General features: G+C 41.3%; 2 protein-coding genes across 2 annotated transcripts; one reads left to right on the top strand and one right to left on the bottom strand.

Annotated features, from left to right (window-relative positions):
* The first annotated feature begins 25,063 nt into the window (after positions 1-25,063).
* On the top strand, positions 25,064-29,593 carry SMIM35 (small integral membrane protein 35). The gene is made up of 4 exons (XM_044669029.1): positions 25,064-25,133; positions 26,649-26,765; positions 27,723-27,756; positions 29,488-29,593. The coding sequence occupies exons 1-4, from the start codon at positions 25,064-25,066 to the stop codon at positions 29,591-29,593; spliced, it is 327 nt and encodes a 108-aa protein (XP_044524964.1).
* A 24,398-nt stretch (positions 29,594-53,991) lies between these two features.
* Positions 53,992-68,846, bottom strand: IL10RA (interleukin 10 receptor subunit alpha). Its single transcript, XM_044666355.1, has 8 exons — positions 68,780-68,846; positions 64,840-64,909; positions 64,573-64,695; positions 62,663-62,841; positions 61,284-61,453; positions 60,484-60,637; positions 57,491-57,609; positions 53,992-56,240 (listed from the first exon to the last, which is right to left on the bottom strand). Exons 1-8 carry the CDS (start codon positions 68,844-68,846, stop codon positions 55,302-55,304), a joined length of 1,821 nt encoding a protein of 606 aa, XP_044522290.1. The 3' UTR covers positions 53,992-55,301.
* Between the last annotated feature and the right edge of the window lie 2,931 nt (positions 68,847-71,777).

Below are 71,777 nucleotides of genomic sequence, written 5' to 3'. Positions count from 1 at the left end.
TTGATAATTTAATAATTATAACACTTTTAAAATTTAAAACAAATGACCTAAAATTACAAAGGAATTGTATAGTTATCAAAGTAATAAAAGCAATAAAAAGTTGGTAGAACTCATATGAAGAGCCCTTTGTTGGAGAGTTCACCTGGTACTCAGAAGTTAAGTGATTTGGCCAGAGTCACACAGCTTCCATGTCAAAAGCAGGACTTCTATCGCTGAAGCTGGCCCTCTACTCATTAGGGCAGCTGCCTCTAAAAAACACTCACAGGGTTGATGTTACATATTTGCACTGTCTTCCTGCCACTGAACAAACGGAAGAAATTTCCCCACTCAAAATATTCTAGTTCCCCATAAACAAAATAAAGCCCAATTCTCATTTCCTTTCCCTCTCTTGTTTCTTCTTTCACTTTTGTGGTCTGTAGCTCTAGACTTCAACTCGAAAAATATTTACGGAACTCATACTATATGCGAGGGGGCATTGGGTGCAGTGGAAAATACCAAGACAAACGAAATGGATGTTGTGATGCAGTAAGCAGAAAAAAAGCTGAACTGGGGTCTTGAGACTTGAGTCAAATGACTACTCCCAAGTTACTTTGATCTCTCTGTTACTGTTTCCTCATCTTTAACATGAACTCCGCTACTTCTGTCTATCCTGTTGAGAAGGAAGCATTGTATCAACCTTAAAGTACTAGAGAAATGTGAAATATGATGACAGAATTCAGGGGGGTTTGCCATCATATTTGAGAATGAAGAAAAAGGGCCCACTATGTGCCAGGCACTGTTCTAGGCACTGGGGAAATACATACAAAAGTGAGACAGTCTTTGCCCTCAAGGAGCTTAACCTATCATGAAAGAGCTGTTTAGAAAAGGGAATGGTGGCTAAGGAAGGGTTTTCTATCTGGGGAGTCACAGGAATGGGGAATGGAACCCAGGGCTGTGGACTGTCTCTTGCTTTGGATTTATGTGATTGATCATGCTTCCAAGAGCAGGAGGTAGAAAGTGAGGCATATTTCAATTGGCATTGTAGAAAGATGGGATCTATGATCTGGGATCATTAAAATGTAGCCAGTTAATTAAGTTTGTACTCTTTGTTTAAAAATTAATTAATTTGTTATTTAAAACCCTTACTTTCTATCTTAGAATCAATACTGTGTATTGGTTCTAAGGCAGAAGAGCATTAAGGGCTAGGCAATGGGGGGTTAAGTGATTTGCCCAGGGTCACACAGCTAGGAAGTATCTGAGGCCAAATTTGAACCCGAGTCCTCCTGACTCTAGCCCTGGTACTTTATCCACTGTGCTATCTAGCTGCCTCTGACAGTTGGTTGTTTTCATTATTCAGTCATTTCAGTCACATCAGTTTCTTTGTGATCTCATTTGGGGTTTTCTTGGCAAAGTTATTATAGTGGTTTTGCCATTTCCTTTTCCAGCTCATTTTATTTTATTTTATTTTATTTTATTTTATTTTATTTTTTAAATCCTTACCTTCCATCTCAGAATCAATACTATATATATTGGTTCTGAGGCAGAAGAGCTATAAGGGCTAGGCAATTGGGGAAAAGTGACTTACCCAGGGTCATACAGCTAGGAAGTAACCAAGGTCAGACTTGAATCCAGGCTCTCCCATCTCTAGGCTTGGCTTTCAATCCACTGAACCACCTAGCTGTCCCCTTGTACTCACTCTTTTGGCAATCAAGCTCATTTCCAGGATGGAAGTCCAGAGCTGAGAGTTAGCAGTGGCATGGCCTCGGGTTCATGACACTGGAGGGTGCCATTTCAGGTGGAGAGGGGGCAGCACCTGGGTAGTCCTAGAGATGTATGTCTGGGTGCATAGAGACACGATCTGTGCTGATTAAATTAGTGCTCATTGCCTTTGAGCTCTCTTTTCCTTTCTCTTTCAATACTTTCTTTCTGCCCTTTCCAAGTGTCTCAGGTTCTCTGCTATCTGCCCTGCCTCCCACTCCCATCCTTGTAGCAGCCCTCTTAAAGAAGGGAGTTATTTTTCTTATTGATCTCTGATATATGATCTCAAACTGGGATCAAAAGAGGTTTCTTTCCACCACTCTACTTTTTGGTTATTGTGCAGCAACTTCCTTCTTTAGATATTCGGCTGCCACATTTAGCATGAGGAACATTGGGGATCAGGGGCTTGGATGGCAGGGCTTCCGTTATTTAGCTGATGCTGCTTTTTTGAGTTGTCACGGGGCTGGGTCAGGAGGACAGAATAAGTTGGTAGCAAGAGCATGTAACAAACAATAATATCAACAACAAAAATAATCATGCATTTTTAAAGTGGCTTGCCTTTTTTCCAAAGTGTTTTCACGTCCATTATTTCATTCAATCCCCATAGCAACACTTTGAGGTAGTCAGTGTAACTATAATCCACATTTTATAGATGAAGAAACTGAGACTTATGGAAATTAAGAGACTTGCCCACAGTTATATAGCTAGTAAGTCCTGGATCCAGGGTGGGAACTGGTGACATGGACTCTTTAAATATGCTGCTATAAGCCATCTAATTGGTTAAAGACCCCAAAATCTGTCCAACCAGCCTAATTCTTACTTGGAAAAGTGCAGACAGGGGGCAGCTGGGTGGCTAAGTGGATTGAGAGCCAGGCGTAGAGACAGGAGGGTTCAATTTTGACCTCAGACACTTCCTAGCTGTTTGACCCTGGGCAAGTCACTTAACCCCCTAGCCCTTACTGCTCTTCTGCCTTGGAACCAATACATAGTATTGAGTCTACAGTGGAAGATGAGAGTTTAAAAAAAAGTACAGACACACCCCAGACATCCAGCATGAACCCAGCATCAGAAATAAGAACCCACTGGAATTATGATCACTTTTCTGAAAGGGTAAGTTTCTGGCTCTGGATCAGCTGGCCATAAAGGAAAGATAGGAAGAAGACCCCCAAGCTACTCATTCTGTTTTCTGGCTCCTTACTAGCCTGCAGAAAGGGCAGAGATGTTCTTTTTTCCCTCTTTCTTAGGTTTAGAAGTTCAAGGGGAAGTATCTATAGGGTAGAATCTTCCAAACTACAGGACAAATGTTCCATTATTCTCTCTTCCCAGTATGGGTCAAGAGTCTCTGGTTTACTTTGCTTTACTTTGATCTCTGCATCCCAAGTCTTGATTTTACAGTTGAGTCATTTAGCCAGGGGCTCACAGGTGCCAGGTTCTGGAGAATAATAGTGACTGCTAGCCATGGAGTACTTTTAAGCAAAGCAATTTGCATATATCACCTCCCTAGAGCTTCCTGATAATGCTGTGAGGCAAGTACCATTAGTTGATACCTACAAGTATCCCCATTTTATAGATGAGAATACTGAGGAACAGAGAAAATAAAGGTATTATCCAGGGACATAGACAATAAAGATCAAAAGCAGGTTTTGAATCCAGGTTTTTCTGACTCAAAGCCCAGCACACTAGCCAATATGACATACTTGCCTCCCTAAGTGAGGGACAGGTAGAAAGCATAGAATTTTAGAGCTAGAAGAGACCTTGGAGATCAGCTCTGGTATCTTTTTTTTTTTAATTTTAAACCCTTAACTTCTGTGTATTGACTTATAGGTGGAAGAGTGGTAAGGGTAGGCAATGGGGGTCAAGTGACTTGCCCAGGGTCACACAGCTGGGAAGTGTCTGAGGCTGGATTTGAACCTAGGACCTCCTGTCTCTAGGCCTGGCTCTCAATCCACTGAGCTACCCAGCTGCCCCCCCTCTGGTATCTTTCTGATAGACTAGGTCACTGAGGCCAGATGTGAAGTGACTCGTCCAGGGTTGCCAAGATTAGGAGTAGTAGATCCAGGATTAGAATTTAGGGTCCCTGACTCCTAATCTAGATATTTTTTTCCATGAAGGCCAATAGCAAACCATACCCATTTAGAGATGACTAACTTGGCATTTTAGGGGCAGGTAGGTGGGGCAGATGGGCCTGGAATAAGGAAGACTCATTTCTCTCAGTTCAAATCCAGCCTCGGACATGTGACCTTGGGCAAGTCACCTAACCCTGTTTGCCTTAATGTTTTCATTCTTAAAATGAGCTAGAGAAGGAAATAGCAAACCACTCCAGTACCTGTGTCAAGAAAATCCCAGTGGGGTCACAGGACCGGACATGTCTGAACAACAATAAAAACTTAGTGTATTGAGAAGGAAGCTTGCCAGTGTTTGGCTGCTTATTGAACAAGCACCATGTGGCTATCCAAGAGGTGATGTAGAGCAATACAAAGTCTAAATGGGGTCATTTTTGTATGGTCGATGAGCTCAGTACCTTGGCTCCCAATTGGAGGAGAGGATGCTTTTAAATCATCTGTATCCTCGCCTGACCAGGTACGGTGGCTAATGATTTATCGATTCTCTTCCCTTCTCCTTCCTCCCTCCCTCGTGTCTCTGGTAGGGCTAATTGCTCAGGGCTTTTGAGTGCTGTTTTCAGGGCTGGGCCCTGGACTTCTGGCAGTCACTCAGGAGCCACGACAATGCTAGGAATGCTGACACAGGGCTGAGGGGTGGCAGGATCATACTCAGTTTGGTGTCTCTGCTTTGCCAAATGGATCCTGTTTCCCAACTAAAAGGCAATCAGCAAGCATGTATGATCATTCAGTTCAGTTTAATTCTGGGACGCATTCCTGGAAGTCCCTGTGGCCCATTACCTGTCTTCTGCCCTACTCCTATCTCCTGCTTTTGGGGAAGTGAAGAAAAGTGAAATGATTTCCTGGGATCACCAATGTTATAAAAAAAGAAATGTAAATAAGCTGAGTAGAGTAGGTGTGAGGAAGGATAAAGGGGAATAGGGGATTATAAGGTGATTGGAGGAGGACTGAAGGAATGGGAAGGTATAGGAGATAAAGGAAATGGGGTATGTAGGAGAGGCAGCTCAAACAGGTTTATTCCCAGAGGCTTGAGACAGAGGATACAGGGAGGAAACTAGGGCCAGTAATAAACGTTTAGGCTTGACTGGAGGGTTTCTCTTGTTAGTTTCAAAGTCTCTTGAGGGAGGGGTCGAGAGGGCTCCTCCCTGCCAGTCAAACTGAGGGCTGGAGGAAGTCTCGGGGAGGTACTTCCTGTCAAGATGGATGCCTCAGTTGTCTCAAGAAATAAAGGAAAATGGTTCTTTCCTCTTGGCCCTTGTCTTAATTTTCGACACAATGACTCACCACCGGGTTTGAATAGGTAATAAGGGGATTTATTAATACCAGGGTCATTCAGAAGGGGAGGGGGTTCAGGGTTTTCTAACTGCTGCTAGGGAGAGGGTGAGGGTGGGGGACGGGTTGCGGAGAGGTTTAGACAGAGAGAGAGAGACCGGCTCTCCCAGGCAGGAAGATTTGACTGCCTTTTAAATAAAGTCTTTATCAAACCTAGGGATAACTTATTTGAGGATACTCCAATTATCTAAAGAAACTAAAACCCCACTATGTTCAATCACCAAGCCCTCCCTTCCAAACAAAACCCAAAGGAAATCAGGGAAGGGGAGGGATGGAGATGGGAGATCAGGGAGAGGTCCAGAGAAATGAGATAGATCCAAATTTCCCCAAAACAAAATAAGCACAGGCCAAGGCCGAAGCAATTAGGCCAAAGCCGAAAGGCCAAAGCAAAAGCCTCCAGCCACAGCCAAAGCCAGAAGGCAAAAGCCTTGTCCATTGGAACTTCCCTTCTATTTATCGCTTTAAGTTCTAACTGACTTTCTGAACATTCTAAGATGTTTAACTGACGTTTTGTGACCGTTAGAAATTGCAGAAGCAAAAAGTTTGTTAGCCATCTTGCATTACACCAAATAGACTGATTCTCTCCTTTCTGTTTGCTCCAGTTCTTCTGGGTTTCCTGAGTGGTCACCTTAAAGTTGAGGCTGTAGTTTCCCATTGATCTACCCCAGACTCATAGGATGGGAATGACAATTCACTCAGGCAATCAGCAAACATTTTTTCCCCATTTTAAAATTAATTAATTACGAATATTTTCCCATAGTTACATGATTCATGTTCTTTCCCTCCTTTCCCCTTGCCGCTCTCCTGGAGCCGATGAGCAGTTCCACTGGGTTTTACGTGTATCATTGTTCAAAATCTATTTCCATATTATTAATATTTGCAATAGAATGATCATTTAAAGTCAACATCAATCATATCAACAAACATTTTTAAAGTGTCTTCTATGTGTTGAGCACTGTGTTAAGAGTGGGGGATAAAAAAAAAATGAAACTCCCTGCCCTTAAAGGGCTATTGGAAGACATAGCATTTATACACGTGGTTACAGAAGTGTCATCCTAGGGGTCACTATGCTAGGTTTATTTCTGATGAGGCAGATTTGAAAGGGCCCAAAGTTTTTCACAGTAATTCTGCCCTCCAAAGTATAATTCTGAAACTTATAAGTGACTTAAGATGATGTCCCCAGATAGGGAGTGAAAACTCTCTAACAATAGTGGGATGGAGGGCAGGAGGTTCACTGCAATCTCAGCCCCACACTAGGAAAGGTCACCCTCTCCAGTGCAGCTCCCAGAGATATCTTACTACCTCGGATCTCAAATAAAGAGATACTCAGAAATGAAAGTCCAGGGACAACCATGGGACAAAGGGACAAAGAAATATTTAAAGAGCCACTAAATGCAATGTTTAACAGAATAAAAGGACAATTGGAAACCAATGCCAGTCACACTTGCTGAAAAAAGAGAAGGCTTAGAATAGTCTTTTTTTCTTAACCCCTAAAGTGAGTGAATACAACTACACTGCACCATGCTGTACCACCACGGCAACACAATCATTGATCTTTTTGCTTATTCGTTTAGAAGCCATCTCCCATGAGGGCTTGGGTTTGAAGAAGGAAAATGGAGATGTTGCTACCATCATGCTTCTGCCCCACACATCTCTCTTTCCCTTTCAATATACTCAGAAATTCCCTATATGAGGAATAATCCTACCTTCCTTTCTGGATCTTGTGATAGCTTTTTCTCTGAAAAATATTATTCTGAATGCCTTTAGAGGGGAGGGCCATTACCCAGTATATGTTGATCATGATGATGATGATGATGATGATGATAACTAACATTTAAGTAGCCCTTTGAGGATTTAAAAGAATGCATGCCCTTTGTTCCAGCAATACCACTACTAAGTTTGTACCCCAAAGAGACAAAAAAATAGTTTGTACAAAAATATTTATAGCTGCGCTCTTTGTGGTGGCAAAAAATTGGAAAACGAGAGGGTGTCCCTCAGCTGGGGAATGGATGAACAAATTATAGTATCTGGTAGTGATGGAATATTATTATGCTGTAAGAAATGATGAACTGGAGGATTTCTATATGAACTGGAATGACCTCCATGAACTGATGTGGAGTGAAATGAGCAGAACCAGGAGAACACTGTACACAGTAACTGAAACATTGTGGGATGATCAAAGGTAATAGACTTTGCTACTAATAGCAATGCAGTGATCCAGGACAATCCCAAGGGACTTATGGGAAAGAAAGCTATCAACATCAATAGAAAGAACTGTAGGAGTAGAAATCCAGAAGAAAACATGATTTATCTTATTTATGTGGGTATAGGATTTGGGGTTTTGGTTTTAAAAAGATTATTCTGTTAATAAAAAGAATAATATGGAAATAGGTATTAAGTGATAATACATGTATAACCCAGTGGAATTGCTTGCCAGCTCTGGGAATGGGGAGGGAGAAAACATGTAACTTTGGAAAGATACTTTAAAATAAATTAATTTAATTTAAAAAAGAAATAAATAGCCCTTTAAGGTTTGAAAAGTACATAACCTACATGACCTCATTTAATCTTCACAATAATCCTGAGAGGTAGGTGTTATTATTATCCTCATTTTACAGATGAGGAAACTGAGGCAGAAAGCAGTTAAGTGACTTACCCAAGGTCAGACAGGAAGTAAGTATCATAGGCAGGATATGAACTCAGGTCTTCCCAACTCCATATCCAGAACTCTACTTACTTTGCTACCTAGCAGCCTTATTTACCCAATAAATACTATGCAAGGGAATTTTGAGAGGAGCTATTAAGCAGCTGGGGTCATCAGAAAAAGCTCCATGTAGTTCAGCATTTCATAACCCTTTTTTCTCCTGGTCATGTACACTTTTGGCAGACTGATGAAGCCTACGAGTCCCTTCTTAGAATGATATCTTTTTTTTTTTTAGATCAGAATTTACAGAAATGCTATATTACAGTTAGAGGTGAGTAAAAATAACAGTGTAACCCCCTCCTAATCCCCCCCCTTTTAATGGGAAGGGTAACGGAAATAAACACTTATTAGAGCATTTAATATTTTCTAGTCACTGTGCTTAGCACTTTTATAAATATCATCTCATTTGATCCTCACAACCCTACAGGGCATGTGCTGTTATTATCCCTATTTTACTGTTTAGGAAATTGATGCAATTATTAAGTGACTTGTTCAGGGTCACAGAGCTAGTGTCTAAGGTCATATTTGAACTCAGATCTTCCTGACTCCAGTTCCAATGCTCTGTCCACATTGCTTTTTCCCCCATAGCATGTCTGTCTATCTATCTATCTATCTATCTATCTATCTATCTATCTATCTATCTGTCTGTCTGTCTGTATGCCTGCCTGCCTGCCTGCCTGCTTGTCTATGTATGCATGTATGTATGTATGTATGTATGTATCTACCTACCTAATCTATTGATCTATCGATTTATCCTTCTATCCATTCATCTGTCCATCCATCCATCTATCCATCCATTCGTCTGTTCATCTATCTTCACTTTGTTCTAAGTTCACAGATCTTCTGAAATCAAGTTCATAGACTTCAGGTTAAGAACAGCTAATGAAGAAGGTGATGCTTGGACTGGGAAAAGGAGAGGTTCTAAGAGGTCAAGGTGAGGAGGAAACATATTTCAGGCTAGGAATTATACTCCTCAGTTCTCGGAAGAAATTGACTGATTGGAGCCTTCAGGTTTCCTGACTCCAGAAGGGTATATGGGACGCTGGTGGTTGGAATAGAGAGGGAAGATATCACTCTCAAAGCATGCTGGGCACATCCCCAAGTAGTCAGGCCATTAAGCAGAGCACCTGGGGCTTCCGGCCAATGTTGTTCTCTCTTTCCCTGGAAAAGTACTCCTATTTCAGACTTCCCTTAAGCCTTAAGACTCATGCCCTACTGTCCTTCCTTCTGGTGATGGGCCAGACTTCTGAGGTTGAATCTGTCCCAAGAAACATTCTTGTTATGCTGTAAATGCATAGTAATAGCCTGCATTTATATAGAGCATCACAGTTACACAGCAGTTTCTATACATTATTCCTTTTAATTATCATTCTTATCTGATAACTTAAATAAAAAACAAAACCTGTTACCTTCTATCTTAGAATCAATAGTGTATTGGTTCTGAGGCAGTAGAGCAGGAAGGGCTAGTCAAAGAGGGTTAAATGACTTGCCCAGGGTCACACAGCTAGGAAGTGTCTGAGGTCAGATTTGAACCCAGGACCTCCTGTCTCTAAGCCTGGCTCTCAATCCACTGAGTCATAGAGCTGTCCTTATCTAATACATTTGTGAGGCAGTCAAGATTATAGCCATCTAACAGATGAAAAAGCTGAGATTTGGAGAAATGACTGCTCAAAGTCACATGATGTGACTAGAATTTGATCCTAGGTTTTTTTTTTTATTGCTCTTTATTTACAGTACTCTTTCCTCAGGGCATAAACCATGTTCTCCTCAAAGTGAAATTGGTATAGGGGGCAGCTAGGTGGCTCAGTGGATAGAGAGTCAGGTCTAGAGATGGGAAATCTTGGGTTCAAATTTGAACTCAGACACAATGATTCACCAGAGGGTTTGAATAGCTAACAAGGGGATTTATTAATATGCAGGGTCAGTCAGAAGGAGAGAAGGGTTTGGGGTTTCTGACAGCTGCTAGGGAGAAACTCGAGATGGGGGAGGGTCACAGGAGTGGGTTGGACTGAGAGGGAGCCTGCTCTCCCAGCCAGGAAAGATTTTGCTGCCTTTAAAGTAGAGTGTATACTAAATCAATAAAATAAAGGATAGTTTGATTCAAGGATGTCCTACTTGCCTATAGGGAAACTAAACCCACACAGTCTAACCACTATAACCCAAAAGCTGCCCTTCCTTCCAGAGCCCACAGGGAAAAAACACAGGAAAGGTAACAGGGGTGTAATATAGAGAAGGTCAGGGAGAGGTCCAGAGAAATTAGCTAGGTTCAAATTGTCCAGAGACAAAAACACAGGCCAAAAGCAAAGCTGAAACCCAAAGGCAGAGCTTCAGTTGGACCTTCCGCTCTCCTCAAGCCTCAGGTGCCAACTTACTTCTGTCAGGATTCTAAGGCTTTTAACTGCCAAAAGTTTCCAGTTAACTTTTGCGAGGGCAAAAGCCTTTTTTGCATCTTTGCATTACAGCTCCCAGTTCTAGGAATTCAGAAAAGCAAAGGAGTTAGAAATACTATTTGAACCAGGTCTTCTGAGCCCAGAGCCAATATCCCTTCTACTATCCATGTTGATTACTTTTTATAGGTGGGGAAACTGCAGAATGTGATAAAGTGAACTGATTACTGAGATGGCTCTTTCCCATAAGGAAGAAGAGTCAGAAGACCTGTGTTTTAGAGTCATCTTGGTTCCTTGTCCTTTGAGTAACCATGGTAGGGTTACTTCCTTTCTTTGGATCTAAGTTTCTTCATCCAAAAAATGAAGGTGTCCTTTTTGATCCCTTCCAGATCTAAGTTTACAATCCTGTGATTTTCCATTCAAGCAAATTCTTCTCCAATGCTTAGATATGTATATGGGTCTTTCCTATTATTACAAAAGAAACAAACAAACAAACAAAAAAAACAACAAACAACTCACCAAACCAAAAAACCCTCCTTAGACACCTATAACACTAACCTCCCTTCTCTTAAGCAAGGGATAGAGCACTAGGTTTAATGTTAGGAAGACCTGAGTTTAGATTCTACCTCAGACACTGTGACTCACTTCTAACTTCTCTTTGCCTCAGTTCCCTTATCTGTAAAATGGGAATATAACAGCAATTACCTTGCAGGGTTATGTTGAGGATCAAATGAGATGCTATTTGTAAAGTGCGACACCATAAGTAGGTGCTTTACAAATGCTTGCTTCCTTCCTTCTTTCATTGCCAAGTCGCAAAGATGGTTTGAACCCGTTGCCTCCATTTCCTTTCACCATTCCTTAGGTGGGAACAACTCATTTTGAGTTATTTTCTGTTCTTCGAAGAAGTTTGCATAATAGGGGCTTCCCCCAAGAGCCTAAGTCACAGAACTTCTCATTTTTTGCCTTTTAATTCTGCTCCAAAGCTTCCTCAATTCCTGACACAGGTTATTTTGAAAGGTTTTTGTCTTGCTTAAATCTAGGTATGCTATGGCTAAGGCCTTCCCTGGATCTACTCATCTAATCATATTAGGAAAAGGAAAATGCTTTTAAGTTAAAGTGACTTTGCAGGGCAAAAGGGGAGGCAACTATTCCTGAAGAGTTGACCCCATTACACAGGGATGACAATCATGGGAGGGAGTCAGGTACTAATGTGGAGTAGGAAAGAAGAGATGGCACTACTCCCCATTCTATGGGCAAGCTCCAACATGCAATAAACTGCATACTGAAATCCAAGGTTCTATCCCAAGATTCTCAGGGTTCAAAACAGAGTTTTAAATTAGCATTTCATTAAAAATAATAAATATTTATGTAGTACCTACTATGTGCCAGACACTGTACTAAGTTCTGTCTTTTTTAAAACAAATATTATCTCATTCAGTCCTAACTATAATCCTGGAAGTACTATTAATATCCCCATTTTATAGTTGAGAAGCTGAGGAAAACAGAGGTTAATAGAGTTGCCCAGAATCACACAGCTAGGAAGTGTTTGACGCCATATTTGAACTCTCATCTTCCTGACTCCAGGCTGTGTTCTATCCACTGCCCATCAGTTGACTCTAGTAGGAAGCCACTCTATCATCCATGGGGAAAAAGCAACAAGGTTGAAGTCAGGTTATTTTCGGAATCGACTTACTAAGGCTCAAGGTATAAGGGGAAGAGACCAAGAAACAACTCTAATTATGCCCCAAAAAACAAATGGCAGAGGAAAGGGGTAATATCTGACCTCTAGGTCAGTTGAACATGCAAACATGCATCATGGGGGTCAGATCATACTAGTTGAGGTGATTTTCATAGTTGTTTCATAGAGTGCTCTCATAAATTTGAGTGTCATCTCTAGACATAGGAATTCCAAATCTATATATTCTAGACTAGGAGTCAGCAATATATGGCTCTCGAGCCATATCTGGCTCTTTCGAGGGCCAGATATGGCTCTTTCTGCAGGAGCCATAAAGTTAACCGCGGTATAGTAACTAACAGTTTACGCATGACATTGTGTGTCACGTGATACGTCATGTGATCCTTTCGGTACTGTGACTATCTTCTAAGATAGAAGCTCCCTCATTGATATTGCAGCGCGAGACGAATCCTGGTCTTTAGTTTGGCATGGTAGGTGTGCTGTGTGTTCCTCCTTCTGCCCTCCTTTTACTCTTTCCATACCTGTTACTGACATCTTGGGGTTCTGTATAGTGATTGATCACTTTTGTCTACATTCTCTACCCCTCTGCCTCTAATTTACATGGCTTTATCTCAGCGCATTCATGGGATCTGCACTCCCTTATTTGTGGGATTGTTATTGTTTTTAACTTTTCTACCTGCTCTTAAAGGGGAACTATAGTCAGATTGCATCTTTACATAAGCTTCATTAGTGAGAAGCATTTCTTCCCAGTAGTTGTTTCATTTGATACAGAATGATTGGGTAGGCAGCACTGATAAACACCTGTACCAGGAAATGTGTGTGATGTGTCCTGGCCAGTTTTCCATGAAAAGGTACCCTCCTCCCCCACTACTTACTAATGCCTGCACACAAGTCATGTTATTTTTTGTAATCTCCTGATCTCCTACTTAATTTATGTGGCCAAATGGCTTAACCAGCAGGCCGGCAGCTTTTTCTTCTCCTGTTGCCTGACTTGAGAGAGGGAGAGGAAAAAGTATTCTTCCCTGAATTTTTCTCTCTTTATTTCAGCAATTTTCTTAGTGTAAAGGAGTTTTATATGTATGTGTGCAGTTATATCAGTACTATAGTGCCCCATTAAGTCTTGTTTTTTGATTAATAATCAAAATAATTTTGATTAATAATCAGCAAAACCACGCAGCACCAGAAGTCACATTAATGTACTTTATTCATCATTGGTTAGCACATAATAATGTTATTAAAAATAGTTCAGAGAATTATTGTACTTTAAAAGTGTTGTTCTTACATAAAATGCACATATTTACTTGTATTCAGCGTTAAACATATTGTATGGCTCTCAAGAAATAACAGTTTTAAAAATGTGGCGTTTATGGCTCTCATGGCCAAAAAGGTTGCAGACCCCTGTTCTAGACACTACTCTGACCTCTAATTTTGCATCACTAGCTGCTTCTTGGACATTTCTGTGTGGGATAAAAATTGATTGTAAGTGCCTCATTCAGAAATGAGCACCAGTGCCCCACTCACTCAAATAAACAAAATCAGAGTCAGAAGGTACAAGTAAAAAGAGGCAGTTGTTTATTCCCCTTCACGAAAGAGAACACTTCAATGATGGGCTAAAAAGTGCTGACTGACTAGGCAGCAAGCAGGCAATATATACACAAGGCTCCTCTCCTCTCCTCCTCTCAGGCTCCCCCGCCCCATGCTTTGACCTACAAATCAAAACACCTGTGCTTCCAGCCCAACTCAGGTGAGGCAAGGGAAGCAACTGACCTGTTCATTACCCTTTCTGTTCTTCATCAGTCTCCCTCCCACGTCTGTCCTGGAGTCTTTAACCAGCAAAAAGGTAACTAGCTTTTATAAGCTAAATGCTAATTCTGAGAATAGCACACTCATTTCTGTCCCATGCATTTCAAACTGAATATCCAAGAAACTACTATATAAAATATGAAAAAAAATAAGGTATGATGAAATAAAAAGTAATTTTAAAATATTTTTTAAAAACTTCAATTTATTATCAGTCACATTTGATACTTCATGACCCTATTTGAGGTTTTCTTGTCAGATACTGAAGAGTTTTGCCATTTTTTTTCTCCAGGTCATTTTACAGATGAGAAAAATGAGGCAAATAGAGTTAAATGACTTGCCCAAGGTGACAGAGCTTGGAGGTGTCTGAAGACAGATTTGAACTCAGAAAGATGAGTCTTTCTGACTCCAGGCCTAGTACTCTATCCACTATCCTTTTTTTATATCACTTAAAATATCATTAGTGGGAATATATTACATATGGTGAGAACAATATGATTGTTTCATTTTTCATGACACTTAAAAAATTTTATTCCTAGAGATGGGAGGTCCTAGGTTCAAATCTGGCCTCAGACACTTCCCAGCTGTGTGACCCTGGGCAAGTCACTTGATCCCCATTGCCTACCCTTATCACTCTTCTGCCTTGGAGCCAATACACAGTATTGACTCCAAGATGGAAGGTAAGGGTTTAAAAATGTTTTTTTATTAATATGTATTTTTATCTCTTTCATTTTCTGCTATATTTTTCTTCCACCCTCTTTTCTATCCTTGAGGGTTTCCCTTATAATAAAGAATTTTTTAAAAGAGGAAAAAGAAATAAGCAAGACTTAGCCAACACATGGAAAAAGTCTGATGATGTATTCAGTATTCCATATCTATAGTCCTCCATCTCTGCAAAAGAAGGCGTCTTTTCATATCTTTTTTTAGAGATCAAATCTGGCCATTATAATTTCACAGCTGTTCCAGTTATTTTGTTGGTCTTTCTATTTATGTTTTTGTAATTTTTTGTATGTAATATTTTCCTGGTTCTACTTTCTTTACTTTGCATCAGTTCATATAAGTTTTTTTCATGGTTCTCCATATTTATAGTTTTTTTATAGAACACTAATAATTGCTTTCATATAGCACAATTTATTTCATCATTCTCCAGTTGATGGGTATCTTCTTTATTTTTGGTTCTTTACCACTACAACAGATGATGCTGTACATATTTTGATGTATATGGAGATCTATTTATTCATTCATCTGCCATTGATCTCCTAACTTATTAATAATGAGATCTCTGAGTTACTTTGTTCAAATAATATCAAATTACTTTTCATATTGAGTAGACCCATTCACAATTCCACCAATAATGAATTAGTGAGCCTGCCTTTTCATAATCCCTTCAACTTTGACACCTCATCTTTTGCCATCTTTGCCAATTTATTCCATGTAAGTTGAAACTTCTAGGTTGTTTTGTTCTTTTATATCGCTGTTAATAGTTTACAATCCTTTTTGGATCTGTTTGTTCCTGTCCTTTAACCACGTATCTATTGGGGAATGGCTTTTCGTCTTACATATTTCTGCTAGATGTCTATATATCTTGAATATCAGACCCTCATTAGAGATATCTGAAAAAAAAGATTTTCCCCAAATGGTCGCTTCCTTTTTTATTCTGGTTGCATTTGTTTTGTTTGTGCAAAAGTTTTTCAATTTCTTGTATTCAGAATTGTTTCTCTACCTGATTCCATTACCTTGTTCCCACCAGGATTTGGGTAACATTGCTTTATCTTAGTCCTCTTAGATGGGTCAATGTTTGTGAAAGGGATATTTTTAAAAATCAGTTTTACATTTATATTTCAGTGATTCAAAGACATAGTTTTAAATTCTCTTTTAAGACTCTTTCTTAGTGGCATTAGATTCTTTGCAAAGTAGGTACTTTTCTACTCATTGTTTTACCTTGGAGAGACAGATTTAATAAGTTTGGTTGTTTAGTCATTTCAGTTGAGCCTGACTTTTTATGACACTGTTTTGGAGTTTTCTTGGCAAAGACACTGGAGTTATTTGCCATTTTCCTCTCCAGCTCATTTGACAGATTAGGAAACTGAAGCAAACAGGGGTAAGTGGTTTGCCCAAGGTCACATAGCAGCAAGTGTCTGAGGTCACATTTGAACTCAGGCAGAAAGATCTTCTTGACTCTACTATGCCACCTAGCTGCCCCATGAATTGATTAGGGAAGTGTAAAAGGATTGCCTTGCTGAAGTCTAGGCCCAGATATTTTGAGATCTATCCTTGATAATCTCGAGTGCTGGATTTCCTCTGTATACCCTAGGTTGAGCTACCTGTTCTGTTTTCTTTAGTGCCATTAAAAAAAAAAAAGCAAAAAACCCCTTACCTTCTGTCTCTATTGGTTCCAAGACAAAAGAGCAGTAAGCGCTAGGCAATGGAGTTAAGTGACTTGCCCAGGGTCACACAGCTAGGAAGTGTCTGAGGCTAGATTTGAATCCAGGACATCCCATCTCTAGGCCCGGCTCTCAATCCACCTAGCTGTCCCTTATTGCCATATTAAAAAAAAAAACCTTAACTTTTATCTCAGAATCACTACTAAATATTGGCTCCAAGGCAGAGGAGCAATAAGGACTAGGCATTGGGGGTTACTGACTTACCCAGGGTCACACAGTTAGGAAATACCTGAGGCCACATTTAAACCCAGGACACACCATCTCCAGGCCTGGCTCTCTATCCACTAAGCCACTTAGCTGCCCCTATTAGTGCCTTTTCTATATTCTCACATAGCACCTGAGGAGCTATAATGTGAGAATCTGATTATGGTAGCTCTGTTATCATTAGGGATTTCATTGCTAAAGGAAGCTCCTGAGGGAGGAAATTCCCTCTCTCAGCACTGGTAGAGTTGACACCTTCTCTTCAACTTCAAGTCATCTTAGCTGAGAGCTTCCTATAGCGCTAAGAACCTGAGTGGTTTGCTCAGCTTGTGTGTCAGAAACTTGTGTGTCAGAAACAGAACACACACTCAGGTCTTCCCAGCTCCAAGGCTAGCTCTCTTCACTGTTCCGTGCTACTCTCACACAGTGTGCTATGGGTGGAAAGAATACTTTTGTGATGGCTTTATTTTTCATATGTTTGTTCCTCTGCGATCAATTTTGCCCTTCAATGCCCTTGGGGTTATCTCTTTTAACTGGGTCTCTCACCAAATGATAGGCCTTTGTGGTTCTCTTGCCCCTCGCTGTTTTATGAGATGATGCTGCTTATAAACTTTCACCCTTCTCTTCTGGAACAAGTTTATATTCTCAATGGGTGTTGCCTTACTTGGCTACCTCTTATCTCTCTAGTTGGCAGGGAGATCAAATGTTTGCTGGCTGAGGTGGTTGATTTCTTTTCCTTTTGGTTTGCTTGTGGCAAATGATTTGCATCAGTTAAGCTTCCTTAGGAAATGATGATAGTTGGCTTAAAAAACCCCTTCATTTCCCATTTTGGGGTGGCTAATGGCTTTTGTTTAAGTAGATTAGGTTGCAGTTATTTTAGCAATATAATTTCTTTTCATTTTGATTCTTTCTTCTAAGTTGGAATAGATTTTGATTTTTGGTATTATTGGATGGTCTGACTGTATATATAGATAGCTGGTTAAAAAATGGGATTCATGGGTAATCAGTCATTTCCTATCTTTAAAGATATCAATTTGATTTTTTTGGTGCTCATTATCCATTAGACCAAGGAACGGCAACCTTTTTGGCTGTGAGAGCCATAAACGCCACATTTTTAAAATGTAATTTCATGAGAGCCGTACAGTGCTCACAGTGCGCGCTCCTGTAACAGTGCCTGAAAAAAAAATTGACTTGATGGCTCCTGCAGAAAGAGCCATATCTGGCCCTCAAAAAGAGCCAGATATGGCTCGAGAGCCATACGTTGCCGACCCCTGCATTAGACTGTGAGTTTCTTGAGAGTAGGGACTATCTTTTGCCTCTTTTTGTAACCCCAGCTCTTAGCACAGTGCCTGACACATAGTAGGCACTTAAAAATGTTTAATGATTGACTATGCCTGTTGCCTTCTGATTCTTCTTGAAGAAAGCATCCGTGATATCCAGGCATGCTGCTGCGTTGTAGTCTCTAAGTTCTTTCTTACTCCTGAACCCTATATTCCAATGTAGTTTTCATCCTTTTCCCCCTTTGCATCGATGTCACTGGATATATGTTGATTTTAAGCTGACTCCGGAAACCGGTATATGCAGTGTAATTGAAAAAAAAAAGCAAGAAAGCACCAATTGAACTTTGCAGGATTATGTGTAATGACCAACTTTGGCCCAGATGGGGAGAGGAGAAGACAGACTTTCCTCCCTGTTTTTGCAGAGGTGGAGTACTATGAATGTAGAACATTGCAAATACTATCAGACTTGGATGATGTGTTGGTATGGTTTGCTGAACTGATTTTTCCTCCCTTTTTCTTTATTATTTTTTGGGAATGACTCCCTGGAGAGGAATATGTTCAGAAATGTAGATTATGTAAAAACAAAAGACACCAATAAAATATTCTGAATATGCATTGATTGACTTTGGAGTATCTTATCAATTTTTTATCTAGAATTTCACTATCTCCTTCTCATCCTTTGAAGCAATTATTTTTATGGTGGTATTTTTCTAAATGTTCTTCATAAATATTTTCATTTGAGGTGACTACATGTCTTGTGAAATGTTGCTTCCTTTTGCCTTTGAATGCATAACAAAACCAACTTGACCAACTCCATTACCTTGGGCAAAGCACTCAACCTCTGGGCCTCAGATTCCTCACCTATAAAATGAATGGCCTCTGAGGTCCCTGTAAATCATCTTCCCAGTTAGCTACAACTTCCTTTTTGCCTTCTGCTTTCATCTATAGCAAGGCTATAAATATTGACATGATTTCAGTTCATCTAGTAGTTGTATATCTACTTGGTCCCTAGACAAGTATTTTATTAGGTTAATGTTTGTAGGTGACATAAAAAATGTATGATGCTTCATACTTTCTGCCTCTTTCTCCACAATGCTACTAAGCCACTGCAGAAAAGGGAGAGGGTTACACAGGACCAAGGGCCGCTTCATATTTAAGTTTGTTCTCTGACTCGTCAAGGTGGAAGAATATTATCACCTAGTGGCCAGCCTGTTCATGAGGATCTGCTCTGTACTTAGCCAGACTGGACCTCAGGATACAGGATTTATCTATTTGCCAGGACTATATTCAAAGGCTTGCCAGGGGTTTGGACTCTAATGGCATAGCACAGCCTTTGAGAATCTCAGGTAACTGCCTGACTACTAGGAGACATATAAAGAAGACTTCTATGCACATAACTTTTAAGGAAATTGCAGACTTCAAAGCACTATAGAAATGTGAGTTGTGATGATTATTTATCTGTATACATTGGTTTCTCATAGTGGAATGTAAGTGCTTTGAAAGCAGCAACAGCTTAATTTTTGTCTATGCCCCTGGCACACATTGGCGTTTAATAAATGCTTGCTACAGTCACTTCACCCCTGTTGCCTACCCCTTACTGTTCTTCTGCTTTGGGACCAATACACAGTATTGATTCTAAGATGGAAGGTCAGGGTTAAAAAAAATAAAAGCTTGCTGAATTTACTATACAAAATGAAAATAATAATAATAATTGAAAATAATAATAATTATTATTAATTATCAGGGCCATCTGATTATATCCTTAAAAAGTTACACAGCTGACATCTATTTTTATTGTGTCCTCTTTCCCATACAGCTAAGTGACAGAGCGGATAGAATAAGAGGGTTGGAATCAGGAAGACTCATCTTCATGAGTTCAAATCTGGTCTCAGACACTTATTAGCTGATGGACCCTGGACAAGTCACTTAGCCTTTTTTTTTTTTGCCACAGTTCCTCATCTGTAGAATGAACTGGAAAAAAGAAATGGCAAACCATTCCAGTATTTTTGCCAAGAAAGCCCTAAAGGGGGGTCACAAAGAGTCAGACATGACTGCAGTGACACCATCAAAGCAACATATAATATATGACATTTATGCACATGTAGACACACATTTATAGATTTAAACATATTTAGAGTAAATACAAGGAAGATATGGGGGTAGGGAGTGTGGGGAGGCTCTAGCAACTGGGTAGGGACCAGGAAAAGACCTAGCGTGGGATGTGCCAGCTTGAGTCAAGAGTTGATGGAAACTAGGGATTCCAAGAGGTAGGATTGAAGAGATTATACCAAGCATGGGGGAGAGCCTGAGCAAAGGTATGGATACTGACGATGGACTGTCATGTGTGAGGGACCAAGTTGGCCAGTGCAATTGGATTATAGGATGCCTGTGTGTAGATTTCTTTTCTTCTTTCTTTTAATTCTTTAAAAAAAATGCTTACCTTCTGTTTTAGTAATCGGTTCAGTTTTAGCTTCTGCAAAACTCCCAAACAATTCCTGTTTAATTTCTTATGCTTGCCTGTGATATATCTAAACTGCAGATGACACCAAAAAGTTTAGAAACTCAGAAATGCATATTTAGCCCAAAATTTACAATAAGGCATTGTAAACCCCCCACAAAAGAAAAAAGAAAAAAAGGGAGAGTCAAAAAATTTTATGTGGATTTTTCCAGACTGTAGGGGGCCAAACATGTGTAAAGGATAATTATACTCTTTTGGCACGGAGTAATAGAAAGGGCACTGGATTGGGGGTCAGGAGAACTGGGCTCTAGTCTGGTCTCTGAGACTCCATAGTTGTGGGACACTCTCCTTGAGCTTCTGCTTCTTCATTGTGAATTATGGACTACTAGTTGATCTTTTCAGGGGCAGCTGGGTGGCTCAGTGGATTGAGAGCCAGGCCTAGAGACTGGAGGTTCTAGGTTCAAGTCCGGCCTCGGACACTTCCAGCTGTGTGACCTTGGGCAAGTCACTTGACCCCTATCGCCCACCCTTACCACTCCTGGGCCAAGGACGGTCCCTAGCCCGGACGAAAAAGGAGGAGGGTTGGGCGTGGGGCTAGCAACCCCACCCTGTAAAAACTACATCTGCTAAAGAAACTGCAACCTAAAGTAGGGGCAGCTGGGCTAGCTCAGTGGATTGAGAGCCAGGCCTAGAGATGAAAGGTCCTAGGTTCAAGTTCGGGCTCAGACACTTCCCAGCTGGGTGACCCTGAGCGACCCATTGCTTCCTGGTTGTGGCCCTATGCTCCTAGAATGGAGTCCCAGGATATTAAAAAAAAAAAAAAAAAAAAAAAAAAGTTGATCTTTTCTGAGCCTAGTGCAAGTGGATGGATCTGCCACAAGAGGGGGTATGTGCTTTCCAGAAATGATTGTGCCTTATCCTTTTCCCCACCTCTAAAGAAGATGAAGGACTCATTATAATCAGGCTTGTCCCTCCCAGTCTTTCAGTTTGTAAGAGTGGCTTCTGTACTGGACTTTATGGTCTAACGATTTCTTCATTGCCAAAAAACATGAAGGGGGAGGCAGCTTGGACAGCAGGATTGGGTCTGATCCCTTATTTGCCCATCAAACAGTGTGTAATGCAGTGAATATTTAATCTGGCACTAGAAGACCTGGGTCTGAATTAGCTGTGCAATCTTGGGGAAAATCACTGGACTTTTCCAGGTCCCAGTTTCCCTATCAATAAAATGAAGGGCTGGATTGGATAGCAGTAGTGGATAGAGAGATGATTTTGAAACCAGAAAGCCTTGGGTTCAAGTCCCACTAATGACCTAACTAGTCATTTTGTAACCTTGGGTGAGTCACTGAATTTCTAAATGCTCCAGTTGCTGAAAAAATGCCAAAGTGCATTGATTGAGAAAGTTTCTTCAACCAAGATTTCCCCATATGAATAGAATCACAAGTCTGGACCCTCTTCTATTATTTATTATTATTATATGTAAATAATTATTATAATAACATATTGTAATAATTTTTTAAAATCCTCACCTTCTGTCTTAGAATCAATACTGTTTATTGGTTCCAAAGCAGAAGAGTGGTAAAGTTTAGGCAATGGGGGTTAAATGACTTGCCCAGGGTCAACACAGCTAGGAAGTGCCTGAGGTCAGATTTGAACCCAGGACCTCCTGTCTTGAGTCCTGACTCTCAATTGATTGAGTCACCTTCTGCCCCATCCTAGGATCATTGTAACCCTTCTCTACTATATCTCCTAAAATATATATGTGATCTTGAAGAAATGTTCATAGAGTCCATGGCAGGTTGGAAAGAAAAATCATTCTCCCAAGGGGTGGAGCCGAGGGCATAACAATAGAGGAAATCAGGTCTGAAAGGAGAAGCTAGGAAAAATATCACTAGACCTATCCTCACCAGCAGAATAGCACCCACCTTACATGACTTCTAGACACCGATCATTGTTTTAAAATCTTTCCAAGTTATTTCCTTTATAATACTTGTAGTCATTGTGTAAGCTGTCCTGGTTCAAGCCACTTAACTCTTCATTAATTCATACAAGCACTTCTAGATTTCTCTGAACCCTTCTCTTTTGCCATTTTTTTACATTAATATACCATAATGCATTCAGCCATTTCTCTACTGATAAGATAAGGAAACTGAGGCTCAAAGAGGTGAGGGACACAATTGTCCTGATAGAGCTGAGATTCGAACTCAGATTCTCCACCTCCTAATTCACTGCATCATCTCGGTTTGACTCCTGGATCTGCTGTTAGCTAGTTGTGTAATCTTGGCAAGTAATTTAACCTGTGTAAGCCTCAGTTTCTCCCTAAAGGGTTTGGACTAGAGAGCCTTTGAGATCTTTTTTTAGCTCTAGAACATACAACAGGAGGCCATTCCATATATTATGCTCTTGGTGGGAAATGAGATGGATTATCCAATAATCTGAGTTCTTCCAAATTTTTGTTTAAAGAATCCTATCTGGCTGTGGGGGAGGAGGATGGTTTCAGGTAGAAAGAATGAGAGAGGACACTGTTTACATAATGAAAAGTAGAAAAGTATGCAGGTGTGTTTGTGTGGCAGCTTCGGGGTGACCACTGTGCTGGGTTATTTGAATAATGGCTTATTTATTTGGGTAATCGTATTTTGTGAATTATTGTATTTGTGGGGTGTGTATGTGTGTATGTGGGGGTATCCAGTAAAAACTAGATTGGGGTGGGAGGCTCTGGAACTCACAGCTTCCTTCCTTCCAGGGCTCTGAAGAGAGCCAGGCGAGTTGGGGCCCAACACCAGTGTCAGCTGCCTCTTGTTCTCCTTCCTATCTGGACCTGATGGGCATGAGCACATATCACATAGAACTGACTTGGCAGCTGTGGGGTGGGGGTATTCTAAAATCACAGGCAGGCCTCCTGGATTAGACTTGCCCTTTAGAGCCACCTCCTTTCCCCTTCATCATATGATTTAACCACTCTGAGTCCATCCCACTCCTTGGAACTCTGAGTAAGAGCCATAGACTATGGGAGAAGAATATTCCTGGGAGATAGGGCTGGGGATAAGTGAGTGCCAAGAACCACTGGCCCAGTTGATGCCTCTATCCATATGGGTTCTGTCTATTCTCTTGGAAGCCTATAGTATATAAGGCAAGGCATGCCCTAAAAGAAAAGAATACATGAGTTTTTAAGCTCTTACGTGCCCTGTAAGGATGGCCTTCCATATGGTAGAAGACATTCCCTGGCTCCATATTAACTAAACTGAATCATTGTGGCATATTGTTTGGAAAGGTGTGATGTTTTTCCATTGAACTATTGTTGTTGAGTCATGTTCAGTTCTGTCTGACTCTTCATGATTCCCTTTTGAGATTTTCTTTGGCAGAGATACTGGAGAGTAGGTTGCCATGTCCTTTTCCAGCTCATCTGACAGATAAGGAAATTGAGGCAAATGGGGATAAGTGACTTGCCCAGGGTCACATAGCCAGTAAGTGTCAGAGGGCAGATTTGAACTCAGGAAGATGAATACTATGCTTCCTCTCAACTTAATCCAATAAGCATTGAGAAAACCTTGGGGATAAAAGGACAAAATGGTCCCTACACTCTAGGAGTTTAAATTCTTATTGAGGGAAATAAAATACACTCATTGGAAATAACAAAAAATTTCTGGAGGAAGGCTCTAGTTTTTGAGGAGATCAGGAAAGATTTGGAGTAAAGGGTTATTCTCTTTATTGGACAAATAATTAAAGTAAGGTCCAGGTAGGAAGGGGGCCAAGTTTAGAATCAAGGCCTCTCACCTGGGGCTTTTCCTTATAGCCCTACTACTTACTGTAAGCTTCTTGAAGGAAGGGGACTTTTTTTTAAAACCCTTATCTTCTGTCTTGGAGTGAATACTGTGTATTGGCTCCAAGGCAGAAGAGTAGTAAGGGCTAGGCAATGGGGGTCAAGTGACTTTCCCAGGGTCACATGACTGGGAAGTGTCTTAGGCCAGATTTGAACCTAGGACCTCCAGTCTCTAGGCCTGGCTCTCAATCCACTGAGCTACCCAGCTGCTCCCTGGAAGGGGACTTCTGATAGCTGATTGATTCATAGTTACATCTTTGCATAGTTTCTTTAAAAAAAAAAAAAACCTTTACCTTCTGTTTCAGAATCAATATTAGGTATCAATTCAATTGTAGAAGAGTTGGTAAGGGCTAAGCATTTGGCGTTAAGTTATTTGCCCAGTCAGCTAGGAAGTGTCTGAGGCCATATTTGAACCCAGGACCTGCCATTATACAATTTAAAAATATTGTAAAGACAAGCACCTCTGAAGACTTGGGAACTCTGACCAGTGTAATGGTGTATAACAGTGTTGGGCAGACTACGGCCTGTGGGCCAGATGCAGCCCCCTGAAATGTTCTATCTGGCCAGCTGTGCGACATTATTCCTCATCTGACGAATACAACGAGTAGGATACAATACAATGAAACTTCGAAAGAGTTGCCTTAGAAACAGACTGACAGATGAGCATTTCCTTTCCGTTGGCTCCCTCTTTAAAAAGTTTGCCCATCACTGGTGTATAACAATTCCAGAAGACAGACAATGGAACAGGCTGCCTATATCCTAAGAGAGGGGTGATGGACTGAGCAATGACTGAGTCTTTATTTTTGGACATGTCTAATATTTTTCTTGTCTATACATGTTTGTGCATTTTTTCCTTTTCAATGGGAAGAGGGAAAGGATGTGAAAGGGAAAGAAGGTAGATCTTTGAAAATAAAATAAAATGTAATAATAAAAAAAGAAAATAGGTTTGGGATTTAGCCGGTCCTTACTATTTTATAAATACCCCAGCACTTTCTTTACAGTGGATCCTTTGGGGAGACATAACTCATCATAAGTAGGGAGAATTTTAGTGTGTACAATATATATGTCTCCTTGCTCCTAAATCCGAATGTCTATGATGGTCCTAGTCAACCTGAATATTGTGGCAATAATTGGAGAAGGAGAGATTTGGTTTGGAGGTAAATATGGTAACCCAGTCGATATAGAGCTGGGTCTGGAGTCAGGAAGCCCTAAGTTCAAACCTGGCCTCAGACACTTACTAGTTGTGTGACCTTTGGCGAGTCACTTAATCTTTCTATTCCTTGGTTTCCTCAGCTGTAAAATGGAGATAATAATAGCACCTATCTCTTGGGGTTGTTGTATTTAGTACAGTGCATGGCACATAGTAAGTGCTATAATGATATTATTATTACTAGAAGCTTGGGTTATAGATTCATGAATCATAAAGGAATGATAATGATCATTAGAGCTGGAAATAGGTGTAGAGACTCTCTAGTCCAACTCCCTTATTGTACAAGAAAATGAAGCCAAAGAGGGGCAGAGATTTGTACAAGGTCTACTATTACTTTTGCTGTTATTCAGTCTTTTCAGTTATGTCTGACTTTGTCACCCCATTTGAATTTTTTTTGGCAAATATCCTGGAGTAGTTTGTCATTTCCTCCTCTAGCTCATCCTACAGCTGAGGAAACTGAGGCAAACAGGGTCAAGTAGTCACTTGACTACCCTGTGCCCAGGGTCACACAGTTAGGAAATATCTGAGGCTAGCATTTAGGTTTTTTTAAACCCTTACCTTCCATCCTAGACTCAATATAGTGTATTGGTTCCAATGCAGAAAAGCAGTAAGGGCTAGACAATAGGGGTTAAGTGACTTGCCCAGGGATACCCCGCTAGTGAGTATCTGAGGTCAGATTTGAACTCATGAAGATGAGTCTTTCTAGTTCCAAGCCCAGTGCTCTATCCACTGTATCACCCACTATTGGTACTCTGCTATTATTAAGTGGAAGCGCTACTATGCATTAGAACCTAAGAACCATTGACTCCTTTCCTTTCAGCAACTCCTTTCAGCAACATGGTGTAACAGAAAAAGTGCTAGGCTCAGAAGCAGGAGTTCTTGGACTGTTACCAGCTATGCGACCATTGGACAGGCACTAATTCTCTCAGTTTCCTCATCTATAAAATTTTAGTCTTTTCTCCTCAGGATTGTCGTGAAGATCAAATATGATTATTTAAAGTTTTCCTGTAAACCCTAAAGTGTTATGTAAGAGTCAAATCTTATTTTCACTACACCTTGCCTCTGACCCAATGGGGGAAACCCTCTCTAACCCACTTTGTCACCACAATGGATATCTCAGAGGCACTTCCACTACAATTCCATATACCTGGAGATGCCTCTTCCCTTCTCTCTTCTCCTCTCATCTGCCATGTTATACCCAGGCACAAGAATCCAAGTACACCACACTGAGTGAAGGTGATCTGGAGTTACAATTCGTGGAGGAGAAGGATATTGGCATGAAGGAGACAAGGTGCTCTGCATTCTGGTTTCTTTCTAGTCTGGATTCCTCAATTCCCCAAAGTTGGAATTTGGGCCGTAGACTGTCTCTCCAAGGCCAACTTCCATCTCTGGCTAACCTAGGAGTTTGCCAAGGCCTTCCTAAAGAGGCTAACAGTACTCTTCCCTCTTGCTCTCTCCGCAGGTGAGGAGTCCATCAGCACTTTGGGCCTGATCCTAGGAGTAGGACTATCACTGCTAGTAGTTTCCATCCTTGGCTACAGTCTGGCCAAGTGGTACCAACACGGATACTGTTGGGAGGGTGAGTGTGTGCCAGTGCCCTGGGAGCTCTGCCCAGGCCCTGGGGGCTCACAGACAACACAGCTGGGGTGCTGCTAGTTAAAGCAGCATGAGCTGTATTCTTACCTGAGCGGAACACAAAAATATTTCCTGTGGTTGAAGTGGTTGGAGACTTTTTCAGGCAGCTGACTAATTGAAACATGTGTGTGTTTGTTTGCACATGTGTACAGAGAGCTAAGAGAGGGTAATGAGAGAAGGAGACCAAGGTTCTTGCCTTATTTTGAAAATATGCAACCTCCTCTTCCTCCTGCCAAACAGCTGTGCAACAAAGTAGGGGTGAAAGCAGACAGCCCATGCAACTTTCGGTAGGCTCTAAGGCAAAGGGCAATATAGGGTATACTCTATCTCCTCCATCCTTCCGATCAGTTAGGTGGGTATTTCCTTCCCCAGAAATTTGTCTCTGGGCCTCTTAATAGGCTGGCTAGCACTGGGAGTCTACTGAGGTTCTTTGACAGGGCTCTCAGCTCCCATATATATTCATCTCTAGATACTTTGAGGACTGAATCAGTTAGTTGAGCATTTCTGGAACCCAGTGGGGAACAGAGAAATCTTGTAAACCCTTCCCTTCCTTTCCCAGAAAATTTCCCGGGATTGTAATGAATTAGCTGATAAGCCAGAGTCCTACCCATTTTAAGATGAGTATTTTATGACAGTCATAACCCACCAAATAGAAAAGTTTCAGTAGCTTAATAAGCCTTTACTCTCTGGTTGGCCCTGTCCATGTGACAATGAGAAATATCTCACAGGATATAAATGAGGTCCAAAGAGACTGGAGCATATCTAAAACACAGCCCGAAATAAGTTTCTCACCCTCAAGATCCAACCTGGGAGAAGTCTGTGAGCTAAGAATGTCCCAGTGGCTACATGCTTCTCTGTGGGTGGTACTAACTTTCTCCTTTCTGTCTCTTTGTCTTTCTAGGACCCAACTTTGTTTTTAACTTATACCAGATCCGGTGAGTAGGCCTGGGGTTAACTGAAGACTTAATCTCTGAACAAGTCCAAATGGCAGGGTTGTTGCCAGCCAGGCCAGTGAGAACATAGGCTCATAGGATCACGGATTTGATGCTAGAAAGAATCTCTAGATCCTTCCTGTTCATCTTAGAATGCAGAAATTTAGACTCAAAGAATCTGAGTGCCTTGTCCTAGGATGGTGATGGCAAACCTATGACACATGTGCCAACACTGACACACGTAGCCATTTCGATGACACTCGGCTGTATGCGGCCACATACAGAGAAGTATGGGGCCGCGTCCCGAGGATGAAACATTTGCACTAGTGTAGACACTCTGTGCACTATAGATGATGATTCTACCTATATTAATTTGCTTATTTTGGTTTATTAAATACAGTTATATATTACAATTATACATTTTTGTTATTTAAACTATAAATATTGTGAAATTATGGTTTTTTTCTCGAAGTGACACACCACCTGAGTTATGCTCATTTTTTGGGGGGGAATTTTGACACACCAAGCTCAAAAGGTTGATCGTCACTATCCTAGGATTTGATCCCAAATTTTCTTACTCCAAGTTCACTCTGTGGACCATACTGACTGCCATCACTCTGTCCTGCCAATGGGAAATATTTTCCTCTTCTACTAACTGTTCTCTCCTTTACAACTTTAATGGATCATTTTTTTTTTATTCTAAAGGAGAGCTAGATAGCCATAGATAAAAATCATAGGATGTTAGAAACTGAAGGAATCTTATTTTAGCAATCATTGTAGTGTAAGCTTTAAAAATATCCCACTAATAAAAACTAGAATACAAACATACCTATGAGAGGTCCTCATGCCACAGACCCCTTTAGCACACTTAAATCTCAAATAATCAGAAATATTTTTCTGTTAGAGCTTCTCTAGGCCATAATTAGACTATCAGTAAAATGGTGGGTTAGGGTTAAATGGTTTAACTATGGTTTCTTCTAGCATAGATCTATGATCCAAAGATCCATCCTCCTGTCTTCTTTCCTTTACCCTGATGGATTGATTGAAATCGATGTCTTGAAAGATCTATCAGCCAATTAGTATTATTAATCAAGCAAATCCTCTGTGGAAATATAGCCCTTGGCCTGAAATCTTCAGGGGAGAATCCCTCTTTTCTTTCCCATACTCCCTGACTCTACCCAATGAGAGAAGATTCTTACTGCCCAGACTTTCTCTCAGTTGTATAACCTCACTGTCAAGGGACCCAAGGCAAGGCTGGGTTCCCACCCAAGTTCTACTTCTATCCTTGTTAATCAAGTCTTTGTCAGAAAGTAGTTTTAGTGGAAAGAGCACTGGATTTGGGATCAGAAGTACCCTGGAATGCTTTGATATTTGTGAGGTGTGGGACTTAAAATAAATCACTCTCTCTAGGACTTATCTTTAAACATGAGATGTTTAGGAGGCAGCTAGGTGGCTCAGTGGATAAAGAACCAGATCTAGAGACTGGAAGTTCTGGGTTCAAATTTAGCCTCAGATACTTCCTAGCTGTGTGACCCTGGGCAAGTCCCTTAACCCCCACTGCCTAGCTCTTATTGCTCTTCTGTCTTAGAACCAACACATAGTATTGATTCTAAGAGGGAAGGGAAGGGTTTTTTAAAAATGAGATATTTGTGTTGGATGACCTCTAGGCTCCTATTTAACTCTAGCTCCTATGAACCTATGAATTTATTACAAGTTGTGTCTTTTGTTCCTCAGCAACCTGAAATCTGGAGAGTTAGAAGTGGGTCCTCCTTTCACGATCAGTGGCCACCTCAGCAGCTCAGAGGGTAGCTATAAACAGTTTTATGACAGACCAGTCTGAGGCAGGGGGAATCCACCACTTCAGGTGAGTGAAAACCACCTTCTGGTAGCAATGTACTTACCCTGCAAGCTAAGTGTGAGGGGGGTTGCCTCAGGACAAGAAGTCCTTTTGTTTTCCATTACTTGTTTGTTTTTTTGTTTTTTTTTCCCCCAGCATTTGGTCTGTTGGGTCTCCAGTGGCTCATACCTCTTCCTCTTTAACTTGGGGAAATAAATCCCTAATTCTGCTCAGAAAGATTACAGAGCAGAGTTTCTGCTTTTCATCTAGGGATAAGAACCATTCCCTCCAAGGGGCATCATTTCAGGGTATCAGTTCCCAGACTTGATAAGCCAAGTGACTTTTCTTTGGATCACTACATTCAAACTTTCTGCTTTAATTTATCCAATGATGAAAATACCTTAACTACAGTTTTCCCAAGTGTTCACTATTCTCAAGTATTCTTTTTTTTCCCTCCCTTTGTCCCCGTTGGCTCAGTTCTCCCAGTTTCCCTTTCCATCTACTCCTCTCCAATTCTTCCATTCTTACTATCTTTTCTTTGCCAAGGCCCTCAGCTTCTCTTCATTTTCTCCTCCCCAGCCTCTCTCCATCTTCTCTTCTTCAATATGTCCAGCCTCATTTCTATCTACACCTCCCCAAACTGCTTAGCTTCTCTCTATCCCTCCTTTCAATCCCTCTCACATTTTACTCCTTTTCTCTTGGAGCCCTCTTCCTGTCTCTCCCTTTCTCTCTCATTGGGAGAGTCAACTAGAGAAGAATACTGAGAACAGAGCTACACCCCTTCAAAGTGTGACTTCCTACCTAACTTCTTTCAATTTGATCCTCTAGGAAGAAGATCACGCCTCAACTACTGTCCTTGCATGGAGTACCCTGACAATAATCTCCTCTCTCCTTAGTCCTCCAGCTCCCACTGGCCATAGGGGGATGGCTCTGGAGTCCCTCACTAGGGAACATGAGGAATCAGTCCTCTGGATCAGTCTGAAGTAAGAGCTAGGCTCAATGGCAATGTGGTGTTACTAGAGATAAAGAGAAGATAGCTATCCCTAGGGAGATTCCCACAGAGGAATCGAGGACCGACAGTGCATCTTTTAGTGAATTCATTTCATCTCTGAGCCAACAAACTCTAGCCTGACATGGGGCATTAGCCATAAGCTCTCTATCCTTTGTTTTCTTCTTGGAATCTCCTTCTTGACCTTCTTGCCTCTCACAAGAAAGGAGGAAAGGAGACACTCAATCAGAGAAGAATAAAGGGATTGGAACTTGACCCAGGGCATTGTTCAACTCCCTCCTCCCAGCCTGAGAAATCAATAATGCCTATAATAAGAGAGAATCCAACTCTGGTCATTGGCCTTCTTGGCAGAATACAATGTGGTCCTGAATTTGAAGTCAGGGGACCTTAGCTTGAATCCTGCTATTTATGACTTCTCTGACTTTGGACAAGTAATTTAATACCTTTGGGCCTCAGTTTCCTCATCTGTAAATGAAAGATGGACTAGATGATCTTTACAGTGCCTTCCATCTCTATATCCATGAACCTTTTGTGATGAGAAGACTCCATTGCATCTTTTGTCTACTCTACTAATCACTTAAGGCCACATTCAGAGGCAGCTAGGCAGTGTGGTGGATAAAATGATGATCAGGAAGACCTAAGTTCAAATCTGGGCTCAGGCTCCTAGATATGTGACCTTGGGACAAACCATTTGACCTCAGTCAGCCTCAGTCTCAACTGTAATGTGGGAATAAGTTCTTAGCCCTGAGCCTGGCAAATAATATATATTTAACAAATGTTTAATCCATTCCATTCCACTTGACAGGTGGGAGGATCCTTTACTTATTCCCTCAGGGAAACCATGCCACCTTTTAGTAGTTGGGTTTACGAGTTTCTGTGATTTAAAAAGATCATCTTATGCTGACCAAGCTTCTTGATGATAAGCCTCCTCAAACTTAGCCACGCTGCTCCTCCACTATCAGGCCAACTCCAAGCCTCTCTACCTGATAGGACTTGACAGTTGTGACCTGACAGACCCTAGGACCCAGGATCATTATTGCACTACAATGAGATATCACATGTCAGTGGAGTTACTGATGCCCCCATCCAAATCCAGTCCATTCCTAACGATCTGTGGTAACACATAGCTCATAACAAAGGCTAGTTCTAATTGGGTTCCCTTGCATCCTTTGATTTTGAGGGGTTATAGATGAACATTTCTAAGGATCTTTAATACTCCCTAAGCGCTCACTAATGATGGCACAGTGAATAGAAGACTGAGTTTGGAATTAGGAAGATTTGGGTTCCAATCCTACCCCAGACACATAATAGCTGTGTGATTCTGGGCAAATAATTTAGCCCTTCTGAGCCTCAGAATTCTCATCTGTAAAATGAGGGTGTTGAAATAAATGGCCTCTAGGGTCTCTTCTAATTCTAAATATAAGATCTTACAGGATGATTTGTATGAACTGATGCAAAGTGAAGTGAACAGAACCAGAACATTGTTCACAATATCAGCAATATTGTAGTATGATCAGCTGTGAATGACTCAGTTATGTGCAGCAATGCAATGATCTAAGAAAATGTTAAAGAACTTATGAGGAAAAATGTACTCCACCTCCAGAGAAAGAACTGATGGAATCTGAATGTAGATCAAAGCAGACTTTTAAAAACTTTCTTTTTTTGTCTGTGTTTTACTTCACAACATGGCTAATATGAACATATGTTTTGCATGACTGCACATGTATAATCTATATCAAATTGTTTGTCTTCTCAAGAATGAAGAAAAGGAAGGAGAGGATTTGGAACTCAAAGTAAAAAAATGAATGTTAAAAATTGTTTTTACAGGTAATTGGGAAAAAATAAAAAATGAATGAAGGTCAATAGACAGAAGGCAAAAAGTTTATCTTTTGGGTGATCATCTTCTCTGTCCTTTTAGCTTTCACCCTTTCTTCTCTTCTTATGGGGGCATAATAGGGGTCATAGGAATGGAGGATATGGATTCCCGCTGCTTTTCCAGTTGTTTGAAGCAGTGCTGAAAAAGTGATTGTCCTGAAGTGCAGGTCTGATCTTTGCCCTTCAATAAATTATAGTAGTTCCTTATTACTATTGTTGTTGTCATTATTATTATTATTATTATTATAAAGCCCTTACCTTCTGTCTTAAAATTGATACTAGGTATCAGTTCCAAGGTAGAAGAATGGTAAGAACTAGACAATTGGGGTTAAGTAATTTGCCCAGGGTCACACAACTAGGAAGTATATGAGGTCACATTTGAACCCAGGACTTCCTATCTCCAAGCCTGGATGCCTGCCACTGAGCCACCTTGCTGCCCCTCCCTACTATCTCTGAAATCAAATATAAAATCCTCTATTTGGCTTTTGGCCCTATTTTTCCTTTCCAGTCTTAGGTTTTATTCCCCTCCATCCACTTTACAATCCAGAGACACATTGCCCTATTTACTGTTCCTTGCAAATAATACTCCATCTTCAATCTCCATGTCTTTGTACTGGCTATTCCTCATGCCTAGAATGCTCTCCCTACTTGCCTTTGCCTCTTCGCTTCCCTGACTTCCTTTGCGGGAGACTTTTCCAAACTTCCCCCACTATTAGTATCTTCCACACTAAGATTGTTTTCTATTTGTGCTGTATATATCTCATTTCTCCAATTGTTTTCATGTTGCCTCCCCTCCCCACCATTAGAACGTGAGCTCCTTGAGGCCAGGAACCATACCTTTCTTGGTTTCCCCAGAGCTCACCATATTAAGCATAATAAATGCTTGTTGACTAAATAACTAAAACCTTGCAGCTAGAATCTGTTCCCTACCAGCCATGATTATTCCCACTACCAGCATCTGGGAATAGTTACTAAGCCCAGAAACTGAAGAAGCTATGGAACAGGAAGGACTATATTCAAGGATGAAGGATGGGAATGAGAATATATCATTATTTTTATCAGAACTCTTACTTTCCCCAATTTCTTTAATATTTTGTGTTTTAATAGCCCCTTTTTTCAATAGTTCCATCAATCCTTATATCATGAATTGGATCAAGAAGATTGTGGCCTCAAAGTCTTGGTGATGGTGGTGGGAAGGTTGGTGAGGCACAGAATTTTCTTCAGAACAACCAAATTATTCTTTCCGGACACACAATGAGTATTTAATACTGAACTGAAACTATGGATTCTGAAGTGTTCTCCATTACTGACCTATCTCCCTTGGCACTCAATAAGGAGTTGGGGTTGGGCTGGGGAAGGACAGGGGCTTCTTGTCTCAACCATTCCCTAAACCTCCACTGAGGAAGTTGAACTACTGAAGGGCGTGGAGTAGATGACATTTGTGCCATCTTTTTCACTTCATTAGGGCTGGCTTCTTCTCTTTCTTTCAGATGTGTGACCCTAGTGAAACTCTTGAAGTAGCTCAGGCTTTTCCTGAGTTTGGTTTGGATGTTATGGTTCACCATTGTGGTAGGGTCCATCCTACCTCAGAAGACCTCAAGCTACTTGAAAGGGGTAGTATGGGGCACAATTATCCAGGCTCATTTCAGCTTCCTCCTGGGTTTCAAAGCCTAAAGAGAGAGACTGAGAGGGACCTAGTTAGCGTTGGGAGAAAGGGAAATGTTTCCCGTCAATCATGGGGAGGAACTGAAACCAGGACCACTTCCTCTTCTTATGACCTTGTTGACAGCCTTTTCATCTCTCTTCCTCTCTCCTTTCCCCAGGGGTATCTGCTCCTCTTTTACACCTTTGACCTGTCATTAGAGAAACATTTCCTCTATCCGGTTGGATTGGAACAGAGTGTATGAAGGGTGATAGAATGAAATAAGACTGTAAAGAAAGTTTGGACACAGATTGTACAGGATCTTGAATGCCAGATTATGAAATTTTTATTTTATTCTCAAGGTAATAGGGATCCACTGAATATTTTTGCAAAAAGAAATGACATGCTGAGACATTTCCTGTGTGAGGAAGATTATTTTGGCAGCTATGTGAAGGATGGATTGGCAAGGAGGAGAAAATAGGCAGAGTCTATTTGAAAGAGGCTTTAAAAATGTCAAAGCCAGAGATAATAAGTTGCTCTAATGGTGGTAGGGAGAATGGTAATTCATGAGAAATATGATTGAAGAAGACTTGATAGCACTTAGATAGCTAATTGAATGTGGGAGGTGAAATAGAGAAATCAAAGATGGCTCTGAGGTTTCAAGCCTGAACAACTAGGATGATGGTGGTGCTGTCAACAAAAATAGGAAAGGGGAAGTTTGTGCAAGTGCAGGTTTTGAGGAAGCTGATGAATTCAGCTTTGGATGAATTGAGTTTGAAATGTCAACAGGACATATCAGACAGTTAGAAATGTGAGACTAGAGCATTGGATTGGGATTTCAGGGTAGATATATACATCCGGGAATCATTTCCATAGATAAATAATTGAAATCATGAAAATGCATATTATGGAAAGAAAGAATAGAGAAAAGGTTAGTAATTCTGGCATTCCCTGGATTCCTTACTCTTGCTTAACCCACGTATTTGATCATTTGCCAAATCTTGCAGTTTCCACCTTTACAATATCTCTCACCTCCAACTAACTCCTATTCTTAGCACAAAGTTACTGCCGTAGTTCAGACTCTTATTATCTCTTGCCTAGATTAGTACAATGGCCACCTAACTGGGTTTGTTTCCATGAGTCTCTACTCCAATTCCTTCTCTACACTGTTGCCAAAGTAATTTTCCTCAAGTGTAACTCTATGTGACTTTCTTTACTCAATCAAGTTTGGTAGTTCTCTATTGTCTCTAGAAAAAATAAATTCCTCTGTTTAGTTTTAAAATTTCTTCCTGATTTTATCCTCCCCCTCATGTCCCCCTCTCCTCTCTTCCCATTCCCTCCAGTTTCCCTGTTGAATTAAAAGTATTTTTACACCAGTCTGTGTCAGTGTATATATATATATTCTCACTCCTTTGTATAACTTCTATTTGTGTAGCCCAAGTATATGAGGTTATTCTCCATTCTCTACCCCAATATTTCTTAATATATTCCTTTTCCTCTCCTGTTCCTTTCTTCTTTTAAGATAATCAGAAAATAACAAAACCACTCCCAGACTCTCTATCTTATTTAAGCCCCTCTATGATCCCTGCTGGTAATGAAGAAACACTTATGTCACCTCCTCCTATTAGAATATAAATACTTCATCTGTGTTTAGTCCTTTTCAGTTCCCTTCTGAATTTATCACTTCGTGTTACTTTTAACTCCTGTTGCTTGTGTTTAAGATTTTCTACTCATCTTTAGAATTTTAATCATGAATCCTTGGAAGCCCTCTATTTCATTAGTAGTCCTTTTTAAAATCCTATAGGATTATACTAAGTTTTGCTGGGAGATGCTTGATCTTATATAAGCCTGTAACTTTTTTGCCTTTTGGAATACCATATTTTGAGCTCTTTACTTTTTGCCAAATTTTTGACTCCTCTCTCTTTCAGCCTCCACATCTGATCAGCTACCCAAGTCCTATCAATTTGTCCTCTGTCACATTTCTCATAAATCTTCACTCTCACATCACCAGTATATTACTTACTACTCTGGTTTTGACATTTCTAATAGTCTTTTTCTGATCTAGAGTATGATTGCTGTCTTCCTCATCTGAACTTTGAAAGCTTCTGACCCTAATTTGGATGTTTGGGTAGCATGCCTGAAGGCTTGCCTCTGGTTAGAACCCTAGTAGGCTGCTGTAGAGCCTAACCCTTGTTAGTTAGTTGGAAGTCTCTGGAGCTTCAGAGTTAGTAAAACTACAAGTTTCTCCTTAGTCTGAGCTCCCTGCCCTGGTCACTCAGTTGCATGCTCATGCTTTAGACTAGGCTGGGGGCTAAATCTGAGACCCTGTTCCATCAATTGAACCACATAGTTGTTGCTTCCATACCCAGTACATAGCCTTTAGGCCTTCAACTGCTCCTAGTCATGATAAATAAACTCCTGTGGGCTCAGATCCCCTTCTCAGTCTACATGGCATCTCTGTCAAAGCAATGGAACTGCCAATTGACTCCTCCTCCTCCTACCTACACTTCACAGTGCCAGGCCTCTTACTGCATCCATGACTACTTCTTATCCCAATATAGAGCTGAATGCCCGAATTCAGTTCCTACTCTTAGAGTTTCCACTTGTTGCCTTATTATGCCCAGTTCCTGCTGTTTATAAAATCATTTAAACACATTTGCTTCATTTCTTCCAGGAATTCTATTTGACTTTGTCTTCAGGTTGTGTTTTTGTTCAAATCCTGACTTCAAAATGTATCTTCTGGGTTTGTGTGGTCCTATAGATTGTTTCTTTGGGCTCTTCTGGATTGGGAAAATGACTTTTGTTTTCTCCTTGAAGTTCCCAATCACCACATCATCTGGTACTCCTTCTAGGTCTTTGTGGAGTAGCTGTGGGAAAGAGCTGGGTTGTACTTATTCCAACTCCATTGTCCTTGCTGTTTTAGCTCTGTTTATCTTTTAAAGCTCTATTATACCCTGGTTGTATTCAATTTTTTTTAGCCTCAATAGACATGATTCTCTTTTCCATACTCTGCACTCCAGTCAAACTGCCCTTCTCTTTGTTCCTCCTACAGGACACTCCATTTCCTAACTTCCTGCCTTTGAACTGGTTATACCCATTCCTGAAATGCACTCCCTCAGAGTCCCTATCGTGCTTTAAGATGCAATTCAATTAGGATTTTGGACTAGAATATCTCTAAGGTCCCTTCTAGGTCCAAAAATTCTATGATTTCGTGGATCAAGGGCACAAATAAGTTAACCTAATGTATTCAAAATATTTTGAAAATCTTAAAAGTATTAAATGTCATTTATATTTTAATATTAATTATTAACTAAATAGATCAACATATTATTAAATGTGGATATTATTAATATATTCCTTATTGAATAATATTATTAATATAGTGTTTATTAATAATATGTTATCATCACTGATTATCATTATTTGTTTATTATATTATCCATGGTAAGGCAAAAGGCTACCTTATTCGTTGAGACCAGAGGACAAGAGAAGTTGCCTAAGGAAATAAGTTTTGAACCATGGAGGAAATGAAAGGAGAGAGCTCACTAGTATAGCCTCTCAGTGAGAACGCATGGTCGTTTGCTGAAATAGATGGAATTTGGGGTAGATTTGGAAACTTGAGGAGAAAGGAAAAAAATTGGATCAACTATTTTGGGGAGTATGATAGGGAATTACTCAGAAATGACTAAAACGCTTTCCACATATCCAAGGAACCCAAACAGATTAGATAAAAAAAAATTGTAGATTTCTAATGGATTCTCTTGCCATGACTTCATGATTCATGATTACTTCATAGAAATGCTCAGAGATTCTGAGGTGGGAGTGTTGAAGGCAAATGGCTGGGGATAATCCGGTGTGGGAATTAGCATAATGAGAACATGGCAAGGAATAAGAGACTCAAGGGCAGGGGAATACTATATTTCAAAAAAAGACAATGATAAGAGAGAAATGAAACAAAGAATAATAGTGAATGATTTGAGAATAGGAAGGGTTCATAGGTCGAAGGTTCCTATGAAGGTGAAGAGCAAGTTTACAAGCACAGGGATGGGACTTGTGACCAGAAAAGAGAATTTTGGATTTCTGGATTTTTGAGATAGAGCAGTTCTCTGTGATGGTGAGGTCATGTGATCAGGGCAGTAGATGATGGAAGTGGAATGTAGAGGAGGTAAAAGTGGTGGAGGAAGTGGAATGTGATACTAGATATAGCCCCAAGGAGATCAAAGCCAGAAAGAAAGGCTCTGTATATACTAAAATATTCATAGCAGCACTCTGTGGTAGCAAAGGACTGGAAACAAAGAATATATCCATCAATTGGGGAATGGCTAAGCCAATTATGTCATGGAATATTACCTTATCCTTAAAAAAAAAAGTATCAAGGGCAGCTAAGTTGCTCAGTGGATAGACAGCCAGGTCTGGAGATTGGAGGTCGTGGGTTCAAATGTGGCCTCAGACACTTCCTAGCTGTGTGACCCTGGACAAGTTACTTAACCACCACCCTAAACCATCCCCCATTGCCTACACCTCACTGTTCTGCCTTAGAACAAATTCTTTTTTTTTTTTTAAACCTTATCTTCTGTCTTAGAATCAATACTGTGTATTGGTTCCAAGGTGGAAGAGTGGTAAGGGCTAGGCAATGGGGGTTAAGTGTCTTGCCCAGGGTCATACAGCTAGGAAGTGTCTGAGGCCAGATTTGAACCTAGGACTTCCTGTCTCTAGGCCTGGCTCTCAATCCACTGAGCCTCCCAACTGCCCACCTTAGAATCAATTCTAAGACAAATTCTAAGACAGAAGGTAAGAGTTTAAAAAACAACAGAGGATGAAGAATTTAGAGAAACATGGGGACACTTATATGATTTAATTATTTCCTATTTATCCTATATGTAGTTTGTTTGTATATTTTGGTTTGCTTGTTGTCTCCTCTGTTAGATCATGAACTCCTTGAGGGCACAGATTGTCTTTTGTCTTTTTTTGCAACCCAGCACACAACACAATGCCTGGCACATAATAAATGTTTGTTGAATGCCTGAAAACAAATACAGAATGAAGTAAGCAGATCAAGGAAAATATATGCACGATCACCACAACGATATAAATAGAAAGAACTACACCAACAAACTGAGCACTCTGACTATGTAATTATAATTGACAAGACTTGGCCCCAAGAAAAGATAAAAATGCATTTCTCTTTCTTCTTTCTATATAGGTGGAGACTCTATAGAACATTGCATAAGCTGTGAGATATTGCTGATGACTTGATTAGTTTTTGCTGAACTGCTTTTTAAAAATATGCTCTTTTCTATTTTTGGTTTGGTTCACTGAGTATGGGAGAGGGAGAGATAGGTTATGAAAATGAAGGTGAAGTAAAAAAACAAAAACTTTACCAAAAAATAAAAAACGGAAGCATCCGTGTTATTAGGTGGGTTATCTGCATCAATACTGACGATAACAAGAAAGACGGAAGAGAATGCGTGGAGAAGATTCTAAACCAGGTTTTCAAGTTGATGAGAAAGCTGGAGGAAGGCATTTAATAAATGTCTAGGCAATTGACGTGAGCCAGAAGGATGTTCTGGATGTGGCAAGGATGGTGACATCGTGATGCAATCTGCCTGAGTGAACCTCAAAAGAGAAGAGGGTTTTTTTGTGTGCTGGTGGCAGTGGCAGCATGGGTCTGGAAGTGGTAGTGGGTGGCAAGTAGGATACGGATGTCTGTTCTGGTAAGTCAAAGGGTGACAAATCTTAGAGAGAATGGAATGGAATGTGGTATCTTTGGGGGAAAGACAGCTTCCCCTTAATTCCAAGAAGGGAATGAGATGGAAGTCAAATGAGAGGAAGAGATGGAAGACAAAGGGAGGTTTGATTAATACTCAAACAGGGTCTTCGAAGGGCATGATGGTAGAAGTGAGCAGAAGATAAGGCCTAGGGAGGAAAAGTGCTGATACCCATAGGAAAGAGAGGATGAAGAGAATTAGCAGGAGAAAGGGAGCCTCCTTTAGTCAGGCCAGTGACTTTGAATAAAAAGGATTAGAGAAGGAAGTGGTGGGGGTATACTAGCCACAGTGAAATGGGGAATGCCAAACAAAGAGAAGTTTATAGCATAACTCAGCTCCAAGGTTCTAGAATGCTGTTAATGGGGGGTTGTCCCAGGTCCCACTAGCCAGACGTGTATATGTGCACACACACACACACACACACATATATATACGTATATATATATATATACGTATATATATATATATATCCATATATAAATATTATTCTTGATATCAGAGAGGGAATTGCGGGAGAGGGGATGAGAAGGTAACAGTCTAGTTCAGTGTCTACACCTTGGCAAATGAGAAATTGGTCAGAACTGTAGCATTTCACTCATCCCAATTCTGCGGGACAAAGGAACAAAGAGAACAATATTTTCATTATATATAATATATATACATATACACACATCATATATATATATGTTTGTATATATATTCATACCCACATGTGAATGTATGTATGTTTGCAGAATAAAATGATTCCTATCTACTGTCAAAGGGTTAGCATGTGGGCATTGGGAAGGAAAAGGAATGTTCCTTTTTAGCAAATTTACTTCCCAGTTGAGGAACCTCATTCAGGTTCAAACAACAGAGGGTCCACATGGGAGGGTCCTTGGTCCCAGGGGCTATGAACCCAGGTTCTATCTTACACACTCTTCTGCCTGAGGAGTTGGAAGACTTAAGAGCAATATTGGAGAGAGCAAAGAGTGCCTACCAAGGGATTTTCTAATAAATTGTAAATGTACATCAAAAACCACCCTAAAGTTCTGTACTAGGAACCAATTTCTTACAAAACAGGAAGTAGTGGTCTGTTGGGTTTTCACACCTAAGGGCCAGAGATAAAATATTGTTCTCTTTGCCCCACAGAATGACAGGTGAAACATTTGATTAATTTCTCATTTGCCAAGGTACAGGCATCGAACTACATGCTACCCCTCTCATGCCCTCTTCCACAACTTCTTGTGATACCAGGAATAGGATTTATTCTGTGCTGTGAAAAGAGCTATTCAGGAAGTTTCAAGAAGCTTTAGCTTTTGTTCTGATCTCTCTTCTATCAGTTTTCTGCACTTGTTTCCCCTCTGTAAAATGGAGTGGGAGGAATGTTGGATTATATCGTCTCTAAGGTTTCAGCTATCTTCATAATTTTTAAGTTCTAAGATCTCTCTAGACTTTGTGTAGTCTCAATTCTGAGGTGCCAGGCCAAAAGGGGATGGGCATCCTCATATGGATGAAGAATTGTGGGTGGTGAGGAAGTCAGACGGCCCATGGGGAAGGACTAAAATGAAGTATTGAATATTGTGATTTTCTTTCTTGCCTGGTTGTGAGTGCTATTTGGTTTAGAAAGAGACTATCCCAACTGAACGGTGGAGCTAAAGATAGTAGGAAAGGGTCAGTTTATTTATTATTTATTTAAAACCCTTACCCTCTGTCTTAGAATCAATACTGTGTATTGGTTCTAAGGCAGAAGAACAGTAAGTGCTAGGCAATGGGGTTTAAGTGACTTGCCCAGGGTCACACAGGTAGAAAGTGTCTGAGGTCAGATTTGAGCCCAAGACCTCCTGTCTCTAGGCCTGGCTCTTAATCTACCCAGCTGCCCCTGGAAAGAGTCAATTTAGAGAGTGATGCCCTCTAATACAATTGATTCAGACTGGTTCCATCAGCCTCTTTAGCCAGAAAAGGAATAGACAGGAAAAAAAACCTATAGTGATTGATGAATATGTATGAGTGCAGTCCTTAAGTTCAACCCAAGTATTTAATTTTATCTGAAATACTGAAGACTGGAACATTTGTAAGAGATATCATTTTTCTTTACCTAAGAGTGTAAAACTGCATAGCCACTAAAGTATGTGGGCCACTTAGGGGCTGTGTTATTATTGCTTTCTGGAAAGCCATCCTTCTAGAAGCAGTTACATGTACAATCAATCAATAATAATTTATTAAGTGCCTCTCCAGAACAGAAAGAGACAGGGACTCAGTGGATGACAGTGAAGAGTATATAAGCATCTTCTACTTTCCTTGTACAAGTATGTCCTCTTTGGGAAATATTCAGCACATCTCATTAATAGCTTTAGGGTTTTTCTTTTTCAAAATAAGTTTTTATTATTGTCTTTTGTTTTACATCAACTAGCCCCCCTCCCCTTTTCCTCCTTCTCTTTCCTTCCAGAGAGCCATCTAGTCTAACAAAGCAAAACTGATACAATGAAATTTGAAAGTATATTTAGTGCTTCTCACTAGCCAACCTCTCACTTATAAAGAAGTTGTATTAGGGGATAGTTAAGTGGCTCTGTGGATAGAAAGCCAGATCTAGAGATGGGAGGCCCTGGGTTCAATTCTGGCCTCAGGTACTTCCTAGCTATGTGACCCTGGGCAAGTCACTTAACCCCCATTGCCAAGCCTCTCCTGCCCTTCTGCTTTGGAACCAATATACAGTATTAATTCTAAGACAGAAGGTAAGGGTTTACAAAAAAAAAAAGGATATGGGGCCCTACTTGGAGGACATTTACCTACTCCATTGCTCCCCTTAAAGTCAGAGTCAGGCAAATCACCACACTGCCCTCTCTCCCTGTCCTCACAAATACTTGAAGAGGGCCCTGGGTTAGATAGTAGGGTAGGAACTCTTTCTTGAAGAAAAAACCATAGGCTCAGGCAGCACCTTGGTGCAGGGTGGCCAGAAGGCTCGGAGGGACTTGTCCAGTAAGACTGAGGTCTAGATGACATCCTCCCACCCACAGACATGGCTTTTGCAAACATCAATAGAGATCCTTTTGGTTTCCCTTTGAGGCTAGAGCCACAGAAGGGAAACTCCAAGGCTAGGCATTCTAACTCTGGCTCCGTGATCTCCTGCAGGTGGCTTGTGGCTTCTGACTCTGTTTCCTTTCCCTGTACTCAGGATTGCAGTAATTTGGGAAATAAGTTATAAGCCATGCTAATGACTTCTGAATCTCTCTCGCCTTAACTCCTGTCCCAAAGAGAGGGGCATGATGGATAGAGTGTTGGATCAGGAAAACCGGAGTTCAAATCTCCCCTTAGGTACTTTTTACCTGTCACTTAACCTCTGTTTGTCTCAGTTTCCTGAACTGTAAAGCAAAGATAATAATAGCCCCCTTCTCCTAGGGTTGTTGTAAGGATAAAATCAGATCATATTTGTAAAGCATTTAGTATAATGCCTGGCACATAGTAGGAGGTGCTGTGTTGTTATTGTTTAGCTGTTTTCAGTTGTGTCTGATTATTCATGACTTCATTTGGAGTTTTCTTGGCAAGATACTGGAGTTGGTTTCCCATTTTCTTCTCCATCTCTTTTTTTTTTTTTTTAGAGTTTTTTTTTTTTAACCCTTGTACTTCGGTGTATTGTCTCATAGGTGGAAGATTGGTAAGGGTGGGCAATGGGGGTCAAGTGACTTGCCCAGGGTCACACAGCTGGGAAGAGTCTGAGGCCAGATTTGAACCTAGGACCTCCTGTCTCTAGGCCTGACTCTCACTCCACTGAGCTACCCAGCTGCCCCCTCCATCTCTTTTTTATAGATGAGGAACTGAGGCAAACAGGGTTAAATGATTTGCCCAGGGTCACACCTCTAGTAAACTCTTGAGACTAGTTTTGAACTCAAGAAGATGAGTCTTTTGGACTCCAGGCTGGGCACTCTATCCACTGGACCCCCTAGCTCCCTTAGGTGCTATATAAATACTTGCTATTATTATTATTCATATTTCCTTGGGACATTTCCATTTGAGTGTAATGACGTTATCTTAATCTCAGAATATCTAAAATTAAATTAATCCATTGTACCTCAAACTGACTCCATTCCCCAATTTCTGGTTTGGTGGTAAAATGGCAGTATCATTGCTCCCATCCTATAGGCATGAAATACAGAGATTAAGTGACTTGCCCAACGTCACACAGCTAAGAAGTATGTGAGGCTGAATTTGAATTCAGGTCTTCCTGACTCCCAATCCAGTGCTCCTAACTACTGAGTCATAGCTGCCTTTGCACAACATTAAAAGGGGATTAGCAAAGGTTTCTTGTAGAAGGTGGGATTTTAGCTGATGCTTGAAGGAAGCCAGGAGGTAGAAACAAGGAAGGTGAGCATTGAAGGCATGAGGGACATCCAGTGGAAATATACAGTCAGAAGATGGAATGTCTTGTGTAAGGAATAGCCAGGAGGCCAGTATCACTAGATCTCAGATTAAAACAGGGCTAGCAAGGCATAAGAAGGCTAGAAACATGGGGAGGGGCTAGGTTATAAAAGGCTTTAAAAAAACCAAGCAGAGAATTTTATTTTATTTTATTTTATTTTTAAACCTTTGTCTTCTGTCTTAGAAGCAATACTGTGTATCAGTTCCAAGGCAGAAGAGCAATGGTGGTTAAGTGACTTGTTCAGGGTCATACAGTTAGGAAGTATCTGAGGCCAGATTGAACCCAGGAGCTCCCATCTCTTAATGGCTCTCAATTCACTGAGCCACCTAGCTGCCTCCACAAGCAGAGAATTTTATATTTGATCCTGGAGGTAATAAGGAGCCACTGGAGTTGACTGAATGAAGAGAGGGTGACATGCTCAGACAAAATTAGTTAATGGCACAGCTAGGAGTAGAATGCAGGGTCCCCTGCTGCCCTTTGTTTCTACTGTACTTTCCTGCTTCCCTTTTCTCTGATTTATTGGCTCTATGTCTTCCCTTTGCCCCCTAAATCTTATTAGTCTTAAAAAGTCTTCCTCCAAAATATCTCCTAAAACCATCCCTTCCTCCTCATTTCCACAGCCACTACCCTAGTTCAGTTCAGTCCCCAATAGGACTTTGGGAATCCCTCTAAACTGGTTTCTCCACCTCCAGCATTCTCCTTTCACTAATCCATCCCGAGTACTACTTCCTGACTTCTACAGGTCTTTCTAAGCACATCCCTGATCCTCTCATTCCCTCACTTAAAGATCTTCAATGGCTCCTCTTTACCTTCTTGGGGGAGCAAGAAGGTTTTAATAAGGAGCTGCCTATTAAATACATGTGTGTGTGAGAGTCGGGCAAATAATAAAAATGTGGGCCTATTTCAAAATGTGAATTTGATTAAAAAGAAACCCTGAAACCCTTCAGCGCTCCAGGAAGTACATGAGTCAGGCCTCCCATTGTGGCAGATTGAAGGTTAAGGCTTGATATTATCAATACTAACCATTTGATAGTGTCTCACATAGCTACCATGATGTTCAAAACAACAGTCCCCAGGAGTCTTGGTCTAGCCTATGGCCTCTCTGCTTAGAGGCTTAGTAAAAGGAAAAAGGGATATTTTCACACCTGGAAATTCATATCTGTTCCTAGAAAAAAGGCTCAGTGAATGTCCAACCCAACCCTTCTTGGGAAGGGGCTGGTGGATCATGGTACTGATAGGCATGGGTAAGGTCATGTGCTTCTCTCTGAGCAGTCTTCACCTACACACACACACACACACACACACACACACACACACACACACACACACACACNAGTCTTCACACACACACACACACACACACACACACACACACACACACACACACACACGTGTGTGTGTGTGTGTGTGTGTGTGTGTGTGGAGGTGAAGACAGTCTTGGTCAAATCCATCTGTTGCTCAATTGGGAAACTGTAGAGTTCTGCAGAATTTCCTCTTTGGCTGGGGTTGGCTCAGTTCCTTTCTCTCCTTACGCAAAGGAAGTTCCCTTCACTAACAGAATCATCATAGAATCATCAGTTTTTCAGTGTGAGAAAGCCCAACTAACTCAAGACAAAGCTGACCTGGGTAGACGAAGGACCTTCAGAGTGAGGCCTCAAAAAGCATCCGGAGACTGCTGCCTTCCCTAGACCCTGGCTTTCTGGAAATGTTCCCTTTAACTCCTTCCTCCCATATGTCCTCTGAGAGATAAATAGGGAAAACTGGAGCCTGTCTTTTGATTTAAACTTGTTTTCTATTGGGATCTTATGTGTGATCTATGTAGGAGCCTATTTCTATCGATGCAGATCAACTCATAGAACACAGATTATAGAATCAAAAATAGGAGACTTCTCTTTGTTGTTCAGTCATTTCAGTCATGTCTGACTCTTCATGATCCTTTTGGGGTTTTCTTGGCAAAGATTCTGACTTAGTTTGCTGTTTCCTTCTCTAGCTTATTTTAAAAATGAGGAAGTGAAGGCAAACAGGGTTAAGTGACTTTCCCAGGATCGCTCAGCTAGTAACTGTCTGAGGCCAGCTTTGAATTCAGGAAGAAGGGTCTTCCCGACTCCAGGCCTGGAGTTCTATCCACTGTGCCACCTTGCTCAATTTAAAATATCATGGAATATGAATAATATAGAAATATGTTTTGAACACTGATACATGTATAACCCAGTGGAATTGCTTGTTGGCTTTGGGAGGGGGGAGGAGAGAGCAAAGGAGGGAGGGATTATGAATCATGTAACCATGGAAAAATATTCTAAACAAAAATTAAAAATATATATATCACGGAATCCAGTAGAATTATAACTTGGAAGTTTTCACCTGGGGCAAAAACTTTGAGGCAGCATAGAGAACAGTTAAATTATAAGTGCATACTACAAGGAGAGAGAATAGTCCTGCAAGGAATTGGGGAAGAGGCCAGCCCTGGTCAGGGATCCCTTGGTAAAGGGGTCAGCAAAGGACCACAAGGTGAAGTACTGTGGGGAGGAAGCTTGTCTTTCTCAGTGTCAGTGTTCTGGGGCAAAATCCGGTTTGTTCTAACCTAGTTATATCTCTGGAGTCCAATACCCTCACTTTACCCATCAAGAAATTTGGAGTAATTACATTTTCTCTTCTCCATTTTAAGCCATCTCAGATCCTTGACCTTCAATCCTCTTATTCTCTTGTTCCTCCATTTGACTTGACTATTTCTGACATGGCACCCCCAAGTCTCCTGTTTGAAACTTTGACATTATATTTGAATCTTTTTTTGCCTTCTACTTCTCATTCTCAATAATGTAGATAGATATTTCATATCTATCCTCTCTATATCAGTCTGTCTAGCCAACAGAGAGTTAGGCTCTCATGAGCACTTACTTGGACTTTTGAAACAACCTCCCAAAAGACATTCTTCTACAATTTCCCTGCTTCAATCCATCCTTTGCCCTGCCGTCTACGTCTACCCTCTTTTATCTCATGAATGAGCCGGCCCATGTCAGTCCTTGATTCCAAACCCTTCAATGGCTCTATTGCCTTCTGGGTAAAGCCTGAATTCCTGGTCCAAGCAGTCAAGGCTCTCCATAATTTGTTACCAGCTTACTTTTCTCATACCCTTCCCTGTCATGTAATTTCCTTCTTTTAAAGAGGGGAGGGGGAACCTATAATTGTGATTTAATCACTGTAGGAAATGCCTGGTGTGGAAACTTCCCTGCTGATGCAGACGACAACTTGTACAACTTGTAGCCTAGGCACCCTAAGAGATTCAGTAGTTACTCCTTAGTCACAGAGATAATATTGTCAACCAATTAATCAATCAGCAAATATTATGTAAATGCTTCTATTATATAATAAACATTTTATAAGTGCTTCTAAATTATATAATAAGTATTATAGGTATATATTATCTGTAAGTGCTTACTAAGTCTTTGGCATTGTGCTCAGCACTGTGGATATAAAAACAAAAATCAAATAGCCCCTGCCCTCAAGAGATTGACTTTCTATGACCAGAGGCACTACTTAAACCTGGGTCTTCCTAACTCTAAGGTGGGTCCTTTATCCATTATACTTTGATGCCTTTCTCAGATATACTGCTATTGTTATTCAGTTGTTTCAGTCATATCTGATTCTTTGTGACCCTATTTGGGATTTTCTAGGCAAAGATGCTAGAAGGATTTGCCAATATCTTCTCCAAGGATGAAGAATGAAGGAACTGAGGCAAACAAGAATGAGTGACTTGCCCAGGGACACATAGCTAGCATCTGTGGATGAGTTTGCACTCAGGTCTTTAGGACTTCAGATTTAGTCCTCTGTCTACTGTGTAACCTAGTTGTCCCCCACCACCCTTGAGGTAAGCTCTATTATTATCCTTTTGCAGATGAGGAAACTGAATCTCAGCTTAAGTGACTTGCCTATAGTCGCACACAAGTATGTAGGATTCCAAAGAGATAATACAAAAGAGTTGTACAAAAATATTCATAGCTGCACTCTTTGTGGTGGAAAAAAATTAGAAAATGAAGGGGTATCTCACAATTGGGGAATGACTGAATAAATTGTGGTATATGATGGTGATGGAATACTATTGTGCTGTAAGGAATGACGAACTGCAGAATTTCTATATGAACTGTGTGAAGATGGGATTAACTCTCCCCTGCCCACTTTTAGATTTAATCACCAGAGGTGTATATACCTCTACATTTCTAAAGTGAGGGGAGGTCTGCAACCCACATGCTAAACTGTGTGACAACTCAGAAACAACTGACTGTCCCCTGGGCAGTCCTAAGAGAATTCTAAAACTGTGATTGGTTCACATAAAGTGGAAGGAAGGCACAGGAAGCGAAGCAAAGAAGGGTCTTTAAAAGTAGTTGCAACTTCCTGTGACCATCGCTTTCTCCTTCAAACTTGGCCTTGGAAGAGCTCTGGCTTGGGACCTCAGACTGCTTCTGGTAAGACTACTCTTGGATCTTCTCTTTGGACTACCATGTGGGTGAATGAAAAGGCTGACTCCTTTCCTGGCTCCTGAAGAGACTAGCTTCCAGAGAGGCCCCTGTCTTGGAGAAGGCCTTGTGGCTGGAACCCTTGCTTTATTCACCACTTGTCCCTCCAACCCATAGACCTCTAGTGGAGAGTTAATGAGCCCTGCCTGGTTTGAACAAGCTGGAGTAATTATCAGCATGACAGGATAGATACCTTCTCTACCTTCTCTCTCATTTCTCTACTTTCACTCTTTCCCTCTATTTTATAAATAAAGCTGCTAAAAAGTCATTTGACTTGAGATATATTAATTTTGAAAGCCACATTTCTCTTATATTTAGTCCAATCTTAATTTTTTTTAACCCTTACAACTGGAAGAACCTTCATGCACTGATGCAGAGTGAAATGAGCAGAACCAAGAGAACATTGTACACTGAAAATGAAACATTGTGGAACAATTGAATGTAAGGGACTTTGCTACCAGTAGCAATGTATTGATTCAGGACAATCCTGAAGGACTTATAAGAAAGAATGTTATACATATGACATCACTTGTTTATATGGGTATATGATTTAGGGTTTTCGTTTTAAAAGATTGCTCTATTGCAAAAATGAATACTATGGAAACAGGTATCAAGTGATAAACAGTTGTATAACCCAGTGGAATTGCTTATCAGCTCTAGAAGGGGAAAGGGAAGGAAAATGAATCATGTAAACATGGGAAAATATTTTTTAAATAAACAGATTTAAAAAGATTTTAAGTATGTGGGATTCACACTCAACTCTGCCTTTACTCCAACTCCAAGAATTTTTCCCCTCCAAAACATTACCTTTTTGTAATGCATCTATGCTTTATTGTGTATTATTACAATTATCTTTATGTGTGACTTATCTTTCTATTATATTGTAAGCTCTAGGAAGGCAGCGGTTGAGTTTGATCTAAGCCTGATACCTAGATGCTTCAAACACAGGACTGGTTTGGTAAATATTTGTTGAACTGAATTATTTTTGTTATCTTTATTTCTTTTCTCTCTCCAAAGAAATTTCCCCATCATCTTGGGAGGAGAAGGTTGCTTCAGAGAGCTGGTGTTTCTGGGGCTCAGAACCATTGATCCACCCTCATTTCCTGGTGAAAGTGACAAACTCGAATATCCTCAACCCCCGATAATGGACAGACAGTACTAGGAGGAAAGTTCTGCCTAGGACTAAGATGCTGTGAGATTAGATGGCTTCTCTGAAGACTGATACCATCTGCACTTCCCCAGAAATGAGTATTTTCTTGGTGTCAAGGCAAAGATTGTCTTAAGCAGGGAAGGAGGCATGAAGATAGAGCACATATGGGGGAAAGACCTGTTGATATTGGAAGCTGATAAGATGGACTGAAGTGACTCATGCCTCAGGCCTTGGGTTTTGCTTGATAAGGTAAAGTTCAAATTAGTGAGAAATCCAAAGCCACAAAGAAGACTTGTGTTTCTTTAAATTACTTTGCTGGTTTCAAAATGGAGATTCAAATCTTAAAAAGTATACTATACCCTGTCCAATCCAATTCAAGAATGCCAGACTCGGAAGGGACACTGGAGACCCCCTATTCTATTCTTCACAGTTTTCTCCTTCCCTCCATCCCCACCCTATTATAGAGCTAGGGAAACCAGGGCCCCAAGAGTGTTTAACATCAGTCAGTAACTAAGCAGTGTAGCCAAGATTAGAATGAAGGTTCTCTGACTCCGAACTCAGATGTCCTCCTAGCTTCCCTTTCAAAGGGGGAAAGGGAAGGGAATAAGCATTTATAAAGTACCTTCTATATCCCAAGCACTGTGCCAAATGCTTTTTAAGAAACATATATTATCTCATTTGATAATAGCAATGAATCAGATAATAGAATAGAGATGGACCCAGGCTAAGGTTTGGCTCATCTTTTCACAAGGAAAGAACATTATTTCCAAAGAACTTTGGGGTATATTTTCCTCTTAAGTGGAACAATAGTTTTGAAGTTCTCAAATTTCAAATTATTTTGGAGGTGGAGGTTGGGAAAACCCCCATATTTTTGTTTGGAATTTCCATCAAGTTTCTTTGTTGATCTGAAAGATCCTCTCACCCCTCCCTAGCTGGAATTTTTCCCCTATTTCTTTGAAAGGTCTTATAGAACACTTTAAGGTTTACAAAATGCTTCACATATATATTATCTCATTTGATCCTCACAATGCTGACTGCTTCATAGTCCTCAAGACTGTCTAGAAAGGGGCAGTGAGATAGTATAGTGGATAGAGTCCCAGGTCTGGAATCCAGAGGAACTGGGTTCAAATTCTGCTGCAGACACTTCTGAGCTGTGTGACTCTGGGCAAGTCCCTTAACTTTAGTTGCCTAGTCCTTACTCTTCTTCTACCTTAGAATCAATATTAAATATAGAAGGTAAGAGTTTAAAAGAGAGAGAGAGAGACTGAGAGATGTAAATATAGGGTAGCGGCATCCCTTCAGCCAGGCTTGAATTTTCAGGTTTATTATCTATGTGAGTATAACATATGGGGAGAGTGATTATCCAGTTGTCACTCTCTGACTTCCTTGGGCATAAAAGCTAAGAAGGAGTTCGAAGGGACTGAGCATTGGTATAGCATCTTCTATATGCCAGGCACTGTGCTATTTTTTTTTTTTATGATTTCTTCTTTGACCCACCAGTTTTGAAGAATTAGATTTGTGCTATTTTTTAAAAACAAATATCCTGTTTGATCATCACAACAACCTTTGAATGTAGGTGTTATTATTATTCCCATTTTATAGATGAGGAAACTGAGTCTAAGAGGTCAAGTGACTGGCCCAGGATCATATAACTATGTAAATGTGTGTGACAGGATTTGAAATCAGGTCCCTTTCTACTAGTTTTTGAGAAAATGCTTTAGTATTTCCTACAGCTGTCTATATTTTTCTGACAAAGTTTTCTTTTGAGGGTTCCCCTACTAGGAGCCATTATCCCAAACTGTCTGGGTATATAGGGTGCCTTCAGCCACTTACTTTTTTGAAATAATCATTCCACCATGATCTCTTTATATGTCAGCAGCAATTTTCAGTTTTCAAAATGCCTTCAGATATACTATCAAATATACTAAATAATCAAAATTAGTCAAGAGGGCCTAAGTTCCAATATAAGCTTTACCACGTACTACCTGTGTAATCTAGGTCTCTGCTTCTTCCTTTGCAAAATGGGGAGGGGAGAAGTGGGAAGGTATGATCTCTAAAGTTTGTCTCAGCTCTTAATCTAAGACGCTTCAGTTCCATGATTGATACTCTCACAAGGGAGGCAAGGTAGGTCTCAGATCATTATTCTGTTATGTAATTCTATTTTACAAATGGTGAAATTGAGGCCCATGGGGGGAACTGACCAACCTAAGGTCCCCTGGCTACTCATTAGAGAAATTAGAATTGAGGTCTTTTTGACTTCTTATCCAGGATTCTTTTTCTTCCTGTACCATGAATCCTCTCTTAACAAAAGGAAATAAGATTGGTTTTAGCTCCCAAGTCCCTAAACTGATACTTCTTTCTTCCAGGACAACTGAGGCAAGTTTCTTTCCCCACACGTAAGCTTTGGAAGGAGAGTTTCATACTTTTCATCCCCAGAAAACAGGGAGAACCAAGCCCAGGTAAAGTTTCCCTCACTTCAAACTTGGAGCTGGTTTAAGGCAGAATGAAAGCAGAGGGTTGTAGCTTACAGTTTGGGGTAAAATATTTGGTGCAAAGAACAATCACGGATTTAAATCTTGAAAGAATAGAAATTTGGGGCTGATAGGAGGTACAGAAATGACTCCTTTCCACTGATCCCTAAAAAAAGTGTGTACATGTACACGTGTGTATGTGTGTGTATGTGTGTGCGTGTATTGGTAGGAATGGATTCCAATCCTGGCAAGCCCTGGTCTAAGGCTGAGTTGGGCTGCCTAATCCCTTAGTGTGACCTGCTCTCCTGGGCCATACCTTACATCGTGGGAATCCTTCACCTGGGACCTGGGAAACTGTTTTGTTTTTTTTTAATTGACAAATGTATTTCAATATAATTTGGTTTCTTCTTTTTTTCATGTATTTTATTTTATGCATTTCAATGCATTATTCTGAGATAAAATCTATAATGTCCATGAGACCATTAAAGGGCTCTGTGACATATAAAAAGGGTCAAGAAACTCCAGAGTAGAGGGAGGCATGTCTGGTCTCTGAGTGAGGAATACCAACTTCCTCAGGTTTGACTTTCTTCTGGCCTTCTGGTAGCTTTCAGCTTAGTGCCAAGTTAGTTTGGAAGAATGATACAGGATGGTTCAGAGCTCTTTTCAGCTCAGGCTAAGACTAAGCCAGAGCTACCAGGCATCCCTACCCAGCTTGCCAAGGCCAAGGCTGGTATAAGCTGAATGCTCTGGTCCAGCTCTCAGCCCCTCCCTGCCTGGGCAATTCTAGAAGCAACTATCCAGGAACAGAATTTTGACCAATTAAAGACTGAAAGCTCCCATAGAGGTTCCCACTGACCAATTCTGCTTTTCATTCCCTCTTTACAGGGTATCTAAACTCTCAACACTGAGTGCCTGCATCACTGATGGCCACCATTTTTATAGCCTCTTCCAGGTTTACAAAGCAATTTTCTCCTGAGAATCTTATAAAATTGAATGTAAATGTGATTCATTCCATTTTGCACAAGTGAAGACTTGCTTATGGTCACAAAGGAATAAATACTGTAACTGGGATCTGAATCCATTAAACCTATTGCAGCCTTCTAAAGGAAAATTCAATTACTCAGTTATCTGGGGGACCCCAAATCTTACTAAACCACACCAATACTTTGGGGATACCCTGTATTGTTGTTTGTTCTTTGTTTTCAAAGAGGACCAATGACATCGTAGGGTGATGCCTTGACTTGTGTATAAATTGGATTTAAGTGAGGCAGAGTCTCCCTGCCTCTTCTAGAGGCATCAAAGTCCAGTGGTAAGACAAAAGTCGGAACAGCTGGGGATGGCCCAGGACGCAGCAGATGATCATGACATCTTCGCTTTCTTTCTTTCTTTCTTTCTTTCTTTCTTTCTTTCTTTCTTTCTTTCTTTCTTTCTTTCTTTCTTTTTTAAAACCCTTACCTTCTGCCTTAGAATCAATAATGGATGTTGGTTCTAAGGCGGAAGAGTGGTAAGGTAAAGGTGAGCAATGGGGGTCAAGTGACTTGCCCAGGGTCACACAGCTGGGAAGTGTCTGAGGCCAGATTTGAACCTAGGACCTACCGTCACTAGACCTGGCTCTCAATCCACTGAGCTACCCAGCTGCTCCCGACATCTTCAATTTCTGACCAAGTTCCAAGCACTCCACAGCCTCTGCTTCAGCTACCTTCATGGCCAGTAGAACAAAATGTTCTCATCCACCCATTCCTCTAGGACACCCCGCTAACTCACCAATGAGTCTGTGGCCCTATGGAAAAGGTTTTATCTACCTACTAGAGTGAAAAATCAACGAGCATAGAGACCGCATTTTAGCTCAACTTTATAGCTCCCTGGCATAGAGCACAGTTCCCTCTCTACATGGTAGGGGCTTAGTAAACATTCATTCAGAATGAGAACTCCATAAATACTTATTAACATGAATAACAATAATAGCCGATATTTACAAAATACTTTAAAATCTGCAAAATGCATTGTACACTTTATCTCAAAACCACATCACCCTGCTGAGGTAAGTACTATAGGCATCATTGTTTTTACTTTACAGATGGGAAAATTGAGGCCAATAGAGGTTAAGTATCATGTTAGTCAACAGAGATAGGAAGCAGGATTCAAAATTCAAGTTACTTCAAGCCTTAACTGCAGAGAGCCATAATAGTTTGAAAGAATGGTGGAAAAGCTCCTCAGAGGGAGAACTTCTGTACTGCCTTCTCCCTTTGTTTGGTTCTCCTCTTCCCCAGGCCCACTGGGTTTTTCCTCCCAGTCATGAGCACCGATTGTCCCTAAGATCAAAGGCTAGCTTCTGCCCTCTTTTTCCCTAGTGGAAACTATCCCTGTTCCCCCCAAGCTAAAGCTCTGATATCAGAAACCCTTACTCTAAAACCATCACCCCAATGCAGCCCTATCCATACCCATTCTTTAGCCTTCCCTTCAGGTCTGAGCCAAGATTCCTCATTATAGAGGTTCCCAAACCCCATTTTTTACATGATCTGGAAAGGGGGTTTGGGTGAGAGAAGGAGTCCTCCTTGCTCTGTTCCCCTCAGTCCTTGCTGGGTCCCAGAGATCCCTGGTTCTGACTCTAACAGTAGACAAAGGGCCATGTCAGTTAATATGGTATGATACTCTCCTGTGCACCCAGACCATGCCCACCCTGGCATCTCCGTATGTCAGGGCTTATCATAGACCAAGTGTCTCTAAGGCAAATGAGGTAGTTTCTAGTTGTGCGGAAGAATGAGCTTATATTACTATTTATCAGCTGTCCCCCAGCCTGTGACTCTGGGGCTGGGTCCATTCTGGCCCAAAATCAACTATAGTGTTGAGATCAAGTCAGTCTCTTCTATTTCTCCCAAGTAACCCAAATCACTCATTTGTGTGTAGACTGGAGATCAAAGGTAAGGTTATCAGATCCGAATTCAAGTTCCCTGGGGGAGGAGGAGCTATGGGGAAGCTCAGAAGAGGGAGGTCAGGCGTGTCAAAGGTTTTCAGATCCCCATTGTTGACCAAATTCAGGAGGCTCCACTCCTCTGCTGGCTCAATCCACTGGTCAGGTGAAGCCCCTAGGATCCCAAGGCTCTGGCTTGGTGAGTTCTGCTTTAAATAGCCTTTAGTCTGGGCCAGTGGAGGCCAGCCTAACTCTACATCCCTTTGGGTCCTGCATTTGTACCCTGGGCTGCCAATGGGGGAAGGATCCTCTCCCAGGCTGGTGGTCTCCTCCTGGCTTTTCTTTGTGCATCTGGACTGCTGCAGGTAGCCTTGGAAGGCCACAGAGGCTTCAACCTCTTCCTCAGGCAGCTTGGGAGGAGAGCTGTTACCTTCTAGAGCTGTGGAGCCCCTCTTGTACTGGAGGCCATGAGAGGACCCTAGTGGGGTTGCTGTGGTGCTCTGGGGCAGGCCAATGCCACTGTCTTCTTGGTCATGGTCCCCACTCCCTGGTTGCTGCCCCCATTCCTGCCCTGACTGTGGGCTCAGGTTATGCAAGTAAATTCCACTGTCGGTGCTGGTGCTGGTACTGGTACTGCTGGTGCTAAGGTCGCTCTTTGGTTGCTGAAGGCTCCTCTCCTCTGGGGGCCCACTTGTGATGGGGTCCAAGACTGGAAGAAGGAATTGGGGATCTTCCGACTGCAGGGATTGTTTGGTGCTGCTGAAGCCACTGTCCGTGCTGCTATGGAGCTCTGAGTTCTTCAGCTCCAGGGATACTTTGGGGAAGGCTGCCTCATCAAGGGGGCAGATGATATCTCGCTTCATTTTGAAGGGCTCCTTGCTCAGGATGCCACAGGATCTTTGTTTGGTGAGGGAAAGCTAAGGAGAAGAGGAGATTTTCAGTGAGGGCTTAGGACAAGAAGGAAAAGTTTTATTCCAGTTAATCTAGGAGGTAGCCAACCTTCACACAGGTAAGTCTAGTAAAGAAGCTCAGTCCATTTTTCATTTTTTTCTGATCAATGTAGAAGAAAGAACCCACTATCTGGGATCAGAAAACCTGGGCTGGCATACTAGTCCCCAATTTAGTACTTGGGTAATGCTGGCCAAATTATTTAGTTTCTCTAGGCTTCTATTTCCTTATCTGAAAAATGAGGGGATAGGACTAGGTCTCTAAGGGTCCTTTCAGTCTGAAATTCTATGAAGACATATATAGCAATATAAAAACTACAACAAGAAGCAATTAGGTTAGACCCAGAAAAGGACTTTTCTAATCTCTTAAATATATTTTAAGCATGCCTACCCAGAATGTCAGACCTAGCAGGAACCTGATTTTCTTCCTGACAACCCCACATCATCTCTTGAATTCCCTTATAATCCGGAGTCTATGGTCCTCCTCCCAGTATCCCCATTGCCCAACACAATGTCTGGCACATGATAGGCATTGAATAAATAATTGTGGATTGAGAACTGGCCTTGAAGAAAGGAAAACCTAAATTCAAGTGGAGTCTCTAATATAAACTGGTTGTGACCTTGCACAATTCTCAGTGACCCAGGAAATTCTCCATAACTACACATAGTGGAACTGTTGATGGGCTGCCTTAGTAGAGGAAGCAGGAGTTTCCAAACCATTAATGCCGTAGTTTGGACAAAAATGAACTCCTCCCTCAAATCTCAATCCCAAAGTTAGTCAATCACAGAGGAACCTGTTAAGGTGGTTGGAGCAGCCATTCTTACATTAACCAAAGGACAGGAAGGGGCCAAGGTTCCTCATATTCACAGATGTTGCTTAGCTCTCAAAAGCTGAACTTTGCTAAAAATGCAATTCAAAGCACAATCTCCACATTTTGTCAATATTTTGGGATATGATGAAATTTTAATGGTACTCAGCAGACTCTCCTCTTTTCCTCCTGGCTCTTTCACATTTCCCACCCTTGCCTTCTGTTGAAACAAGAAAATTTGTCTCTTAAGGTTTCTGTTTTCTAACTCTCTTGGAAGCATTCTAGAGATTAACTAATTTAAGAAAACTTGAATTCTCTCAAGTTTGTTGGCTGCCTGGAATGAGCAAGAGGAGTAGGCAAGTATAATCATCCTTATTGAGAGCAAGATATCAACAGTAGGATCTTACTTACCAGGACTTCAGGGAGTTTCTTGGGTTTTCTTAAGTAGAGTCGAATACTCAGGTAGCAAACAGTAAGGCAGGCGGTCAGAAGAGAGGCAAAGAAGATACTGATGGTAGTCACTGTGAGATCTAAAGAAAGGTTCGGAGAGATTAATTCTCTTGGAGGGCTGGAGAAACTTTACATAAACTTTTGGCATTTAGGGGACAACCTGGTCCTAAGCCATGGACTTCTTTCTTCCAGAGATGTCTCTTCTTTCTCCCAAAGCTACTTCTAAACTTACCTTTCCAGGAAATCCTTCCTATTGAATCCAACTAATCTTTCCTATAGGTCTTTAAGCATACAACCTGCATTATTAGACTATATCTGGCCTTGGAGAACTTTGTTATCCTATATCCCTAATTCTTTTATGCTCTTCCCTCTATATCCCTTCACTTCCTAGTGGGGAAATGAGCCTACAGTTGACTTCTTCAGAGTGTAGGTAGGTGGCACAGGGGATAGAGTACTGGGCCTGAAGTCAGGAAATCCTGAGTTCAAATACAGCCTATCTGTATTTGATATAAATTACTAGCTATCTGTTCCTGAACAAGTTACTTAGCCTCAATCTGCCTCATTTCCCTTATCTGTAAAATGGGGATAATAATAGCACTTGCCTCTCTGGGTTGTTATGAGGAGAAAAATGAGATACTATTTGTGAAGTGCTTTGCAGACTTTAAGACATCATGTAAATGCAAGTTATTGTTATTCTTTGCTGAACTCAGAGCCCTATGTATCTGCACTGCATTATTCATTAGACAATTAGCTCATATTATAATTTATTTCCTCTTGGGGGTATGTCTTCCTCACACTAGGCTTCTTGAGGGAGGGGAATAGACTGCATATCTTTGTAATACTTCCCTATGCTAGAGTATCTGGCACATAATAAGGAGGTACTCAAAACATTGTGGCTGGTGGATTGGTGCCATTTTAATGGGGCTTTGCCATACTCTGGGTCAAAGAGACAGGGTAATTCTTAGGCAGGAAGATCTTTGCATCCAGGATAACAAGGAAGAACGGGACTTGTAGGAGACAAAGTGGACCCAGATGATGGACAAAAGGTTGGCTTAGTTTCTGTGAATCAGCATGAGGTCAACCCATGAGCTTTGATTAGCATTTAGCCAGGAACTGTTTTTTCAAAGTACCAGCTCCTAGTCTTATTTATTAGTTCAATAGTTCTTTTACTTTCAATTTTATTATTTTCTCCTTTAATTTTTAGGATTTCCAATTTAGTCTTTATCTGGGGATTTTCAATTTGTTCTTTTTCTAATTTTTTAAGTTGCAAGCCCAATTCATTGATCTCCTCCCTCTAGATTTTGTTGCTATAGGCACTCAGTACAAATTTCCCCCTGAGTACTGCTTTGGCTGTATCCATAGGTTTTGAAGTGTTGCCTCCTCATTGTCATTCTCTTTAATGAAGTCCATAATTGTTTCTATGATTTCTTTTTTCACCTACCAGTTTTGAAGAATCAGCTTATTTAATTTTCAATTAATTTTCAATTTGCCTTTCCATGGACCCTTGTTAAGTATAATTTTTATCACATGATCTGAAAAAGTTGTATTTATTATTTCTGCTTTTCTGCATTTGTTTGCAATATTTCTAATGCCCTAGTTCATGGTTGATTTTTGTATTTGTACCATATACTGCTGAGAAGACAGTATATTCCTTTTTATTCCTATTCAGTTTTCTCCAGATATCTATTAACTTTAATTTTTCTAACATTTCATTTATTTCTCTTGCTTCTTTCTTATTTATTTTTTGGTTTGGTTTATCCAGTTCTGAAAGGGGAAAGTTGAGATTCCCCACTAATATGGTCTTACTATCTATTTCCTCCTTGAGCTCCTTTCATTTTACCTTTAGAAATCTAGATGCTATGCCATTTGGTGCACAAATGTTTAGTAATGATATTACTTCATTGTTTATAGTACCCTTTAAGAGAATGTAATTTCCTTCCTTATCTTTTTTAATCACATCAATTTCTACTTTAGCTTTGTCTGGTATCATGATTGCTACTCCTGCTTTTTTTTTTTTTTTTTTACTTTAGATGATGCATAATAAATTCTGCTCTAGCTTTTTACCTTGAATATGTGTGTTTCACCCTGCCTCAAATGTATTTCTTGTAAACAACATATAGTAGGATTCTAGTTTTTAATTCACTCTGCTGTCCACTTCCATTTAATGGGTGAGTTCATCCCATTCACATTCAGCATTATGATTACTGTGTATTGTCCTTTATCATATTATCCCCTTTAAATCCTGCTCTATTCCTTTTTTCTCTGTTCCTCCTCACCATTGTTTTGCTTTTTGTCACCCTCCACCAGCTTCCTCCTCCTAGCCAGGCACTGTGAGAAGTGCTAGGGATAGGTACAAAGAAAAAAAAATAAGAGTGCCTGCTGCCAGGGAGCTTCCAATCTTCTGAGGGAAACTACAGGAAGACATATGGATATGTGCAAAATAAATGCAAAAGAAGTATCAGGTAACTTTTTTTTTTTGGACAGAGGAGGTATGAGGAATTGAAAAACTATTAAAAAGTCTCATATAGGTAGTGGTATTTGAGCTGATCTTTGAGGAAAATAGGGGTGGGGGTGGGAGGGAGGGAAGTACATTCCAGGCATGAGAAAGAGCCTTCAAAAAGGGGACCTGAGAAGGAGATGGAACATTCCAAGAAAAGCTAGAAGGCCGGTTTGGCTGCACCTGAAAGTGTGTGAAGAATCCTGTGCAATGAGCATGGAAACAGTTCTGCCTCAGGTTGTAAAGGAGTTTTAATGCTAAATTGGGGAATTTGCATTTGATCTTAGAAGGAAGAGGGAATTTATTTGGAGTCAGGTCTGGTCAGACTTGTGCTTCTGATATTCCCTGGTGATCTAGGTGATAAAGAGAGCCCTGCATCTCTCCTCTTATCATTCCAGCATGACTGAAATCCATCCCTGTGTTCCCCACCCTACTGGAAGACCTGAACAGCACTTACATGGCTTAGGGACTGTAATGCACTTCTTCTCTGACCATAATCCTTCATTAATATTGGACCTGATGACAGGTTTCACCTCGATGCAGATCATCCCCCCTTCTAGGACTGGCAGGGTAAATGTTTGATTTGTTTTCTCGTAGTATCTCTGAAAGGACTAAAAGAAGGACTGGTTAGCTTTGGGATGGGGAACAATCTTTTGTTACAGCCTGGCTTCCCCTTTCAGAGGAAATCAAGCCCTGAAACTTATCAATAAAGCCATGAATTTCTGTAATGACCACAACTTTAGGGTCTATGGAACAGTGAGGCAGATGAGTACAGGTGTTATAAGACCTGGGTCCAATTCCTGGCTCAATATGTTTGTGACGTTAGGCAAGTCACTTGGTTTCTGTAGAGAACCTGGGCTAGATTATGCCCAAGAAATCTCCCTGCTCCAAATCTATCGTGTTGGAATAATGAGAGGAAAGATGGCACTAAACTTGGATTTCAAGACCTCTCTAGAAGGTGAGGACTCTTGTGCCCAAGGATTTGGGCTGTTGCCAGTCCTTCTCAGCAATGCTCCTGTCCCTCCCCATCTCTCCAAATAAAAAGTACAAGTAGACAGAGACCAGCTCCCTACCTCCGGTGGGTTCTCTCTCCCATCCCCCAGGCCACTGGATAAATGATCTGTTTACTAGTCCTACCAGTGTTTTGGCCTACGATGGGTTGTCATTTTCTTTCTTTTTTTTAAGACAGGTTTAAGTTTTCATGGCTTCTAGCTTTAGGAATATCACCCCAACCTCCATTCCTTGGGGTCCCCTTACCTCATTTTTTAGCACCTTGATGATGCAAAGTTCATATTCCCGGTAGTGTTTGAAGAGTTTTTCATAAGAGACATTTCCATTAGCCAGTGGGGGCCTGGCGGGCAAGATTTCCCCCAAGATAGTGTTGCTGCTACTCAACTGTAGCTTCAAATGGTCTATCCTCAGAATTACTAGAAGCAAGAGGCAGAATCATGGTGTCATTAATCTAGAAAGTCCTTAAGAGTTCATGGAGTCCATCTCCCTGTCTCTAAGATTGTACTTACCTAGGCTTATCAACTGGATAATAAGTGACTAGGGCAGTGCCAAGCACACAGTCAGTGCCTAATAATAAAAACGATAATGATAGCTAACATATAGTACCTACTATGTGCCAGATAGAGTGCTAAGTGCTTTACAAATATCTCATTTAATCCTCAGAACAACTCTGAGAAGTAGGTACTATTATTAGCCCCATTTTACAGATGAAGAAACTAAGACAAACAGAGGCTAAGTGACTTGCACACAGCAACTAAGTGTCTGAGGTTAGATTTGAATACAAATTTACTGACTTCCTTATAAAGGCTTGTTGACTGATGGAGGGCAGGAACTGTGGATTATTTTTCTTTGTATTCCTCCCATCACCTAACATCACATCTTGGACATAATAAATGATCTGTGATCCCTAAGGCCCTGGTCAGCTCAGAAATCCTACAGTTTGATATGTGTTTGTTCAAGGAATAATTGAATTCCATTTCTAGGCTATTTATCCTTTTCTTAAACATCTTCAGAAAGATAGACTTTAATGTCTTTCGGGGAACAAACCCCAGTGTGTCATATTTGGACAGCTAGGACATTCTTTTGCAAGTTTTACAAGAAAAATTCTCCTGTCACTTGTGCCCTAACTGTATAGGGATAGGAAGTGGCCCTGTGATTTTATTGATATAGAGAGCTGCTAGTAAGGAAATGTCCTCTTTTAATACAAGTTACACTGTCTCTTTGACTGTCTGAGAGAGCTGCCTAGACCACTATAGTCTGAGAGAATCACGAGGTCACAAAAATAGTATGTGTCAAAGATGGCACCTGAACCCAAATCTTTGTGACTTTGAGGTCGGCTTGATATCCACTACCTCATACTACCTCACTTGCTTAAAACTTATATCTCTGTCTCTGCAAAGCCCTTTCTTTTCTAGAGTAATTAATCCCAATTCCTCTCTTAAACTCTGAATTATTTTGGTTGCTTTTTGATAGCTTTCTTGGAAAGATGGCTTCCAAGGACCCTCCCATCTCCCTATTCTCCTTGACTAATAATGGGGGAAAGATTTAGGAGACTGTGGAATGGAGAAGAGCTCTAAATTTGGGCTCCAGTTAGAAGAAATTTCAGCCAAGGGAAAGAAAAGTACCATCTTCTTTAGCGAATCGACTATCTGTCCTGGTCCAGTTAGACATCTGGTGACCAGCAATGGCCCTTACTCGGGCCCAGTAGGTATTGTCATCAAGGTCCAGGGTTGGCAGGGTCAGATCACAGGAGAGTTGTGGGATCCTGGTGCAGTTGGGGACAGGATTCCAGGAATCCCCATACCTGGGGAGGAAATATTAAAAGGCTTTCAAGAGGAAGCACGTTTGGGGCTGTGTGAAGATGGCACAGGACAAGGAACCAGAGGAGGAACTTCGTATGGGTTAGGTGTCTTCCTCAATCTGAGGACTAGCGCCTTTGGACTCTTCTCCCTTTTGAGGGTTCCCCATTAGTCTTTATTTACCCTCTATGAGATCTCTCTCTGTTGTTTCCCGCCCAGGCTTTCTGAAACCCAAGTCTTACCCTATCTCTACACCATGACATCTATAGAGCCTTTTCTTGGGGTGATTGGTCAGTCAGCCAAGTCCCATCTGTTCAATTCAATTAACATTGATTTATTTTAAACCCTTACTTTCTGCCTTGCAACAACTCTAAGAAAGAAGGGTAAGGGCTAGACAATCAGAGGTTAAGGGACGTGCCCAGGGTCACACAGCTAGGAAGTGTCTGAAGCTAGATTTGGACCCAGATCCTCCTGACTCCAGACCCGGTGCTCTATCCATTGAGCCACCTAACTGCCCTTCAATAAACATTTATTAAGTGCCAGGCACTGTACAAAGTGCTGGAGATACAAAAAAGAAGCAAAAGACATTCCCTGCCCTCAGGGAGCTTCCGATCTAATCATTACCATATCTCACACTCATCCCTCTTTCTCTGAACCCTCATGGGATTGCTTCCACATTCCAATGAGACAATCAACTGATTGAGCCATCAATAAACAAATATTTTATTAAATACCTACTATGTGCCAAGCACTGAGCTTTTAGCCCACAGGCTTTGTGGAGCTTAAGGCCCTCTATTAGTGTCAGTTGTCAGTTATTACCTGAATGCTTATTGTGCAATTAGTGTCATGTGCTTTCCTTAAGCTCTTTCAAGGGTTTTTGATTTAACGCTACAGAAGCCCCATAAAGGCCTTGACGGCAGGGACCTATTTTCATGCTCATCAGTACAGCAACAGAACCAGGCAATTGGTGGTCTCAAGAACCATTCCTTGAATGGTTCAATGGATCAAATTTCCATAACACTTTAAAGTCTGTCATAAGATCCCAAGGGACCGTAGAAAGACTTTTATCCTTAGAAGGGACCTTTAATCCAGCCAGTGGATAATGTGCAGGACCTAGAGTCAGAAAGACCCAGGCTCAGACATTCACTGTCTGTATGATCCGGGGCAAGTCACTTAACTTCCATCTGTCTCAGTTTTCACAACTGTAAAAAAGGGGATAATAACCCTACCTACCTCCCAAGGTTGTGAGGCTCAAACAAGATATTTATAAAGCACATTTAATAAATGTCTTTTTCCTCCCCTCCCCTCCCCTCATTTTACAGTTCAGGTGTTGAGTGGGTTAAATAGATTGACTGAGGATCACAAGACTAATAAGGATCAGTACCAGTATTTGAACCCAGATCCTTTGCACATGGAGTACTCTATTTAATGTGCCATACTGCTTTTCTATGGAGTTCTTCCCTCATGTCAGCTCACTGAGTTAAAGCAAGTAGTATTATCCCATCCTCATGAGAGGGAAACTGAGGCACAGAGCCATCACATGGCCTGCCCAAAGTCTTCTGACTAGTCCACAGGGGAGGTAGAATTTAAACCCAGGACTCATCCCAGGTTCTTTCTCCTCTGGGACACCACCCCCTCTCTACTGCTTCTCTCACTTAAGGTGTCTGTCCTGTGTGTGTCTGGTATCCTGTGACAGGATAGGGCCCATCACTCTACCTTCAGGCTACACGTCTTACCTCATGTACTGAACTTCATAGACGATGTTCTGGGTCTGATTCTGGCCTGGCTCCCAGTGGAGAATGTGGTAGAAAAGGATGGCCTTAAAGTGGACGTTCTGAGGACTAGGCAGCTGTGCCTCGCTGGGAGGGGAAGGGGCAGTCAGCTCGGGAGGGGAAGGGGCAGTCAGCTCGGGAGGGGAAGGGGCAGTCATCTCCGGAGGGGAAGGGGCAGGCAGCTCCGGAGGGGAAGGGGCAGGCAGCTCGGGAGGGGAAGGGGCAGGCAGCTCGGGAGGGGAAGGGGCAGGCAGCTCAGGAGCCGAAGTGGTCCAGGGTGTCTCTCTGGAAGCAGCGGCACCTTTGGATTAGAAGGGCAGAGATGGAGACGGATGTTCCACAGAGAAGGAGGCAGTGGCCCCTGGTGAAACAGGCCGGCAAACCTGTGATCTCTAAGGTGGACCCCTCTGCTGGTTGGATCTCCGAGGTTTGGGGGAATTTCAAGCTGGAAGGGATTTTAGATATCCAGTCCAAGTCTCTCATTAACAGATAAGGGAATGCTCAGAGCCAGGGATGTGACTTGGCCAATTTCATGGGGAAATTAAGTGGCAGAATCAAAATTCAAACGGAGGTGTTTTCCAACTCCCAACCCGGTGCCCTTGGCTATCTCCTGTGATCTAAATGGGGTGTTACTTTCTATTTGTACTGGAGAAAATTTCTGTTAAGGATGATAGATGACTGAATCTCTTTTCCTAGAGATTTCTGAAAAACGGGCCGCAAAGATGGCTTCCTGGGAAGGTCTGGGAGCAGGTGTACAGAGAAAGTGACACTTTTTCCAGGTCTTTTCCAAGCCTTTTTGACCTGTGAGCTTATATAATAGAAGATTCCTTTGAAACGATTCACTGCAGTAAGAGAAAATAATGATGGTTCTATAGAGCATTGTATATGCTTAAAAAAATTGTTTTAAATACATTTTGGTAATTATTTCAAAACAATTGATTTCCTTTGTAATCCAAGGTATTTTATTTTATGCATTTAAAAACATGCATTCTACAAAGGGATCCAAAGGCTTCACCAGATGGCTACAAGCCCATGACACCAAAAATGTTAAGAACTAGTGATTTAATCAAACTATCTCTTAACAGATGAGGAAACAGAGGCTAATAGGAGTTAAGTGATTTGCCAAAAGTCACATAGCTAAGAAGAGGCAGAGCTGAATTTGGATGTGGGCCCCCCCCTTTTTTCCACCACAAACAGAACTCATGCTAAATTAATTCAGTTATTTCCTCATTAGGGTCTGATAATTGTTTTCTTGCCATTTCCTTTTCCTGTATTAGACTCCTACTGGCTGGCGCTTATATCTCTTTCCAATGTTCTGTGGGAAACTCTGCCCACTGGGGGAATTTAGAATCGCAGAATCTCAGAACTGACCATCTACAGGGGACCAAGAACCCCTACCAAAACACAGCTGACAAGCAGTCATCCGGCCTTCTACTTAAAGAACATTGCTCCTTAGTCTTTCTGACACTCACTACCTTCCTAGATAGCAAATGTCGCTGGCATTCCTAGGTGATGTCAATTTACTTCCTGGCCAAATATCAGGTTTAATGTTAGGCTTCTAATCTTACATTTCTATTGGTTTTTTTCAGATCAGTTTTCATCCTGATGTTTTTGGTATTTTGTCAGTACATATACTGATGTTGGAGCAGTTTTTCCTGAGAAGGAACTTTCATCTTCCTTGACGCAACCTCCAACCATGGTGCCAAGTTTTGCCTTCTGACGCCAAATAGAGCAAGTCCGTTCTTGCCCCTATAGCCTTCTCTTCTCCAAACTAAACATCCTTGATTCCTTGAATTAATTGTTTCGCGAAATGGGCACAGGTCTAAATTCACCTATTCTCCTCCCTTGATTTGGCAAAGTTTCCACAATAAGCAAGCCTTGCTGGTTCTACCATTGTCCTAGTCCTGGATGTGGGGAATCGATCCTTTGAAATTTTGTCCTCCTGGAGTCTGGGGGTTATGGGTGTGCCTCCACTCATGGAAAACAGCAGTCTTAAAGATCTGGTATACACTTTCTTGAGTGGATACGTGGTCTCTCAATTAGCCTGGTATCCACAAACTTTTAAAAAATGTATTTTGATAACGATTCCAATATAATTAATTTCCTTTGAAACTCTATAAGTATTATTTTATGCATTTAAATGGTATTCTAAGAAGAGTTCCATAGGCTTCCTCAGACTTGCTGGAGGGTCTCTGGCACAAACAAGGTTATGAACCCCTGGGGCAGAAGATTACAAGTTCTTCTGGGACATCTCTTCTATCCCTAATATTTATGCTGTGATGAGGGCACAGGTGCACAGCTACTCTCAGTCTCTTTTGAAAAGAAATTTCCCCTCTCCTTTTGGGTTTCAGTTTTAGTCTCTCTCTGTCAAAGGGAAGCTGTAGTTTGTATCTTCCTTCTGACAACAAATCTCGTCTCTCTTTCTTGATCTCTTTGTGATGCCTTTCCCGTTGAGTCTCTAGGAAAACACTTCAATCTCTGGCTCTGTCTTTCGGGATTATAACTCCATAGATGAAAGGTACCTCAGAAGCCCCCTTAGTCTAGTCCCTTTATTTTACAGATGGGGAAAATGAGACCTTACAGGTTAATTGACCTGTCCAAGGTCACGCAGGCAGTAAGTATAAGAGGCAAGATTCTGTCCTTCTCTCCCAGGATCTTTCTGGCAATCCCCATCTCTGAGCATTGGTCTGTGTTTCTTTCTGTTTCTGCCTCTATCTCAGGCATGATATTGTCTGTCTTCCTCTTTTAGTCTCCAATAGTGCCTCAAGCCTCTTTCTTTTTGATCCACCAGTATGTGTGATGACAAAATACCAAAAACATCAGGATGAAAACTGACCCGAAACAGTCAATCAATATGCAAGATTTGAGACCTGGCATTAAACCTGATATTTGGCCAGGGAATAAACTGACAGCACCTGGGAATGCTGGGGGTAGAGGGGAAGGGGAAAAGGATGAAGGAGGAAGGGAAGGCAGTAACATTTTGGAACAAAATAAAATACACAGAATCTGTTTTCATAAAGATCATTTCTAAACCAAATAAGTATTTTGATATCCATTTGTTCCCAGTTAATGTTTAGAGAGGAAAATGTCATGAACATTGCAATTTCCTCCAAGAACCACTTAGGTCATCGTGGGGGACACCAGAATACATCAGAACAGTTTGGAAAATTATGGTCTGGGTGAGTAACTAAACTTTGGACTTTCTGTTTGGTTGTCATGTGGAAACAATCTGCCCTCTCTTTGCCCACTCTGAATGGCTTAGATTCCTCTTTTGTCTCTTCTGGGTTTACTCATTCAAGTTGGAGAAACTCTTGGGGACAGGGGAGGGAGTGTGTGTTTTGGGAAAAGTACAAGGGACTCGCAAGACTGGGTATGTAGAAGGACAGGGAATTGTGGAGAGGGCAGGGTAAAGTGGGGAGGGGGAGAGGAGCCAGGGTCATCTGGGGGGAGGGAGGGGTCTTGAGTGAGACAGGCAGGACATGAAGAAAGAGATGGATGGGAGTGAATTCAGTGGGGCAAACAGGACGAAAGCTCCAAACACTGTTAAAATGACTGAATCTGGGGGCAGCTGGGTAGCTCAGTGGATTGAGAGCCAGACCTAGAGACCGAATGTCCTAGGTTCAAATCTGGCCTCAGACACTTCCCAGCTGTGTGATCCTAGGCAAGTCACTTAATCCCCATTGCCTAGCCCTTACCACTCTTCTGCCTCGGAGCAGTACTGGAGCACAGTATTGACTCCAAGACGGAAGGTAAGGGTTTAAAAAAATGAAAAATTAAATTAAAAATAAAATAAAATGACTGAATCTGGGCTGTCGGGAGTTATGTGAATTCCGGGAGAGGCACAGAGGCACATCTGTAGAGACTAGAGAGCTGGAGTCAAGGTTGGCCGTGGGAGTTGGGGGTAAGTAGAGTGGAGAGAGCAGGGGGGCATTTTCCTACATCTGCCACCTCAAACCAACCTTAACGGTTCCCAGTTCCTCTTGGGATTAAAGGGTAGGGGTTAAAGGGCTCAGGATCCCATTCGGTTCCGTGAAGCTTCTCAGAGCCGGTTCTCTGGATGGGAATCTGGTGGGGGAAGCCTATGCCCTCCCCCAGGGGTGTTCAGTGGCTTGGGTGGGTGGGGTGGGGAGGGAAGGAGAGCCTTGTCCAAGCAGCTGGGGTTCAGCCTTACCCGAGATCTGGAAGCAGGAGAGGAGGAATACAGAAGCCATCCATGCTACCAGCCAGGGCAGCGGCATCCTGGGGCTGACAGCATTGTCTGCAGAGCGCTCCCGGTGTGGGCTGCGGCTCCGCAATCAGACACTTAAGCCTTTTCTTTTCGCGGCTCTACCGAAACTGAGCACGAGTGGAATGACGTCTGTCCCGGAGGGTGTGGCTTCGCTTCTGCCCGGAGGTCAGCCCCTGCCAGCATAGCCCCGAAGAGGCTTCCCCAGGACCACGCGCCGAGAGAGCTGCCGCCTGGACTAGACTCTCAGCTCTTCTCGGACGCCGAGTCAGCCCTTTTCGAACCAACTCAGGGATTTTGACTTTTTTAATTTTTAATTTTTATGAGTAGCTTTTTACATCTCCTAGATTGTAGCGCCATTCCTCTCCCCTCCTCGTAACGAACAATTGAAAGGGGAAAAAAAAAAAGAGGAAAAGAGGAAAAAGAAAATTTCCGCAGCGATCAACATCGAAAATATCTGGCGTGCTGGGCTTGCAGTTCAAGAAGTTCTGAGTCCAAGTTCAGCCTCCGATGAGGCTGTGACTCTGGCCAAGTCATTTAACCTCAGTCATTCTCAACTCCTCATCTGTAAAATGGGGATTATAATAGTACCTACCTCCCAGGGTTTCTGTGAAGATCATATGCGATAAAATTTGTGAAGAGTTTAGCACAGCATCTGGCATATAGCCTTTTTTTTTTTTTTTTTTAAATAAATGCTTATTCCCTTTTCCTTACTCTTCCCTAAAAGAAACAGAGAAGAGCAGGGCAGACAGCCCTTTTTGCTCAGTGATGAGATAGGGGAATGTGTTAATAGTTAATTGTGAAGATCAAATAAGAGAATATTTGTAAAGTACTTAGGCTTTTAAAAGATATTTATTCCCTTAACTTCTCTCCTCTTTTTTTTTTTAAACCCTTACCTTCCATCTTGGAGTCAATACCGTATACTGTCTCCAAGGCAGAAGAGTGGTAAGGGCTAGGCAATGGGGGTTAAGTGACTTGCCCAGGGTCACACAGCTAGGAAGTGTCTGAGGCCAGATTTGAATCAAGGACATCCGGTCTCTAGGCCTGGCTCTCAATCCACTGAGCTACCCAGCTGCCCCCTCCCCCTTTTCTAAAAGAAGGAGAATTGGAGGAGGTTAGGCAGACCTTCTTGCTCAGTATTGGGGTAGAAGATTATATTAATAGTATAGCATTGTATTATATGGGTAGCTAAATGACTCAGTGGATAGAGCAAAGGCCCTGAAATCAGCAAGACTTGAGTTCAATTCTGTGTGACCCTGGGCAGGTCAATAACTCTGTTTGCCTTAGTTTCCTCATCTATCAAATGAACCAGAGAAAGGACTGGCAAACCATTTCAGTTTATTTGCCAAGAAAACCCCATGTTTTCTTGTTATATGTTGCCATATTAAGTTATTCATAACCTCCAGGTTACATAGAAAGAAAAGTTCTCAAAATATAAATCAAACAGAGGACAGCAAAATTTTGTGGGAATGGGAAGAGATGCATCTCCTTCACTGTTGTCCTGTCTGCTATTGAAGTTGTAGCAAGGATGCTTTTAATAATACTGTAGCAGATGAGTTTACATTCTAATCTTTTCGTTTATTAGAAAAGCAGCTGTTTCATCCACCTGTGCAACAGTTTGTAGAACACTGAATATAAGTGTTGAAAATAGTAGATTATACTTGGTTTCAGGAGTTTTCCCTCTGAATTCCATTGAAAAACATGAGAATGGGGGGCAGTTAGGTAGTTCAGTAGACAGGTCTTTGAGATAGGAGGTCCTGGGTTTCAATGTGGCCTTAGATACTGCCTAGCTATGTTACCCTGGGCAAGTCACTTAACTCCTATTGCCTAGCCTTTACTACTCTTCTGCCTTGGAACTAATACACAGTATTGATTCTAAGAAGGAAGGTAAAGGTTTAAAAAAAAAAAGGAAGAAAGAAACCATGAGAATTAGGTAATAATGATGAGGATGGTGATGATAGCTGGCATTTCTGCAGCAGATTTACAAAGCATCTTACATGTTATCTCATTTAGTCTTCACAGCAAACCTGCGAAGAAGATACTATATAATTAATTATAAGAGGTCAAAAGCAATTATAAAAGGATTAAGTGACTTGTCCAAGGTCACATGGTTAATAGCACAGCTTTTCTGATTCCAAGGACAGTGCTCTCTCGACTGCTTTACAGTTCCTAATGCATATATGTGACTTTCTGGCCTTTTTGAGCATCAGCTTTCTGGAACTAATGGCTAATTCACACCCTTTTCCCCTCCCTCCCTCCTTCTCTCTTTCTGTTGCTTTCTTTTTCTCTCTCACTCCAAGTTGTTGCTCAGCCACCAACAGTTTGGAAGAGTAATGATTAGAAACAAAGGAAAGAGTAAATCAAGAGCTGTAGCTGGCTCTGATTAGGGAAGTAGGGAAGTGGATGACTTTACCTTGAAAGCCTAGCTACCAAGGGAGCTGCCAAGGACGCTTATATGTAGCAGTATGTCACTGTGCTGAATAGTATGTTTTTGTTTTTGTTTTTGTTTTCCCTCTTTCCTTTTTGTCTTCTTTTTTCTTTCTTACAAGGAACGGCTTGGTGGGGAGGGGAGGGATCTGAAGGCAATCTAAAAACAAATGTTATCATTAAAACTTTTTAAAAAGAGCCATGTACTGGGTAACGTGGCTTTGCTTCTGCAAGCGTGAGTCATGGCACACATATGTACAAATGATGTAAACGGTTGGTCTTTCACAAAGATAGAATCTTTAGTAACTTATTAGTTCCCAGTCTGCCACTTCCTGTGTGACTTTGTATCGTCTCAGTCAGTTTTCTTAATTTCTAGGGTGCTTCCCAGGGCAATTGGGAGGATCAGAAAAGACAGTAAGGTGTGTAAAGCATCAGGATAGGGGGTGATCCTGTGATTCCAATGGCCAGGGACCTCCCGGACACTCTTGGAAGCATCCCCTATCAATGCAGGCTGAAA

Source organism: Gracilinanus agilis, chromosome 3 (assembly GCF_016433145.1).
Source record: "Gracilinanus agilis isolate LMUSP501 chromosome 3, AgileGrace, whole genome shotgun sequence".
Taxonomy (NCBI): domain Eukaryota; kingdom Metazoa; phylum Chordata; class Mammalia; order Didelphimorphia; family Didelphidae; genus Gracilinanus; species Gracilinanus agilis.
This window is presented reverse-complemented; position numbering and strand designations above follow the sequence as displayed.

What these genes read in the sequence shown, in the direction of transcription:
- SMIM35 (XM_044669029.1), top strand. Translation starts at nt 25,064, where the DNA reads ATGTCTATGATGGTCCTAGTCAACCTGAATATTGTGGCAATAATTGGA. An exon ending in AGGAGAGATTTGGTTTGGAG is followed by an intron (nt 25,134 to 26,648) that starts GTAAATATGGTA and finishes CTCTCTCCGCAG; the next exon opens with GTGAGGAGTCCATCAGCACT. An exon ending in TTTAACTTATACCAGATCCG is followed by an intron (nt 27,757 to 29,487) that starts GTGAGTAGGCCT and finishes TTTGTTCCTCAG; the next exon opens with CAACCTGAAATCTGGAGAGT.
- IL10RA (XM_044666355.1), bottom strand. Translation starts at nt 68,846, where the DNA reads ATGCCGCTGCCCTGGCTGGTAGCATGGATGGCTTCTGTATTCCTCCTC. An exon ending in TCGATTCGCTAAAGAAGATG is followed by an intron (nt 61,454 to 62,662) that starts GTACTTTTCTTT and finishes TCTTGCTTCTAG; the next exon opens with TAATTCTGAGGATAGACCAT. An exon ending in CATTACAGTCCCTAAGCCAT is followed by an intron (nt 57,610 to 60,483) that starts GTAAGTGCTGTT and finishes ACCTTTCTTTAG; the next exon opens with ATCTCACAGTGACTACCATC.